General features: G+C 29.1%; 1 protein-coding gene and 1 long non-coding RNA gene across 2 annotated transcripts in view; both read left to right on the forward strand.

The window, feature by feature from the left end:
* The first annotated feature begins 20470 nt into the window (after nucleotides 1-20470).
* LOC129958913 (peroxiredoxin 1-like) lies at nucleotides 20471-37077 on the forward strand. Its single transcript, XM_056071650.1, has 6 exons — nucleotides 20471-20624; nucleotides 27485-27625; nucleotides 31206-31322; nucleotides 31415-31537; nucleotides 32305-32435; nucleotides 36904-37077. Exons 2-6 carry the CDS (start codon nucleotides 27495-27497, stop codon nucleotides 36984-36986), a joined length of 585 nt encoding a protein of 194 aa, XP_055927625.1. The 5' UTR covers nucleotides 20471-20624; nucleotides 27485-27494; the 3' UTR covers nucleotides 36987-37077.
* An 18478-nt stretch (nucleotides 37078-55555) lies between these two features.
* LOC129959463 (uncharacterized) overlaps nucleotides 55556-72089 on the forward strand; it is a 20985-nt gene continuing 4451 nt past the window's right edge. Inside the window, exons 1-3 of the long non-coding RNA XR_008783436.1 lie at nucleotides 55556-55621; nucleotides 58622-58840; nucleotides 66846-66905. This is a non-coding gene — a long non-coding RNA (uncharacterized LOC129959463). The remainder of the gene's footprint in view (nucleotides 55622-58621; nucleotides 58841-66845; nucleotides 66906-72089) is intronic.

Genomic DNA, 72089 nt, shown 5'->3' on the forward strand with positions numbered 1-72089 from the left:
AGAAAGTAAACACGTGTACTGAATTTAATAGTTGCTCTTCATTTATTGATAACAAAGGCTTAAAAGAAATAATGGATTCACTTAGATTACATGAACATTCTTTTAATAGTTTCAATAAAATCATTTATCAATTAATTTTTATTTTCCGTAATAAGCATTTTAGTCAGTTAACTGAACGAGAATTTTAAATCAACTAGTTTCTAAGTTTGAAATATCTCCTAAAAAGAGCAAAAAATATTACGTACGATTCAAGGACTTGTGTATAAATAAATCTTCACTGAAGTGGAAGATCAACCGTAAAATTCCTTAGCAAAGTAAATCTGAATTATTTAACTTCAAATATAATTCTTACATTGTGAAGAAGAGAATCGAGAAAATAAAGAAATATTTTTAATTAGTTTATATTTTCAGCAGAAAAATTAAACCAGAGAAGAAATAAATTGATTTAAACTAAGTCTCTATGCTTAAGTAAATAATATAGAAAGGAAATATCCTATAGCCAAGGTGTTGCTGGTTGAAATGGCCACAATTCCACTGTCGATTAAAATATTCTTTCGTCATATTTCATTCAAATATTTGAAAAAGAAAGTGGCTTGTTTTCATTTGGGTCGTTGATAAGTTCAAAATAACATGGAGTGGTAGGAGCAGAAACAAATTTCGAATTTTTGTTTAAGATTACTCCGATATTTCTTATAAGTAAGTAGTTCATATAATTAAAAAAGTTCTTAAAAATGTTCTCTGAAAAAATTCTTATTCATCCACTAAATCTTTTGAAGTCGCTTTCCGTTTTGTGTCTAATTTTTTAACCGTATATAATTTCGTTATTTTTTTAATCTATTACTATTCTCTAGATTTTTTGTCTCCAGATTCCTCGAAGATATATGTCTCCAAATTCTTCTTAAGTTTTTGTCAAAATTCTACAATAGCAAGCAAGCGTTACGAACTGAATTTCGAATACTTAGTTCACTTTAATAGAACGGTGCGAAACTATTTTTCCTCTGTGAACTTGCATTAGTCTTCTTATTGTTGAGTCCTCGTTTATTCAATATCTTTCGATTTAATAATGAAAAATTTTGCATGAAATAGTACTTTAATTTTTATTTAAAAACGTGTTTCATTTTATAATTCATACACAATCTTAATTAAAATCGTAATCCATTATGAATATGAAAAATAGGACACACAGTATATTTTAATAAAAGATTTTCTTTTCTTCCGTATTACCAATTTCTGTTCTTTCACAATAGCTCCAACATCTTGAATTTCAAATTTTGCACTACCCTTTACTCATGTAGTGCTTCTTCTCAATACGTTTTGCCTTACATTTTATGTTTACAAAATTCAAACTGTAAACAACAAGTGGTAGTGATCTATCATATTTACACAAGTAATAAAAGGAGATAAAATATTGCCAGATTTGTAGTATCAATTTGAAACAAAATTAATTATTATCACATTCAACATCAATCGCATGGCGATTGTAACTTGTCATTGCATTAAAATATTATATGAAAAACCTGACAAGTTAGTCTCACCATTTTACCTCTAAAGTTTGATTTAATGACATCTGTAGTATTCTTTTTATTTATTCTAATTTTTATAGTAATGTTCCCAAACAAATGAAAACAATGGTGAAATTTAGCTATTATTTATCGTTATAACTAAGTATTCCGGTGGGAAACAATTTCAATGCAATTTTCCATGGAACGGATTTTTATAAAATTAGATTCTTGCAATCAAGTTTTATAAAAAAAAATCAGTCGAAAGTTCAATCAATCTTTTTCTTTCAGATACAGATGGATAACATTTCGGTTTTTTGAAAAATAATTCGCTGTATGGATTAAAATCCACTTATCTGCATCAATACGTTTCAGAAAATACTATCTTAATGACAATCTTGGTTTTTTCAAATGTATTATTTCATACTTTATTTGACGCTTTCAACTTTTTCTCAGAAAAAAAACTAAAATATAGCAAAAACTTTTATACCAGTCTTTTTTTATGTATACAAGATTCCCAAAAATTGTTTCTCGATCATAGATTCGATTTTGTCAATCACCTCAATGATGGTAATGAAACTGTTCTGTAAACAAAGTTAAATTTATTTATTTCTAAAATAATATCAAGCAAATTGCAGCAACCATTCTCGTTCATTAAATTAGGAGCTCATATGAAATGAGTTGTCGTCTAAAAGACTTTTATTTCATATCTCAGCTCAACTCATTTTGAGAAAACATTCCCTGCAGATACTCACCTTGCTACTTTATGAAAAAGCAATGTAAATGTCCTCACTCTAGGATTTGATGTTTGTAGCTTTTAGAGCTAGTCTTAATGAAATTCCTTAATCAAAAGAGCAAATTGACTGATCTCTTTTTTCAATATAGATATTTGCCGGCTAAACTTTGTTTGCGAATTTCATAATGTATCTAAACTACATCAGAAGCGATTACTGAATACATAAACCTCTACCATCCAAGAACTTGGGGCAGTGAATTTCTTTTTCATAAAAACAGACATTTGAAAGGCATTAAATAGGACTTCTGCAATATATATTTAGCAAAAGGGTAACCTAGAAAAAGATTTTCTTCAGGTTGTTATTATTCAAATATTTTGCAATTATAGGTGTAACTGAGAGATTGGAAATATCGGTGGTTTCATCCGGATATATTGGCAAAAAGGTATCTTTTCTTTATTCTTACAGTTACTGCAGATTCGACGGCACCAGGCGTATGCCTGATTCTCTGATAAACTGCATTAATTAACAAGCGTATTTTTAAAAATTTTTGGACATTGAAATGACCGAATATGTATTGAAAAGCATTCTTGATACAAAGAAATAAAAATTAAATTAACAAATAGCCTGTCGTTAAAGTGTTTCCTAAATACCCGGGTGTATAACTGTCTTTTTTTTTTAATTTCAAAAACGTAACCAATCAAAAAGCGTGAATAAGATTTTTTAATTTTGAGTATGATGCATAAATATATTATTCAAAAAAATAAAATAAAAACATGAAAACATTTTTGAAAGTATATTAATTTATAAAATTCAGAAAACAATATATTGATATGTTGAGAAATTCGTTTTCAAGTGAAAGGAAAAATCATTTTAGTCTTTCATCTAGGACTTTGAAGTTGCGGCTACAGAAAATTGTACAGCTCCTTCCTATTTCAAATTTCTCAGCATTTGAAATCAAAAATATGAAAGAAAATCATAATGTAAATCATGTCTCTAAATTAACTATATAATAATTCTAAATTTATTTTTGGTTATTTCATTTGAACCTCAGTTAACCGAGCTTCTATCTACTAAGGTCGTTATCCGAACTTTGTTTCATTCTTTTAATAAAATCAATTATTATTTTTTTTAGAAAAGAGTGTCAAACTTGAAGCAGATTTTGAGGCTCTAAAATTTCGACATCAAGAGGTGATCTATTAGAAGTTCCGTTCTTCGGCGTTTCTTTAGAGATGTGAGTAAATTCTATTTATTTTCACGATAAATTGGTAGTGTAAAAGTGTCAGAAAGTGTCGCGCTCTTGACCTAGAAAAATTATTTTTTGAGAACAATCACTGGGAAGATGCAAAGTAAACAAAGAAACTTAGTAACATTTTTTTTATTATTTTCTTATCAAAGATTAATTTTTAATGACCTTTCTAAGATACTATGCATATTTTTTTTCCTTGAAAATCTAAGAAAAAATTGTCCGGATAATAAGTGTCAAATTTGAGATAGCACCTTCAGACTTAGCCTTTATTATTCATGTTATCGAATATCCGAAATGATTCCAGCTCCGACCATCTCAGATAATCGAGGTTGTATTTTCAATTATAATGTTATTTTATATTCATTTCGCGATTTCAAGGAGACAAAAAAAAATTCTTTAGAAAATGGAGTTGTATTTTTTTAAATAAAGGTAGCGGTTGAAAACTTTTAAGAAGACCTGAGCTATATTATTCTTTTAAAAGTTTCAAACAATCAGGATGAAGCATAAAGTTAATTACAGAATAAAGCAAAATATTGAAAATAATACTCTACGATTTTTTTCAACAAACTTTTATGAACATCGAATATTTTAAAGTATGAAGTATATTCGTAGTTTATCATCATGTAATTTAAGATATGAAAGATTAAATCTACTTTCATACGCATACTTTTATGTTTTTATATTTCTTTATACAGCAGTGAACTTTTAATTTCAGCTTTATGCTTTAACTTTAGAAAAGGCACACTCAACTCATAATTCAGCAACAAGGCTTTATGCAAATTCCAAATTTATAGAAATTAAAAAAAATACAAAAAAATCTACATAATATCTAAAAAAGAAAAAAAAATGTCGTTTAATTGAGGAAATAAATTGAATTGTTCAATTTCAAGGCAGCACATGATCATGCGTCTGAAACGTAACTGTTGCAAGATATTTATTTTGTAGAATATCAGTAAATGCACACGCCTAATTTCATTAAAATCTATACAGTATTTGCGGAGACAATTTACCAAAAACTAAGAATAATATTAATTTTGAACACCAATGTAAAGTGATTATAACATCTCTGTAATATTTCATTTTTAGTAGGGGCGCTGTGACCTGCTGCTCAGAGTGAGACTCCAGAAAGTCGTAGATTCAATCAATCTATTGCGAATATAAAATTTGCGCTGATTAAATCCGTCAGAGTCAAACATCCGCCCTACGATGAGATATTTGGAAAAAAGAGAATCTGCTCACATTTTCTTATCTGATCAGTGGTATAGTAGTAACTTAACAATGCCCGAATGCTCTGGTCTATCTGATATTGTTGAGAGAAGGGGGTCATACGTAATAGACTGTGTAACATTGAGAGTAAACTGAGGATCGCTTCACGATAAAATGTATTATTTATTGCATTGTCTAATATTGAAATAGTAAAATAATACAATCTCAGCGATGAAGCAATGTTTATTTACAGTCTCATTTTATCTGAGCAAAGATTAACATAATGCGTGCGTAAAATAATATGAATAAATGTAAGTGAATTGATAAGTTGGCAGCTGATCATCTATCATAGAGAGACGAATGTATTTGCTAAGAGTGATAAAAGTATGAAACGTAGAACATATCAGGGAAAAATCGTAGGTTGTTATAATCATGCGCGCAGGGTTTTTCCCAATTTTCTATAGAGTTTTGCTGGCTAATTTCGTGTCATGAATGAGTGAAACTCACTGAAATCTGGCAATTTGATTCAAGTACATCTCCTAACATATCAAAATAGACTTATCGGTTTTGAGACAATGCTTTTGCTATAAGGCCTAGTTATATTAAGCCACCATTAATCAAAAGCAAGCTTTAATATAGAAAAAAATATCATGGGTTTTCTGAATCAAAACATAAAGTACATTTAAATGTTTGCAATTTTAATTTTTTAATTCGTTCCTGCCACCGCTTCAGTGGCTTTTTACTTATATTAATTTGAAATACCATTAATGTTTTTGAGGGTAAAGATAAGATAAAAGCCACATTATTTTAAGGAATCTATCTATCTTACAATTTTATTCATTTCTTTATTTCTAGAAAAAGCAAAATAAGCAATGTTGGAGCCGCGTTCAGACTCCACGACACCCCTCCACGATTCAAATTTATGAAATTTTTTCCTATTGTGGCTTTAAATAAAAGATAAAATTGATAATATGAATTATTAATCCTTAATATTAAATAATTGATTATCTGTCATTGATCAAAATAATACGAAGGTTTTGTATCAATTCTTTTCCTTTATATATACTTTTGCAATTTGTTAAATTTTAATTTTAGAAAGCATTTTTTTTTTCTTCGAGGACATTTATTAAATTTTCTAAATTCCAATGAAGCGATAATAGCTTTCTTCCCTGTTAAGATTCTTAATATCAAATTGATATTTCAGCGAATCAATATTACAAATTCTGAGAAATAATTTTTCATAAAGAAAATTGACTTGCTTTAAAAACGTCAGCTTGCATTCATTAACGTATTTGCTGTCAGAGATATTAAAAATATCTTGCCCTGGTTTCAAATAATTTATTTTAAAGAAAATAACAAGGCCTCATAGAATTTTACCAATCAATTAAAGGTTATGAAGTCAAGGATTGAAAATGAAAGTATAGTCTTTGAAAGTGTTGAAAATAATCAAAAAAAGAAAAAATTACAAACGCTCATGTAGATGGCACCACTGCATAAAATTCGAAAACTGGGTGTTGAGGATAAGAGATACTTTGCAATATTCATAAAATGAAGCCTTCAAAGCACATTGTTATATTTATCAACTTTCGTACAACAACCAATCTGATAATACATTTCTCCTATAAACAACGGCGGATTTCCGACTAAACAGACGAGGCAGTTGAGACTGCTGGGCTAAGAGGGTCGCAGGTAATTCGATCAAAAAGATGTTATAAGCCTATTTTCCAAATAAATAAATTCGTAAAAATTACAAATTAATGAATTTTAAAATATTAAGATTGCGCAACATTTTGTCAAATATAATTTGTCAGGTTTCATTCTATTTAATTAGTTCACTTAGTAACCACACTATCTAAATGAATCAATGAAACATATTTCCTCTACTTAGTTAATATTGTATAGAAACGTGGATGTTACGCAGTCATAAGTCATAATCAACAAAAAAATATGAATTTTCGTAAAACTACAAAAATAAAGAATAAACCATTAACATATATCTAAGTTTAAAATGTGAAACTATATTGATTAGTTTATAAAAAGAGAAACTTCATTATGTGCATGGCAAATGCCTAAATCTTCACTATCTAGCATGAAGCATCTCTCCTCCCATGCGTTTTCACACCAAGTCTCTGATATATTCCTCATGTTGTACGAATAAAAAATAAAAATTTACAAATTTCATTTCTCATATTTTCACGTATTTACCGTATTATAGGACTGCTCGATGTATTTTGATTATATCTGATTCTACAATGATCGCCATCAAACAAATTTGGCTACAGTCAATGATACAGAAGTGTAGCAATATTTAAAAGAATAATAAAAAAAAAACTTTTATTAGTGTACTGAAAATTGGGAAATAGTTTTTACCCTCAAAAATAGGGAAGTCGAAAAATGGGAGCTGATAGAAATAGCGAATTAGAAATTTTATTAATTTTGTAGCATATTTTAATTAAGAAGGAATATTTAGAAGTTTTATTACTTTTCATCACCATTGTGATTTGATTTCTTTTTAGTAGTGTTCTCAGTGCCTTACAATTTTGCTTTGACTTCAAAATTTTAAAATATATCTGGATTTAATTTCAGTGACATTCAATATGAAATAGACCAATTTTCTGTTATCTTCTTAATAGCACTCAATGAAAAACAACGCACAGATTAACAATTAAAGAAAAAAGATTAACTGTAAGTATGGGTATGAATTTTAGAAATAATAACGCACATCAATATTTACTGAAGTCTTGCCGAGGAAAAAAAGAAGGAATATTTAGTATGATATGAACTGTTGGGAGTGCATATTCGCCAACAGAATTAAACGTTTTCTACTTATTAATAAACAAATAAAAAAAAATTATATCTTTACTATTTTTTAAATTTTAGATTTAGTATTTTCATAATTCATCACCGTAAATGCTAAGGAATCTTAAAATCACTTTTTTTGGCGGTGGCATTATATAAAAACAAAATTTAATTAATAAATAAACATATAATTAATTTCCAAAAATTTTTTAAATAATATATTGTTATCGGGAACACTAAACTAAACAAAAGCTTGGAACACCAGCACGTCAATAAGTGAGGGAACAGTAGATTGCAAATTCTATCTTTACAAACATGAAATAAATTAAACAACGCAAAAGTTAGTAACAAAAAAAATAAATCTGTCAGTTACAAAATTATAAGGTTAGCTATTATAAAAAAACACTATGACATTTGCTGCTTTTTAAAAGAAATTTTACTATTATAATCACTTACTTCTTAAAATTATTATTGTTTATAATGGTTGTACCCTTATTTCTTGGAATACTGTATCATTAATATACACTTACAACGCAGTATATATAACTGGTAGTTGATGATGAATGAGTAAAAATAATATTATACATTTATTGACACTTGAGAGTATCTTAAATTTCTATATCGCACCGATCATCAAAACAGAATTATTTGCATTAAAAAAATGACGAATAAAAAATCATGGCGATTTGATATTTTTAAATAATTTATTTCTACATCGAAATTTATTTCTAAGTCATTAAATTTTGATACAAAGTATGTCATAACTATGTATCTCGTGATAAATGACTATAGTAAAAATTATTTTTAAATGGCTTGTCGTTAAAAGGATTTATAAAGATGACTAGTAAATATATATATTCAGTATTTTGCACTCATGAGCCTTTAAATATATGACATTTCACTTTGAAATAAAATCATTCCCATTGAATGCAGTTGATCGCACAACTGATTACGTTGCCTTTTACTTTTGGAAAACCAAAAATGAATCGAATTTTATTTTATTCAGTAAATACTCGAATAACGAGATTCTTACATGTACAGAAAAAAAAAACTTAAGTCGATTTAAAAATCCTAACAGGAAGTAGTACTCATCGAAATAAGAATCTTATAATAATTCTTACATAATTTGTAAGATCAGAAATGAAAGGTTAAGATATTTGAGGAAATTTAATGGCAAAATCAGTAAAGAGTGATGAAAGCAGAAAAAGTATAGTTTACAACATCAAATTTAATTAAAAATATTTTCAAAAATTTCTCAAAAGTACGACCACCAACCGCAGTACGCTTCTCACTATGAAATCGGAGATAGCTGCCGAATTTTCTCAAGCACATGCATTTATGCAGCAACAACTGAAATTCATTTTCAAATTCAAGGGGAGTCTCACAGATGAAGCTCTTGAATTCAATTTAATTAGGTTAACGTCCCGTGTTGAATATACTCAAGGTGATATTTCGAGATGTATAATCAGCTGTAATGCATATCGAAATAAAAGGGTTTCCTTAAAGTCTGCAGGATTTAAAATGGAAAATGAATATATTTGAGGAAATTTGATGGCGAAATCAATGAAATGCGATGAAAAAGAGATAGGATTTACAAACTTAGCGTTAATTTAAAAAATAATCATAAAAATTGCTGAAAAAATGATCGTCTACCGTAATGCACTTCTAATAGCGGCATGGGAGATCAATGGCGAATTTTATTAAACACAAGTATTAATTCAGCAGGTGTTGAAATTATGAAATCAAGCTCCTTTTCTGATTCGAGAAATATTTCACACATGCGTATACTTGAATTAAATTAAAATCGTTTTTTAAATCTATGTAAGGACTATTTTGGGACGAACTATCATTTTCATAAATGTATAAAAAAATGGATCATTTTTACTGTCGACTTAAAATAATACAATAATGAAAAAGTTAAATTTCATTATCTTATTCCTTTTTAATTTCTTATATACAAGGTAAGCAAAGAAAATGTATCGTACTCATCAAAAAAAATTCGACCTCGAGATTTAGACGAATCCCCACATTTCGGACATCCTTGAACTAAAAAAAAAAGTCAAAACGTTTCTCAGCAAACAGATAACAAATTTCTGGAGTTGTGTCTTTAAAATGCTTTGAACTAAACGGATAAAATTTCATACGTAGACTAGTGGTGAACACGGGTGCACACCAAATATGTAGATGCCTATAGATTTTTATGTTCCTATTCCAACGAAAATCATTTTCAAGAAGTTCATATCTGTCTGAAAGCAATTGAACATAATAACTATAAAACGTAAAGACTTAGATGAGTAAAAGTGGTACTCAGTTTTAGCATCTAAAACTTTAAACCCGCAACAAATTTGGAATGATATCTGACAGTATTGACCGTTTGTCGCTCTTTAACTCGCGTTCATGTAAACACGATAGTTAAAAAATACTATAACTTAGATGAAATTTGATATGTGATCTTTTTTATATACTGTAGCTTTGAGTCAAATTTTAGTTTCAATAGATCGAAAAAAATACTTCCAAACTGCTAGCTCAGTTTTCTTTGCTATATTAAGAAACACAAAGCTTTCCTATGCGGAATGAAATATCCAAGCATTCGTAGTGTTCACTGCTTTACAAAAAGTCAACAATTTTTATGCGGGAAAAGGGGAGATAGCATCTTTGTTAAAGAGTATGAAAGATAAATTCAGGGGAATCATTCCCCCTTGTTTCATTTACCTTGATAAGAATGTGAAGGATTTGCCAGAAGCCACAACTATATGTAACATTTTTTAATTTAATAATACTCTGCTGCACAAAATGAATGAATCTTTGAAAAATTCAAGGGATGCAAAAAAGAACCAAAGGAATATAAAATACCCAGATGTTACCAAAATTACAGAGACGGATTTTAGAAACAGAGGCAAACAGTATGTTTAAATTTCTAAGCTATAAAATGTAATTAATGGCTCTTAGAACAGCGTGGATAAGTCACCATAATCAGAGCAGAGACACAGATATACCTATTTTAATTGCTCTCGACTTTTTAAACTGATATGCACTAACACCCAGTTTAATGCACCTAAAATTAATCAAACATTTAAAGAATAAATTCTTCAGTCAAGTAAACAATGGTAATAAGCTAATCTATCTATATATATATATATATATATATATATATATATATATATATATATATATATATATATATATATATATATATATATATATATATATATATATATATATATATATATATATATATATATATATATATATATATATATATATATATATATATATATTGAATTTTTTATAATGCAATATTTATTATTTCTTTGTTACATTAATAACAATCATTTTAATAACTAATATTGGTTTATGTACATTAATTATATAAATATTCAAATAAATAATTTTTTATTTATGACAATAAGAAATCTTTTTTATTTAATACTTTTTTTGATTATCTGCAACAAACTCTTCTAATGTCATTTGTATTTTACTCTTCCTTTCAACAAGTAGTAATTGATAACAATGCTATGCATCAGTAAAACATTTTTCTTCTCAACAATCATCCGTTTTGCTCTTAAAATCGGAATATTGTAATATTTATTGCAATAAAAACAAGTAAATATTAACGCAATAATATTAACAACTAACATAATTAAACGCCATCCGAAATGACATGGAAGTATAAAAAAATTCGTCAGATTTCAAAGTAAATGATAATTTTACTGAGTATCAATAAGCGTATAAAAACTGAAGAATAATTAAAAATCTTCCATAAATATTGATTTTTCAAATCCGCTTTATAATGTAAACTCATTAAATTAAGTAGTTTTATACAGGGTCTTAACATATTTAGAGACAATATGATTAAAATGTTTGATTAAATTTCTTCATTATTAATAGTGCTTTGTTCGTTTAAGGACTGTTTTTCATCAAATGTACTTCCTTAAAAATATTAACAGACATTATCACCATGCTTTTGTAACATAAACTCTACTGCGGAAGACCTACTAAGCTTTATGGTTGCAAAAAGCTTAGTAGTTCTTCCGTTCTACCTTGAAAATCCTTCTTTCTTCTTGGAACAGAAATCGTTTTTCGGATGTAGAAACTTCATGAATAAGGAAGGAAATATAACAAGTTCAATAATGATGCAGACGTATTGATAGGATATTATTCATCTTCTTTGTGAATCCTATGTGCTTAAAAATCAATGAATTAAATTATGACGTGTTTCATCCGTGTTCACTTTGTCTGAGACAAACAGGAAGAACCGTCACAAATTCCGTCCGATCCTATTTTCAAACGATGATCAAATATGAACACTTTGACAATAGATTTTTTAGAATAAAATTTTTCAGTCCATTTCTATGGTAAAACGAAATACCTTTCAAACAATAAAATCTATTCAATGTAATTAGGGATTGCAATACCGGTATACCGGGATTCCGAATACCGGTATTTTGAAACATTTTACAATTTCGTAATACCGGTATTCACAAGTTTAAATACCGGTTTTTCGATATTTACTAGAAATTTTTTAAATTCTCTCCACTATATGTTCAGGGATCGCCAACATGGCAAAATATTATACGTTTTTGTTTTTATGTCTCCCTAACGGGCGAAATTAATTAGCTAATTAATGGCTTAATTGCTTAAATCTAAATTAGCGAAACATGGATTATCCCTGAAAGAAGATATTGTATCCATAACGACTAATGGATTAACAGTTATGAAAAAAGTTGGAAAATTTATTGGTGCAAATCAGCAAAGGTGCTATGCTCATGGAATTCAATAAGGAGTAATAGATGTATTATACCAAAAAAATAAAGAACAGGCGAATCCAATTATTGTGGATATAGAAACTTCGGATTCCGACATTGAAGAGAGTAAGAGTGAGAGTGATATTGACAATGAAGATAATGACAATGTAATTGTGGAAGTTGATATTGCTAATGAGGATGAAATATTAACCCATCAAGAATTGCTTCCTATAATTTATAAAGTTCGGAAAATTGTTAAAATATTTAAACTTTCCCTCACAAAAAATGCCGTATTACAAAAATATATACTAACTGAAAATAAAACAGAATATATGTTAATAATATATTCTAAGACACGTTGGAACAGTTTACTCCTAATGATGGAACGGTTTTTGAAATTTAGAAATCCAATCCAAAAAGCACTAATCGACTTAAACCTGCAAATTAATTTTTCAGAGAGTGAATTCGACTTAATATCCAGAATTATATCAGCTCTTCTTCCAATAAAACTGACTATAGAGGTATTATGTCTGTCGGAGAGATTTTAATTTATTAACAGCTAATGCAACAATAAATTTCATGTCGCAATCATGAAAGAACAGCACACATCACTATCTGAAGAATTATATATTACATTGAAAAATCGCACAGAAGAAAGGCATACCGAAATAGAAAATGTCTTATGGTATTTACATAATTATAATGATTTTAAAAATGAAAATGAAAAAGAAGAACAGAAAATAATCAATTCAAATCTGATTAAATTTATAGTAAATTTTCTTACAATTTTTTTACCCACAAACCTATCCATATTCAGAAGAATTCGGTTCAGTTATCGAAGATTATGATGTCACTGCTGTCGATAGTGATAAGGAATTGTCTCTTGAACAAAAATTAGAATTAGCGATAAATAAAAAAAATTCAACGAACCAAAATACAATACAGAAATCAGCTATATCCAAAACCATCCGACGAGAAATCGATTTGTTTGAAGATGAGGGATTTAGAGGTAAATATTTGGAAAAAGTATATCGCGCATTGCTAACAGTATCACCAACTAGCCTATATGCCGAAAGAGCGCTTTCGACAGCTGGTAATTTTTACACAAAATTACTTTTCAGCTTTAATGACAGTACAATTGATGCATCATGTTTTTTAAGATCACATTTCAAAAATTTGTAATAGTACCACAGACTGAATAGTGATATTTACACTTTTTTTGTGATTTAAATAAATAAGTTGTTCCTTTACTTTTTTGTGATTCTTTATATACTGTTATAATTTATAAGTTCCATATTATTTTTTGTGATATTTACACTCTCTTATAAAACTGGCAAATAAAACAAAGAAACACCTTGTTTTCTTTCTTTTTCTAAAATTTCTAATACCGGTATTAAAACCGGTATCCCGGTATTAAGATCTAAAAAATACCGAATACCGGTATTGAAATTTTGATCCGGTATTGCAATCCCTAAATGTAATCAATAATGTTCTAAATAAGGTAAATTTATTGGGATTTTTTTTTTCTTTCGGAAATTTGTAAATCAGAAGCTGGGGCCCATAAACAAAACAAAATTTTCGTCAGGACCTATTTTTTTTTTTTTTAATGTTTGAAACTTGATCATCTTTGATTTACTATGAATGCTCATGCATATATTATCTAATTGATATTTTTAACAAAAAAACATGTTATGTTTGCCAAACTATAGATCAAAACTAGCATACAGAACCAGCATCTCCAGTGACCAACGACTTTGATTGGAAAACAATCAGCAATTTCGAAGTGACTAATTATGAAATGTACTACAACTGGGCCTTTTTACAATAAATTTCATGTCCTATTAGTAGCCAAAGGATTAGTACCAGGTGCAAAGTACCAAATGCAAGTAACAATAAAGAACTAAGTGGGAAACAAATTTTTTAATTCAAATTAGTCTATCAGTATACAGATTTTTAAATAAAAGGATAGACAAGATGTGAACAGAATTGTATCAGGTTCATTGGCTGCATCATATTTACAAAACATTAAAAAAGCTTCCTGCTATGATATGAACTTATTGCTTATCTCAATTCTCGAACCAAACAATAGCACTCGGGTCAAAAATGTAGAAATGATTTAAATGAAGATAACAAAGAATTGAATACGATTTATAATTATAGGTTTCTCTTCAAAAATATTATAAAAAATTTAATTCATTGTTTGAAAAAAATTATTAATAAGTTATCTTACATATGCATATTATACAAGCACTAAAAGATATCAGAGTGATAGAAGCTCATTTTTTCCCATTAGAAATGATAAACAATTTTACCACAAACTCAGTTTCAAATTTTTAATTGACTGCAAGATTTCTATCAAGTATAATTTTAGGAAGTGATAAAAATGATGCTATATGATAATTTTCTTTGGCATAAAGAAGCTTTATGGTTTCTTTACGACAGAAAATGCTTCACTGATGCCATTCTGATAATTTTGTAAATAGATGAGTCACTTACAGTGCCTTAAATATTTGTTTCTAAATAATTTCACTTACAGTGAAATGCTAAACTTTGCAACTTCTTTTACTTCACATATTATCCCAGTATTAATAATTATCCAATACTTTCATTCTTAATTTTGTCTCTCGTTAATTGCTATAAATAAGTGGTGTGTCCTCCTAAGCTAAATTTCATAATTCAATTTTCTCCTGTACACTTTTACTCGCGGACTTCCTTTAAAAAATTAAAATAACGGAAAATTCAGATGGAATAAAAAGTACATAAATCAGAAGAAATTTATGAATAAGGTTTTATTGTTTTAATCACCTCGGTTAATTTTCCTACGTTTTTCCCTCTCTGTGGTGGTGAGTTTTACTACTAAATGGGAAAAAAAGGGAAATAAAGTATTTTCTCAGCTTTCTCTTTATATTCAATACTAAATATGGCTATCATAAAAGTTTTCGAGCATAAATTTTTTCGTAAAATGAATTTCAGCATTGCATATTTTGTTAAAGAAGGGCGAGTGCAAACTTTTATAAAAGTTGTGATGATTTCCGAATTTCCAAAAAAATTCTTTATTTTTCCAATAGAAAATTCATTCAGACGTGGAAATTAAATATATAATCATATAATTAGTTTCCTTATATTTGTGAGTGTGTGTGTGTGTGTGATTGAAGCTAATCTGTTGCTAAATTGCCTGTGAAAACCAACTTTAAATTTGCTTTGTTATCTCCATGCTGAAATTTATCACCAGCATTGATTAAGAACATACCTGCAAATGTTATTAAGTCAAGTGATGAAACCACTGAATTGGTATTGATAAACTACCAAACATGGCCTCTCTCCAGTTGCTTCACAATCATTTGAAGACAATAAACAGAAAATGCGTCGCTGTAGATTGTAGATGTAATCACAAAAACCGAGATTCAAAGGCTCAATTATTTGTGCGGATTTCAAAGGGCATTCATGCACTACCGTTTCTCCCCAAACTGATGCAGACTGTACAAGAGACGACGATCATATCAACGAATAAATGCTTCGGATGAGTGAGATAGCCTTAAGATCTAGATGACACTGAAGGAAAGGGGAATTAGCCGACATTACCACTAACCGGTGGATGATTACATTGATCATTACAAACATTTGTTTCCTCTGTTCTTATGTAATATTGTTATAGTTCTCTTACATACATTGGCTTGTGTTGCACATGTTTTAAATACAATTGTGGTGCCTAATGATTGCAAAATTTCATATGCCATGGCTTCATAGTTTCATCTTTTAATTTATTTATTTTTTATTTAAGCTTAAAAATAGCAACAAATTTGGTAAATTTGTCTGCTGTTGGCTTAGAATAGTTAGATCAGACCTATTTAAAAGCTATTTTGGTGTATATCTCAATTTTTAACCGTGATCAATTAAATAGAACTCTACCTAAGCTGGCATTCCTTCCCCAAACATCTACGCTAACATTCTGACACTGGTGCGCTAACATATAGAAAGTGTCTCAAGGAAATGGGACAGTCGTTTATTTCTTTAAATATTGTATCTAGGCACGCTTTCAATTACAAAGTTTCATTTAATATGTCGCACAATTTTATGAATACACTTTGACGTCTGTGGAGGTCGATTATAAAATACTAAAAAATTGAATTTTAAATACAGTCCCCATAGTTTAAAAGTAACAATAATAAAAAGTTTCTCTTACATTCATTTATGCAAACACAGTTTCACCCTTCTGCAGAGATTTTACAAGACAAATCTATAGACTTAGATGACATTTTAGTACTTAAGAAAGACATTTGAACAATTATTTCGTGTCACATTGCAAGAATAATATACATATCACAATAGCTTATTAAAAGGACGGGATCAGAAAATAACAACGCTTTTATCAAATCTTAAATTTTCAATGAACATTTTCCACACCTATATAAAGGTGAATTCGTCTAACAATATTTGGATACAACGCACAGCTGGATTATGATTACATACTGAATAAATCATAGGCCTTTCATAAAATTCTTTGTTACTGAAATATGTGCTTTTATTAGGAAAGCTTAATATCACGCACACATCTGCGGGCAAAGAATTTCATTATCTTTGAAATTGCACTATTTCTCTCAGATACCTTAAACGCTAAATTTCTTTTCTTGTATTTTCTTTATTATCAAGTTGCGACTGTCAACCAACTTAAATAACAATATGAGTGATTGAAAAATTTACCTCAAGGCGTAACGATTACCTGGTATATTAATAGACAAATATTTGCATGCAACATTTTTTCTATAATAAATAATTTTACGTTTCTAAATAAATGTTTCCAATTGAAATTCGTCCCCTAAATTTAAAAATGAAAATATCTCTTAAAAATTTTGTTGAAAGAAGTTGGAAACTTTGAATGTGCATAAATGAATGTTAGAGAAGCATTTTACTGTTTGACACTTTTGCGCCATAGAAGCCATACAAATATTTAATTTTTTAAAATCTTTTATTATAGACCTCCACAAAAACCAAAGTTATTTATAAAATCTTTTTAATGAGACTTTATAATTGGAAGTATGTCGTTATTCAATATTTAAGAAAATAAACGTTTACTCCACTTTTGAAGGACACCGTTTGTTTCATTTTTTTAATTTATTTTATATGTACTTATTAAAATAAACATCGTTTGCGCAAAATTTTCCTTTAGATAATTTCCATCTCTGTTTACGTGGTATTTTGAAAGAATGACTGGTTTTTCTTTTAATTTTTATTTGTGTTTTATTTATTTATTTATTTGAAAATTGTAAAAATTGTGTCTCAATTTTTGTAAAGAAAATTGTAAAAATTGTTATAATATTCATGCTTCTGCAACAAAATATACGGTGTTGAAACACACCGTATATTTTGAAAGAATTTACAAAGAAATTTATACTCTAAAACATTTTATGGCCACCATTTTTAAGATCAAATACTTCGTTTTCAAGTAATGTAGGAAAAACTGGAAAAAAAACTAATTGCAAATTACTTTTTCCATCTAGTAGCCGAAGTTCACCTAGCAGGAGGAAGAAAATATGGGATAATACACTGAATCCTAATTAAAGTGATTAAAGTAGTAAAATATTAGCCATACGTTTTTAATTAAAATTCTCCGGTCACTGTATTAACAAACATCGTTCAAAGCATAAAACTTCATTTTAAATTCATTTCTTTCGCTGGTTATTTACCGTCCTAAGTAATAATAAATGCCACTCATTCAAAATCCCCCTTTCCTCTTACTCAGCATATTTATTGCGATGATCAGCAATATTTTATGGCACTTCTTTGGACATCTTTCACTTACTCATCATTCGTTGCCTTTTTTCATTTGTTTGAAATACTTTAATACCTCATTAAACGGTAACTAAATTGGTAATTTTTTTTTGCGAATTTTAACGGAGCAAGTATCATTTTTTGGCTAAATTACGCCATACATATAACCAAAATAGCTAGCTATTTGAGAAAGACCTTGATTTTTCATAAGATATTTCACAATTTAAAGAGATAAGCTTCTTAGAAAAATATTTTGGATTCAAAAGGAAAAAATAAACAGCCAGTAATCCTTATAGACTCGAAATTCCTTCGATGGTTTGGAATGAAGGCTTTTTTTTCTCTCAAACTAAAAATCCATCCAAGAATAAAATGAATTTTTATAAAGACATACACATTCTCAAAAGCTTTTAGAAATATTTTATGTCAAAATAAATAAAACATTTTAAATATAAACAGTTAGCAAATAACGATCGCATCAGCCTCATGGTACAATAAGCAGAAGTTTATGCGTCCTCGCCTCAAAATCTTTAAAAAAAGGCATAAAACTAAAATTCAGCAGTTACTCCGAATTCCCAAATAAAACGCATAAGATTTTGAAGTGATGTGAAAAGCAAATTCCGCAAAATATTTCATCCGAAAAAAAAATGTTACATGAATTTTTACTTAAATATTTATACTTACTTATTTTTACTTAAACTATTTCTATTTTTAAAAAAATTCAGCTTTTCCTTTCTTAAGCTAACAGATTTCCCATGTCCTGCTTTCATTGCAATTTTAGAACAAAATATTTTTCCAGAATCGTGCAACAAATTGGTTGAGAAAAAAAATACGATGGTCTATGAGACAGTATTTTAGACAATAACAATTAATTTAACACATTATTTCAGATGGTTAGGTAGGACTTCAAAAAGATATGAAAACAATTTTTAAAGGAAAATCCCTTTAAAAATATATTTTCATGATATGGTAAGTTTATAAAGACGTTTGACAATAAACTCAACACATGCTTATTAAAATTTTATGCGTGTTTACGAGGTTTTTCTTTAAATAACGTAAACTTTAAAAAAGTATCATAGAACTTGAAAAAATAGGATGTGAAAACTTGAAAACTGAATTAAAAGTTTCATATATATTAAATATACTTTAATAGTAACATTATAAATCCGATTTTTCCGATGCAGAAAAGAGGTAAAATTCTATATTTATTTTTCATAAATGGCAATACACATATGGATTATTAGAGACCTTAATAATAGATGACTAAAGCAGAAAACAAAGTAAATATGAAAAAAAAGTTTTAAAAAATCATATGAAAATGTTTTAGAGTTCATTTTACAAAATGATAAACATGCGATAAGGCATAAAAAAATTTTAATAATTAAAATCGATAGAAAAGTTATATAAAATAAAAGAAATATAAATAAAGTCCTAAAATGTAAAATATTAAATTGTAAAAAATGGTATGAAATTTATTGAACAGGGCAGTTTTTAAAGCAAGATAGTTTATTAAACAAGCTCAAACCTGCTCAAGAAAACTGGCACATATATACACTTTTAGATTTCTTTCTTTATTTAAAATTATTCTGAATAAAAAATATAAAAATTTATAGGATAACTCTACTATAGAATCTTCAGCAATAAGAAAAACTATCAAAATGGCAGCATTGACAAAATTTTATCATGATTGATAAACATGTCTTTGTAAACATTGTAAAATTACTTTTGATGTGTTACATTTAACTGAATGTCGTTAATTCTTTTAAATAAATATTTTTAAAATGGAACTTAGAATTCCTTCTTGATATCATAGCAAAACTGTGTAAGCTGATCTATTTACGGGAGCGAAAAACATCAAAACTTATATACCCTGTATAGATGAAATCTTTTCATTCATAATTTATCATTAATGCTTAACAATCGCGAATCTGGATATTATTTTCTTTTACATATTCACAGATTTGTCCTGCATTTTCTGGCGTACTGAATTGATGTTACTATAAAATAAATAAAACCAAACAAAAAAAAGTTTAAACATTTTTTTTAGAGTCTATGAAATTTGATGTTCAACTAATACTGTCCTTCTGTTAAGCGTCAAAAAAAAAAAAAAAAAAAAAAAAAAAACTTCACCACCACCTACTTTTCAAAATAAATGAGAAAAGAAACAGTGATCTTAGATTCATTCATAGCTTGAAACCAGTCGCAACCAAAGATTTTCGTGATAATTCATCAGATGCGTGGTAAAATTATGAATGATAATTTTATACCAAAAGCAAAAAATAATTCAAGGCAATCAAAAACTTAAAGAAAATAACTATCATTTATTATTCGTAAATGGACATAGCGTTTTGAACATTAATGATCTCAATCGGAATAACCCACAAATTTCTTTTAAAGTAGAAATCCGTGATTTCTTTTTTGATTAATAAAGACAACATATCCCATTCCGCCGGCATAAATCGACTATTCTTTGCTTTCACCTTAGAATGATTGCATTGGTTTAAACGCGCCTTGCGCAATATTTTGACATCCGGTTTTCTTCCGAGAAAAACAGCGAATGATTACGAAGCGTTATTAATTCCTTCTCTGCTTCGCAACTGAACAGCAGCAACAGAAAAGAAGTCCCGTAAGTACCTTTCCTTTCAGATCTATTAAGTGGAATTTTATTTCTTTAGATTCGAAAATAACGTATTTTGTTAAATTTCTTATTCGAAAAAGGGAGGGAATTTGCTTCATTTTTTGCCGGTTTTCACCATTTATATTCTTAGATTTTATTTGGTGAAGTATCAAATACTTTGACTGTGAGAATTTTAATGTAAGTGATATTATTTAAATTTGTGCAATAAATTATTTATTTTAACTAAGAATATAGTAAAAAAATAATCGAGTGGTCAGTTCGTTAGTTTAATTTTATTCTTCGCAGTGCTGCATATTTGTACTGTTACATTTTTGTTTGTATTGAATTTGAATTGCTTGCTGGTTAATAAATAAAACAAACAGATATTACAATCATAAATTTATATAGGAGGTTTCAATGAAACTTCAAATTAGCAATTAAAGTTTTTGAATATTAATTTTATTTACCAACTATTCAAAATTATTCTTTGTTTTATTCCTTATTTCTTACACAACTTCTGTAGAAAAATAAAGAAAATTTTTCACTGCATTATTAATCTAGATTTTCCATTATTTTTCTAGCAAAACTTATTTGTGTTCCAGTATTTTTCTGTACGTATTTTCGACTGAATTTCTGAAACACAATAATTTTTAGTATTTAATAGTGAGACTGAAAAGTATTAACAATTATTTGTAATATAAGATAAAATACATTTAATTTTAAATAAATACGGAACATTTCAAATGATCGAGGTTGCTTTGATTGTTAAGAAAGACATTCGATGTGATTTCTTCAATTATTTTTTCTAATTATTCTTTTAATGATGATTCTCTGTTCTGTGATTAATACTGTAAAATACCTGCAGATGTTAAATAATTGCTTTATAAGATGTCAATGCCATCAATATTTATAATTTTTATGTCATAAATACAACTGTTAATGAAAGACTAATTTTGTCTATTTATATAAACAGAGAGAGATTATCTTTTAAAAATGAGTTATTAAATCCTTCGTTCTCCTATAAAATTACAGTACCCTAAAATTCTCACTATATAGTTCCAAAAATACAGGCTCAAGCTTCACAAATATTTAAGAATTCATTTTAAAAGATTCCTCTCATTATTATTCTATTCTATTCATTATCCATAAGATTAAGATTCCGTTCATTATCTTTTTTTGAATGATAACTGCATAGTGAAGGTTTATAGATCATTGTTTCTTTTAAAATATAATGTAGTAGTTATTAAAACTGAATAGCACATTATTAAAACTTAATATTCTTTTTATTTTGCTTAGTTAAAAGACTGAAAAGAAATTTAAAGATGGGATCAGAAAATTACCTTTTTACGTAATCAGAAGGAAAAAGTACAGTTGTTTGGTTGATTGTCTGTCCAATTGTTAATAAGGCGCACGAGCTAGTGTGTGCGTGTATGTAGGTACGTGTGCTCGTGCGTGTGTGTGCGCTTGTAAAAAATATAATAAACAGCAAAAACATTATCGTTTCCTTTAAGTTTAACAAAAAATTCCGGTTTACGTATGAAAAAACATTATAATTGTAGGAAGAGGTATTTTAAGGTATCTATTAGAAAACACTGAAACTACAAGATAAGGATCTGCGTGATTTAGGCTTTCTTCAATTCTGAATCCATTTTTTTAAATGTTCTTTTTCCTGTACTCCAAAGCTTCCTTTGTTACTGAATCAATTACTTACCGTAGTCTGAACAATTGATGACATGACCTAATTTTTTTCTCATTAGTCTAGAATCATTCATTCGACTATCGTTAGTTTTTTTTAGACATTTTACTTAAGTAAACTCACACCACACCCAAAATATAATTAGTAGCATGCAAAAAAAAAAAAAAAAAAAAAAAAAAACTTTCAAAAAGCTCCTCCATATGATACATTCATTAAAATGTTTAACGAAATAATTATGGCTTATTATTATGTAATTTCTTCTCGCAGCGTTAAAATTTACAGATCTAACGTCTCCAGGAAAAATTTTAAAAAATATGACTGTTTGTTATAATAGAATTATAACATAAGCTTTTTGAAAAGATGTGATTCTAATACTTCTAAAACAATATTTCAAAGTTTTAAATAGTTATGAAAATATTGATCTTAAATAGAGTCAGTTCTTCTTTTAACGTTCAGATTATGAATTCGATAATGCTTGTGAAATTCAGAGTCGCAAATAAAAAAACATCATAAAATAAATATTTTAGTAGCAAATAGTTCATAATATTCCATGTAATTTGCTAGAAGGATGAAAGATAAATAAGACTATAAGTTAACAACAATATTCAGATCAATGAAATATTTCATAATGAAAAATCCTACCCATCACTTCTATCTTCTTTCTGAAAAAATTGTAATGAAAAGTCGTATATTCAAGGGTGAATTTTCCCCAAAGCATGCAAATTAAGCATGTAAAAACTAAGCATAATATATTCAAAACTCTTGTCTGAAGTTATATGAAAGAAAAATTATTTAATGAGTTTAGAAGAAGGAAATATTTAATTGATAAACTGTTAATTTATGTTCGTTTTGAAGAAATACTAGGGTTTTTTTGGGATGAAGTAATTTTGAACCGCGGCTAGATGGTGAGGACGATACCTGAGTTGGCACTCCTACTTCTTTCCAAAATTCCGCACTATACCAGAGGGTAGTGTACTACTATAAATGACCAGATTAGCTATTGAAAATGGCATATTTGTAACAGAAAACATAACGACATCTATGCTGCAATAATACTACCAGTAATAACACCGAGTCATATAGATTGCAATGATTAGATGGATTTGCTCATCTTCATTATATTCTAGGAAGCTAATGACTTTTATATATAAATACGATTAACTAGATTTATTTACTTTTACTGGTCAATAGTCAGTCATATAATATTGACTAAGTAGAATCAGCCATTTTTAATTAATTGTTGGCTATTATGAAAAAATAACAAAGAAAGCTGAAAAATAAAAATAATTCATTTTCTTTTCTTTTCTTTTTTTGTAAAATATTATTTATTTAATATGCTAAATAACATTTATAACATAAACTATTCATCATTCCTGGCAGTTAAATTACACTCTTTACTAGAAACCAAGCTTTACACATTGATACTATTGCCGGCAGTAATATAAAAGTAACTTAATCACTTTATGTTCATAGCATATTATTGAACATGCCAAAACCTTTCCCTTTTATGAAATTCTACTAGCACACAAAAAAAAATGTTATTAAATATCAAAAAGAAAAATTACCAGAAGGAATAATATAATATGAAGGAAATAATAAAATTCTAATCATTTTTTTAATCATCAGAAACTTTCTATTAAATTTTCGAATAAATTCGTTTTTGGTTTGGACACTTTTGGCTGTATACCGAAGACATAAATTTATTAGAAGTCTTAACTTTTTCCCTCTTTACGACGGAAAACTAAAGCCATCTTACATCTACTATAAGGATTAACAACACATTCAACACGTGTCATGAAAATCAAAGGATCTGAACTTGTTTTATTACTGTGAGATTTCACTATCGTTAAATCCTTTTGACAACACAATTTTTTACTCGTTCAGATGTGAGCCATATAATTTTCCATTTTTTATTTTTTTATCCGCTAAATATCACAAATGCCCTAAAGATAAGGTAGCGAAAGCTAAAGAATGATGCGTTCCATGTTTCAAAGAAATTGATGTTTTACACGGATTTTCGAATAAGATATTTTTTACGGAAGAGATTTAACAAATTCTAAAAATTTATCTTGCTCTTTTTTTTCTTGTATGAAAAAAAATCAAACTCTGTTGTGTTGTTTTGAAGAAGAAATATCTTCACTAAAAAGCAGACTCGTCATTCACATTTTTATATATTAATTAAAAATTCCAGACATCCGGGATTTACATGGATAGTTCTGAATTTTGATTATTTTTCCAGGATTAAACAGGCTTACCGGATTTTGATTATCGGCAATATTCTTTATAAGCAAATAATTCCTGTTAAAAAGGTTAAGTAAATATAATATTTTATGAAATTGGATAAAAAGTTAATTTTTAATAAGAAGCAACGAAGCACCATCCTCTGTAATCTCTGCTATACATATAAAGTAAATAGATAGGTGAAATCTCATCTTCAATTCTTTGTCGCAAATTCAAAAAATGTTCCAATTTTGAATTAAATATCCCGTTAGCTTATAATTAATTCCACTTTTTGTTAATTCGTAATAAATCGTTGTATTAAAAAAGGAATTAAACTCTATTTAAACTTTAAAAAGTTAAATCCTGAAAATTCTGTATTGCAGTCTAATGTACATAAATTATTATCCCTTAATATATCCTGTGTGGATGAATCAGTAAGAATGAAAAATACTGAATAACATATTGTTTTATTTTTCCTTTTGGTCTTTTCATGCTTTTACCTGATTTTTTTAATAATTAAGTATATTTTTAAATGATTTATTTCAATATTTTTTATCATCCCCTTTCCCTAGTCGAAAAGTTCAAAAATCTGTTCACTTAACAATTACTCAAAATTTACATTTTTCTAAGAAAAATATCAAGTTTTGGTTCAAAACACAAATTGTTTTTCCTTTTAACTGTGTTCAGAAAAATGGTGTGTAATATCAATGATTTTTTATTGTAGATGGTTACGTGTTTCATGATGTGTATCGAATGGAATTGAATTGTGATTTTGTTTTTGAACTATTTATATGATATAAATAAAAAAAAACTTTTAAAATTATTTTTCAATTTATAAACTTTTTTGCCTTCTTAGAACTGTATGACTATTTATGAAATTTCGATATTTATGTAATTTATCTAATTTTGATCAGCAGCAGCAGCATAAATGAATAATGCATTGTTTTTCAAACAAATTGTACCACGTAATAAAACAGCGCTGTTTCAAACTGAATAAAACCCCAAAATAATTCACGCAAAAACAATATAAAACATTTTTACTTCAATTTAACTATTTACCGAGTAGAAAACACAATTCAAATATTTTATGCGATGCGAATAATAACCGCTGTTAAAACCAAGTCAGGACCTATTGCATACAATAACATTAGAAGTCGTATTCAAGTGATTGCATATACATGATGCAAATATACACACATATTAAAATTATTTTTTCTTTATTCCTTACAATAATTTATGTACAGATAGATGATATTTTAATATTTTTTTTTAAAAATCATATTGTTCAAAGTTATATTTCCTTATTAATAAGATAATAAGATGAAATTTTACTGATTTTAAATTATATTATCGTCACATATATGTAAAAAAAACAGAGTTTAAACACTGCACATTTATGTTGCAAATAAAATGATTAAATTTAAAATTTTTCATTTATGATATAGAAATGCATAAAATAACATATTGGCTTGCTTTATTATTCGTAGCAAATGCAAAGCAACGTTTCTGATAAGTTTAAATATTTTATTAAAGCCACAAAGTAAATTGCATAAAATGAATTATTAATTAAAGAAAAACACTGCTAAAAACGCTAATAAATTCTGCCAAGAATGTTTTAAAAGGCTATTCTCTTTCTTGTCACTCCGGGGGGGAGGCACCTCAGATATCAGAATGAGAGGTTTTCGATTAATTAAACAGGTTCTTGCGTCTTTGAAAGTTATAGAAGTAGTGGTATAAGTTATCACCATTTACGGAATGTACCTCATAGGAGAAATCTGATACATGAGCCAGTGACGTTATTTTGTAATTGATCATAGAACCGTGTTACTTAGTATGTGTGATGGTTTAATAATTCAGAGACACAGGATGTAAATCCCAGCTGGCCGTTATGCATGCTATTCTACTAAAGCTATTCATTTTTTTTTTCTTGAATATTATTAATTGTAACAAATAAAAGAAAGAAGAAAAAAGTAAATTATCCATATTTTGCATCTTTACATGTAGGTCGATTTTATTAAGAGATCTTCGTTTGAATCATTCTATATGCGAATTTTACTAATCTTAAGATGAAAAATAGATGTAAAAATTTTAAATGCATATTGAAATAAAAGGAATCTTAACTTTGGCTAATTGTAAAAGAAATTTGTTAGCCCAATAAAGGGGGGGGGGGATTTCTCTAAAAGTCTAATACCAGAGAATGTTTCCATTTCATCTAAAATAATTTGAACTATTTACTCTTTTTTGAAAAAAGGTTAGATTTAATTATATTAGCATCCTATTTGATAGAAACTCGAGGGTTATTTTGCGGTTTCGAAATTTTGAATCATCATCAAATAAACTTATGAGTTGGTATCTCCCTCTGCGAATTTCCGGAAAGCTCCAAAGGGAAAATTTTTTACTCGTGACGTAGAATTTCAGGCGCACAATCTCATGCATAGTAAGTTTTAGGGTAATCAAGTTTCGAGTCTGCCGCCGTTCGGCCTTGAAACCGGTGCTTTAACACCAAATCACCACGTTTTTTGAAGATTGGAGAAGCTAGTAAGGTAATTGGTAAATAGCGTGAGCTCAAAATTTTTTTCAGATCTTTCATCTTCAATTATACCGGAAAGAAAATTTATTTAATGATCATAACATTTCTGTTTTTCAGACTTGTGATGACAGGTTTAATTATTATTATTATTATTATTATTATTTTTACAAATGCCTTGTTCGTTGTTTTTAATTTATTTCTTACGTAATTAAATATACTTCAAACAATATAATACGAAACATCCTCATATTGATGATGAAATAAATCAGAATATATTTTTCGATTATTATTATATAATCTTTATTATAATGATAAAGATGACGAAAAATTGCAACTATAATAATGCATAAATTATTTAAGTAATAATCAAGTAATATTCGGTATTGTCTTGTTTTTCAATAATTTTTATGCATATATTGACAGATAAAAAAAAATGGCTCCTGAATTAACAAAGCCAGCTCCATATTTTGAAGGCACAGCTGTTGTTAACGGTGCCTTCAAAACCATCAAACTGACTGATTATGCAGGGAAATATGTTGTGCTTTTTTTTTATCCATTAGACTTGTAAGTATATTTCATTTTCTTATGCCTGAATGAATTAAAACATTTACTGAAATGTTTTAAATTAGTATGTATGCTGTATAGATCTCTTGATATGATTAAACATTTTGTAAAGAAGACTCTAAATAGAACTATAGTACAGAAAAAAGTATGTTCGCACTTTTCATTATTCAAAATCCGTGATTCTCAAATATTAATAACGATAAAATAACTAATTATCAAACTAACTTATTATCAATAAAATTCTGATACAACGAAAATTCCTCTATAACTAGTTGTTTCCAACCAGCTGTTAAAGAATATATTTAAAGCAAATAAAACATAAATTTCTTTGTAACGTTAGCTTTAAAACTGAGAAAACAAAATATTGAATGTTTTGAATTTTTTTTTTTTTTAATTGCATGAAATGCATTTCCTGGTTCAGGCCTCCAGGATTTTCAAAAAGAATCAGTTTGGCGATTTTCTCACACTAGAAGAAGATCCTGATTGCTATCAAAATATAATAAAGAAATTTAGATTTAAATTTCGCCTTCTAGAATATATGAAAGATTATAAAAGATACGAATATTAAAATACGTATAATACTGTAAAGTGAAGAGAAAGATCAGGACACTACTGAATCTGACAAAAGGATTTAACCAAATGACTTTAGTTTAGTTGTATTAATGTCTTACTTTGAAATTACGGAATAAGATGGATTCAATATTATAGGATGGACTTTGTCATTAAAAACCATGGTTAAATGATGAGCTATGACGCTAGCATCCCCTCTCCAAACTTTGAGACCAAGCCAGTCAGAAGAGATTTACCGAACCCCCCCCCCCCTCCCTCAGTCACAAAACCAAAACTTTAAGTTAAATTTTGGTTTTGTAACTGAGAGGGAAGGGTCGTCGGGTCTACTGAACGTTAATAATTGATTCTAAAATTTGTCTTATTTCCTGATCCAAAACCTCTTTTTTTTATTTAATTATTTCTAACAAGCGCTCTAAAAAATTATCGATTTTGGCTTCCTTTACTCCGACGAAGGGATAAGAATATATAACACCTGCGAATTCCTTTCAAAGATGCCTTAGATACCCTTTCCTGAATGGACGCGTGTCAAAAAAAATCCCTATCAGATTATCTCAGTAAAATCACCCAGGGAAAAACTTCTCACTTTGCTCTTGTGTCGCGAAGTAAGCAGACACATATCATTGCTTCTCTACTTCTCTCCGTACGGGAGAAGCAAGCCATTCCTTCACGGGGTACAAATTATGCCCTCCCGTGGAAAAATAAATTGAAGTTTATTCCAAACGTGTCATTATACATATATACAGGGTGTCTCAAAAAACCTTGGCCGCAGCTTTTATTCCTTAAATATTGATCATAGACATATACTGTAAATTACAAAGCTGCATAAGAAAAGGTGTAAAATGTTATGAAATCGATAAAAATTTTCAGGGGTATAAACTTCAAAAAATACAAAATTTAAATTTTCATACGGACCCCGTACACAAAAAATCCCCAATGAGTTAAATATGCCCCATCCATAATAAGGTCATGTACAAAATTTCAGCAATTTATCTAAAAAAGTCTCAAATATATGAAACTACATAAATACTGTCTTAAACCACTTTCGAAGTTCGCAAAGAGGAAAAATCATGTCAGGTGTTCATGTTTTAAAGGTCGTACACAAATTAACAAAGAAAGTAATGATTGAATAAATAAATAATAATTTTGCTATTTATTGGTTCAAAAGTATTAAAATTTTGTAGAAATAATAACTTAACTCTTTAAAGGGCCATTTTTTTTCTAGTCATATTATGTTAAAATATTTTTAGGCTTGAAATTAGAATAATAAAAGGGATTCATTTAGCTTATTAGATAAATTTAATTTGATTAATTAATTAATTTGGTTAATTAATAATTAAGTGACAAACCAAGACACGTCATTTTGTGTGAGATAAAGAACTGAAGCATCTAAGTCTCTGTCTTTCTAAAAAAGTGTGTCAGAACTTATGCCAACCTACATAATTTCATACAAAGATTGATAAATTTGGTGGGAAGCATACTTCCCACGGCCTTAGAAAGGGTTAAAGGAAAGATTACTTAAAAGAAAGATTACATAAGTTTTTTTACAAGTTCATTGACTGTGCCATTTTTAAGTTATATTCTGTAATTCATGATATAAAATTTTAAAGTATTTTTCAGGAAGCATAGATTTTAAAATTTGTATTTAAAACTAAAAATATAAAGTATATTTTATTTCCTTATGATGCATTCCTGCGTCGCGTCATCTGCACTGTAGCTGTAAACATTTGCATTTTAATTTGTGATTGACCCTTCACCAACTTTGTTTTAACATATCTTTGAGAATTTTCATGATAAAATTCTGAAATTTTGTACAAGACCTTATTAGAGGACGGGGCACATTTTACTCACTGGGAATTTTTTTTGTACGGGGTCCATATAAAAATTTAAATTTTGCATTTTTTTAAAGTTTAATCCCTTGAAAATTATAATCGATTTCATAACATTTTGCACCTTTTTGACGTAACTTTGTAATTTACAGTATATATCTGTGATCAATATTTATGGAATAAAAGCCGTGGTGAAGGTTTTTGATATACCCTGTATATTCTCGTTACAAAGGTGTTTTACAATAAATCAATTGTTTAAATCAATCGTTTTCAAACAGTATTTATATCATGGAAAATTCTATTCAGAACATAACTTATGCTCCCGCTTCTTTTAAAGGATATAGTTTATAGAGTTCAAAATTATTTTTTCCTGCTTTCATAAATACGAATCAAACAGATATAAATATATAGCAGACTCGACTAATTTTATCATACTCGACTAAATTCCAATCGAGAGCAGAACCTTTTTTTTTTTTTTTTTTTTTTTTTTTGTACATTTTGTTTTTTGGAAACTTATTATTGGGTATTTTATTATTTTGTCTTGTACTTGTCTAACATTTGCCAAAGTATGATTAAAATAGTCAAATGATTAAATATGATTAATAAACATAATTTCATATTAAATTATTTTTATGAAACCATTGATTTTGCTATGAAAAGTATATTGAATAAAAAAAATTTTTAAGTGATTTTAAAGAGTTCTTCAGAATCTTTTTTTTATTCTTGCTATTTAAAGTGATGAAATAAAAATTTTATTAAGTTATTTCTGGATGAATTTTTAGATTTTTTCAATGAAGCTGTTTTGATACATAGATTGAACTGGATTTTTTAATGAATTTATTTAGGGCCATTTTCTGTTCATCATCATAAAATTTTACTTTTTTCTAGAAAGCTAAAAAGGCAGTAATAAAAATTTGGAAAACAGTTGTTCTTGAGAATAAAAAGAAATTCTTTAAATAGTTCAACTAAAGTATAACATGCGTAAAACCCTAGGATATATATCTATCTGATTTGTCTGATCTGAAGCGGTTAAGAACCTAAAACATCTTTAAAAAATTATTAATCAATTTAGAAATTAACATTCTTTTATTTATTATTAATGAATTATATTCATAAATTATAGCCAGAAAAAGAGCAAAAAAAACTTGTAATATACGAATAATTTTTTTTTTCCTCTCATTCAGTACTTTTGTATGCCCAACGGAAATAATCGCATTCAGTGACAGAGTCGAAGAATTCAAGAGGATAAATTGTGAAGTCATTGCCTGTTCAACTGACAGTCATTTCAGTCATTTAGCATGGTAAGAATAATGTATTGATGCAAAGATCATTCATATTTCCTAAAAAGAGGGATTTCAAGTAATTAACATTGAAAAATAAATGAATTTTCCAGGATCAATACTTCAAGAAAAGACGGTGGCATTGGTAAAATGAATATACCAGTACTGGCAGATAAAAGTGGAAAAATCTCTAGAGACTACGGAGTTTATGAGGAAAAACAAGGAATTGCTTTCAGGTTAGTTCAAGGTTTTGAACTGAGTGAAAAGAGAAGAAATACCTGCTTGATTCAATTGCTCGTTTTTCTTTAAAGGGAATAATTCTTTAAAATTCCAGCACTGATTTCTAAGAGCATTTCCATTATTATGATGTAAGGAAATTCATAAAATCTATTTAAATTGCTGATAATGACGACACTTTTAAGAGAAATTCGCCATTTCCGTAAGAAATTTAATTTTCAAACACTAAATAAACATACTAAACGAAGGAATTATTTTTTATTATTACTTTTTACCTTTTAAACTTTACCTATTATCGACAATCAAATTTCAGTGATTTCAAAAACAAAGTAAATAATAAATTAATTCTGGTTTTCATTTAGAAAGTGTCATATAAAAAAATCATTTTATAAAACAGTTTCCTTTTAGATTATTTAAATTTCTCCATAGACTTTAAGTAGGATTCTTAAAATAAATGAACAGATTTCAATATGATGCTAAAGTATATGAGAAACGGCGCAAGGAGATTAATTTCATGGAGATTTTAAAAATATTTCTTTTTATTTTAAATTTTAAAAAATGGGCTTGAAAAAAATACTTTGTTCCGGCATAATATATCCTTGCTGTGACACTGGCTACATTTTATGACAAATCAAACTACAAAAATTCTTACCTATTTGTCGTAATCTTGCAGTAATTATTAGATATGTAAGCATTTTTAGAATCTTATTTCTCATTAAAATATGGGTTAAGCATTTCTTTTTCCAATGTTGGATATTTGTTTCAGAGGTCTTTTTATAATTGATGAGAAAGGTCGACTGAGACAAATAACAATCAATGACTTGCCTGTTGGACGTTCTGTTGATGAAACTTTGCGTCTTGTTCAAGCTCTACAATTTACAGATAAAAATGGGGAAGGTAAGTTAAAATCTTTAAAACTTTTATCAACAAATTTAAATTATTTTCTTAAAAGAGTTGTAACATTCTTTATATGTACAAAAGTATTTTATTCCTTGTACCATAATAATACTAGCTTAAAAATTGTATATATTACGTAGTTGACGTTTTTGTCGTTTAGTTATCTTTATTTATCTTTAAAAGGGTGAAACAAGCATAAAAATGTCTTTCTCAGTTTCTGAAGAAATTTTACTAATATAGTATCGCTATGAAAAATGAAAGAAACAACTTCGAAACTTAAAATAGCGAATTAAACTTCTTTATCGCATAAATTTCAAAACTTTAATACTTGCCAATTTTCTGGTAATATTTATTAATTTCTCTGGCTTTCACATAATATTAAAAAAAAATATTATTTTTTTCTAAACTGAACTAATATCAGCTCATTTTGTAAATTCAATTGTTAATAATTGCACTTTTCAATAACTCCGATGTACATGCAATGTACATGTACTCCAATGTAATTTGATTTTACCATTTCTATCCTGAATTTTTAACATAGAAATAATCTGAAACTTTCTAAGTAAAGAAATAAATAAATGGAATTAGAAGGTTGACTTAAGGCTGAAATTTTATTCAACGAAATTCGTTTAAAAAAAAAATAAAACTCACTAAATTAAAAGCAGTAAGTCTTATGAATTATGATTCTCAATTTTTTATATATCGACAAACCTTATTCTTTATATTACTTGGAATTTCCTGCAACCATAAGAAGCTTGAATTCGTGAGTTGGAAATTATAGAAATTTCTGTGCTGTGATACGACTACAAGCAATATAGTTCGCTTTTTTTTTCCCTTACAAATTATATGTTGTAGGAAAAAACTAAATCTATTAAGTTTTGCTATATTTTTTAGTCAATCTGGGAGCTTCATACTTTCACATTAATAAGTTGGCCTTAGTTTTTCCGCCCAGAAAATGCCAACGCAAAATTTAAAGCAGCTTTGCAATAAAAACGGAAACTCTCCATTTACATGGGATAAATTTTACGGTTATAAGAGTTTTAAAAAAAATCCTCAAGTAACAAGAATAGGCTATTTTAGACAATTTGCGATAAATAATGAGCTCTTTAAATAGTCAAAATAGGAACAGCTTTTGGAAAATACCGTTCCCAGGTAAACACAAATTAAACTTTTCTAAAGTCATAGATAGTATACTTATCACAATTTTCAGAAATTTTTAAAAGCTCTGACAAGAGATGATATCTCTTATCAATTTCATAAATCACAAATAATGTTAATAAACAGTTTGCCTGACATAATGATATAACAATCAATTTAATCAGTGAATAAATTAATTATTAGGTTTCGATAGTGACTAACACCTTACGCTGAAAACAAAGATGGCGAAAATTCTCTTTAATTTTTTGACGAAACAAAAACCTAGACCTTTCAATTTCTTTTCTGAAACTATGACGAAGTATTTTAATTTGTTAATCATTTTTAATTAATAATATTAATTGACAAATCGGATTAATTCTATCTAGTGACATAATACATTTCTTTTATAATATGAATTTCAATCCTAAAAAATATATCAATATACACTTACTAGCAGAAAAAATAATGGTTCTTTAAATGGTTAAATAAGCAATGAACTTTCAAATTGAGGCGGGATACAAGAATACACCTGAGTTTTGTTTATAAAAATGTTTTTAATTTAAATCCCGCTCTCGAAATCCAACGACAGTAACGATAATGAATAACGAAATTAAAGACTCTTAAAACATTCAGAATGTTTGGTTAGGTATGCTTGAGAATAGTGTTCTAACTTGAATTTAATATAATCTCATTCTTAAATTGTTTTACATCAAATACACTGTTTTCTATGTTCTCTCTCGCCGTTCTGAACTTCAAGCTCATTTATATAAAAATATTTACTTATCTAATAATTGATAATTTTAGATAATTTATTTTCTAAAAATTTATATTTATCTAATAATTGTTTAGATCGAGACAACTCATCTTGCTTATGAAGTCAAAATCACTAATCTAAACTTCTGTTTTAATATAGAATTTTCTTATATTGTATAAATACAGAGGCTATTCCATATATTCTTGAGTTTAAATGATATATTTCTCTTGTCGTTATCATTTTACATTTTACTCCACAGCTTTTAATACCCCATTAATAGTTTTAGGTCTACAATTGTTCATTTCTCTTTTGTTGATCAATTGTTCATTGCTCTACAATTGTTCATTGCAATATTCCAATGTGCAAAAATATATGACGACTGAACGGGCTAAGAACCTCCTGTGCAAAAATTACAAGTTGGATCACCACAAAGATATTGTACCCATACTCTTCTGGATATAGATTTCAAAAGAAACAAAATAACGCATATTTCGAACAATAGGAGGAAATGACACTGCAGTGCTAGTGATTTACATAAAATTGCATGCAGTGGAAATTCTTCTACGTACATAATTATGCATCAAGCAAATTTTAATCAAACTATGACTTTAATGACTAGGACATTAATTTTACTAGGCTAAACTTCACTCGTCAAACTCTTTTAAATGAGAAATTATAATATTTCTACCACGCTAAAATCATTTCGACAGGTTGCACCCGAGTTCTATTCACTTTTACAAACCTTCGGCAAATGATTTGGCATTTTGAAGAAACTGGAACTTTTGCAATGTCACCTAGATGAGGCGAATACCAGATGACATGCAAAGAGTTGAAAGAATGGAAACTGCAACTGTTAAGCAAGCGGGGAAAAAAAAAAAAAACATTTACATGACAACTGATTTAATAGCTTCTTATTTTCTCTTAAAAGGAAAGTTGTTGGTGGTGCCTTTTAAAAGATAAACAACTTATTTCCACATTAAGGAATTTTCTCCTATCAATCAAAAAATATACTACTTTTGTATCATCTGTAATTAAAGCCGCATACTCATGTGAGTATGTATACAAAATTTAGTTGTGGCCCAGCATACAGATTTTGCACTGGAGTAATCGAAACGCCCCCTGTTTAATTTGAATCGCAATGTACAGGAATTATTATTCAAGTGATTTAGCAGGAATGTGAAATAAAAGTATTGAATTGAAACAAGTTGCATATTTGATTTTTTCCAAGAATTAAATTTTACAATTATGTAAATGATTACTTACTTTTCATTGATGAAGTCTAATGTTTCATGGGTAGAGATATGGAATTTTTTACTTAAATATTGACAGTAAAATATTATTTTAATAATATAAAGAATTGTCTTTTATGACATTTTCTCCATTATCTTTGTATTTTTAATATTCTTTACTGCGCAATACTGGCAATAACCTTGCATTCCTTAGCATTATGCCGTCCGCAAATCTGATCGAATTCTTTTGTTTGGCGCCGATAGGACCTCTGTCGTTGGCATTTTTCCGAGGTTTTCGGGAAATCATAATTTTTATTTTCATAAAATAAATAAATAATTAAAATAATAATAATTTTCATAATTATAATAATATTTAATTGTTAACAAATAAAATAAGTAATTCATAAAATAAATAAAAATTCGCATGACACCAACGTGGTGTCAACGGACGGCATATGTTAGCAAATAATCCTTAGATTTTTTTAATCAAGTTTTCCGATTCTCTCTTCCTTTATAAAAGTTAATAATTTTTTTTACCTTAATTGTTTACATAGATTTAAGGTTTCATCGAATGTCGAAAAATGTCAAATTGAGCTCTACATTGGTCCATATGGCTAAGAGAAAGAAATGGAGATTGTAATTTTTTAAATTTAAATCGCTGTTTTTTTTTTTTTTTTTTTTTTGTTTTTTTTTTCACTGTTAAACTTCTTCACAGTTGGCAGATTTTATTTTTAAATGAAATATCTTATCTTAGAAATATGCGTAGTTTGATTTTTTTAGATACATTTTAAAAATTATTTTTCTCAATCGATGATAAATTTTTTCACTAGTGTTATTTAAAATTATACTTATTCTACATTTAGATTACTGATTCTATAGATTTTATTATGTTCTTAAATGGCAGAATATAAATATTTCTTTTGAAAGAGCGAGAAAATGGCCTTGTAACTTTTAAATATGGTTTCGAAATTAAAGAAATCTTCATAATATTAGATTATAATTTAAAGCCAGAGCAAATGAATTGAAAAGATAAAACCGTTTAAAAGCAAGCATTTATTTATACATTCTGTTACAAGCGTTAAAGTAAGTGCCAAAAACACTTCGTACTTCTTAGTTTTGAATAATGCTCTATTACATGTATTCGTGAAATGCCTCAGTAATCAATGAAGTTTTCTTTAAAATGCGACATTTTCTTAAGACGTGGCATATTTGATTTGGCAAATTATATATATAAGAGAGAGAAAGAAAAGAGAAAAAATTATTTGCTTAGAAGTCCATTGTATTAATTCATTATTTGTTTGTTTGCTTGTGATTTACTTTTCAAAATTACTTTTTGAATTTTTTTCAGTTTGCCCCGCTGGTTGGAAGCCTGGTGACAAAACAATGAAACCTGATGTACAAGGCAGCAAAGAATATTTTAAAAATACTTAATACTTTTTCTGAATCGCAAATTAAATGTATTTTCTGATACATTAGAAAGAATATACCTTTTATTCCTGAATAAATTTATAATTACATCTGAGATATCAGTCTGATAAATGCATATAATCGTCAGAAAAGAAACACAGAGTAAAGAACTTATTAATTAATGTATTGAATAATCATCTTTCGTGGATGAATGTCCATGAAGGATTCAAAAATAACTTCACACAAGATTCTAAAATAGGCAATAGATATTAAAAATATGGTAGTCTTAGAAATTTCTACTAAGAGAATAAATCGGTTATTTTATAATATAAAATAATAATGCTAAAACTGAATGATGTAATGTGCGATTATATTACTTTAACACCCGCCATTATCACAGGTCAAAATATAAATTTTGAAGTTCAAATTTTGAGATTACGTAATTAAAGTTTACAGAATTTCGCTTTAGTTAGAACATTTGTTAAGATGTCGTCAATTTAATCTTTATTTACAATGTATTCTATTTTATATATTTTTCTGTTAACATCGTTAGTAAAATTCAGTCTAATATCAATATGCTTCATTCTTTCAAAATTATTTTCATTGGAAACATGACTGGTTATCTTCATACATTAACTTTTAATACTTATAGTTTCATTAGCTATACACTTTAATCCAACAAAATATCTTATGTGCCTTTTCTCAAGACAATTATCTTTGCATCTGTAGCTCGTAATGCAATACGCTTTTGTTTATTAACGGACCATAAAATAGGACTGTTAGAAAATATTATTATCGAACCAGACCCATATTTTCTATCATTTGAGTTTGAACCTTAGACAGATATAAATAGATCTGAATCGTACAAATTATACTTTTTATTGCTCATTTTCATTTTAAAGATATTTTATAAATATCTAAATATTTTGTTGTACACAAAGCAGCATCAGTAAAGTGTTCCCGAAATTAACGTAAGTACTTACCAGCAAATGAAATAACAGGTCTAGAAACATATGCTAAATAGAGTTGGGAACCAATTAATTCTCGATATGATCCATTAAAGTAAATACTTTTTTTCAAAAATATCAGCAGATGCTTTAATCTCAATAGAAATAGATTACGAAAAAGTATAAGATTACAAAAACTGTTTCAGAGACATCTAAACATTCAAGATCCAAAATCTAAAAGAGGATAGTGAGATAAAGAAAGAGATGATAAATTTGAACCCCGCATGAAAACAGAAGATATTACCGAACATTCTTGCTGTTGGAAAGATCTCGTTGAAATTCGAAAGTGACATGCTGGAAGTCAAATGAAGAAGCATGTACAGAGAGAGTGTCAAGTGATTACATGAAAATTAACTTACGGTCACATTGTATTACCTAAGGGTACTTTTTCTAAAGCACTTAAGAAAGGATTGAAAATTTTTGCATTTAGCGGGGAAAAAATTAATTCTTAATAGAAAAATAAAATACTTACAAGGATCTGTTTGCGATATCCGTGTTTGAATTTGGTATACACAAGTGTAAACGTATCTTTAAGAACATAGTCCACTAATCAGAGAAAGAACTTATTTACATGGTTCATCACATAATTTTGATAACTGCTACTGATGAAAAAACAATGATTCAGGAGAAATAGTTGCATCAATCGAATGCTGATCCAGAAAATTCCAATACAGAATCTATATGGCTGATATTACCGATCAATGTATACTCATTCTGGATTTTCTTCGAGAATTTAACTTTATTGCACACCTGAAGAACGAGAATTTGTTTGTTTGTTTGTTTGTTTTGGCCAGTGTACAACATTGCAAAGGAAACTGCCAAGAAAATGCAGATACCCTCCCTGATACATAGTTGCTAAATAAAAATGGAGTTCTTGAATTAAAGCAACAAAATTTTTATTTTCGGTTTCGCTGTTTAAAAGAGCCTGTGATCATGGAAGTTAGTAATGCTAGTATACGAGAATTTCATTTCTCCCTTAATATGTGAGGATATGATAGCAAGATTAATATTTATTTGATGAATTTCGGCTTGAAACCGGTCATTTGTTAATGTTCGATTACTTCAGGACGCTAAAATAGAGGTTACTTGATGACGTAACAATATTCCATCTGGAAAAATAATCAGAATGTTGTAAAGAATTATAATTTGCTCAGTTAATAAATATATTGATAAAAAAATTACGAAATTTAAATTTTTAAACAATGCCTTGGTTTTAATTATATTTAGTATTTTATTTAGAAAAACATACATGGAATACTAACATTTTAAGCAATAAAAATTTCAGTTTCGAACTTTTCGAGAGCAGGCAATAAAAGTCTCGAGGAAGCGCTGCCTGTTACAACAGTAACCTACAGGTTCTGCAATGCCCGGTTATAGGAATTAGATATGCTAATTTCTTACAAATTAAAATAATTTTATTAACACAAAGCACAGAGACAAACACCAACGAAAGCAACGCCATACAAAACAGAACTACGCAGAAGCGTCTTTTACATCAGATATTATACAATGACGTAATGACAGACCAATCAGATCGCCTCATCACATCCCTTACGTCGTAAGGGCTATGATGTCATAGTTGCGATCATAGAGAAATAATGCAATGTCGCTCCAACACAGATATTAATTCGCGGAGACCGTTGAAAAGGTCTAACATCTGCAAGAGCGATATTTTTGTTTTGGAACATGACAAGAGGAATCCTTAAACTTTAAGCTCAATCTTTTAAGTTAGATATAGTTTGAGGATTTGACGCTTATCCATCAATACCACCTTCATTCATAATTACTACTTATTGGAACTGAATCTATGTAGCACTTACCTCAATTATTTTAATACCTCCCCCCCCCCTTTACACCAAAACATCATTAAAAAGACAACTTAAAAATGGCGTTGTTTAGTCTATAAAAATTGCATTTAAAACCTTGAGTATTATTTCGCTGATTGTGCACAACTACACGAAACATAAAAATATGCTTTATTCATCTTCACTGTACAGCAGAAAACGGAAACTAAGATTAGAAATTAGATACCAAAAATAATTGCCTTTTCTCGTTATCCCTATTTTTCCCCCTTTATAATAATATATTGCTTTTTTTTTTAATTTGTTAAACCATTTAGATATAATATTCACAATAAATAATTGGAGATTCAAAAATTTCATCATTCCAAGATTAATGAGTACCAAATATTTCCATTTGATTCACCTATAATGCTGAAAAATCAATATTGGTAATAAATTTAAAAACTTCAGACTACTTAAATAGTTTGGTGTGCTATTTACATATAACAATATTTTTTATGCATGCAATTTATGTCTGGAAAAATAATTTATGCAAATACACATATTTTCACTTGAAAGGTGACCACTGTTTATATTTGCATACTAAAAGAAATATTAAAGATATAAAGGAGACATTTATGATGCTAAAAAATACATAAGAACAAAAAATTTAAAAAATTGCATACCAGAAGTTCAAGGAAAATCATTCAAATTTTTCTATATATATCAGTTTTATTTGCAATTGTTTGTGGAAAATTACAGAAATGTTATTTTCCACTAGTAAATAATAGTTAAAAATGTGTATATTTATATTTATATATATATACTACACAGGATATCAAGTAATTTTTAGTATTATTTTTTCCTTCAATTTTGTTGGCAATATTTCCGAAAAAATCTAAACACTTTTTTCATATGTCAGGATGAAAACTTATAAAAGAATCTTTTCATTAACTACTTTCTCACAATGAACAGAAATCTTATACAATGGCTCTTAGTTGAAACTCCCCACTTCACAATGCTGAAATTAATTCTTAAAAAATGTTACAAGAGACTGTATATTTCTAATGCAATAACTATAAGGAATAATAAAATCAAATTTTAGTTAAAATTAAGGCCAATCCTTATTATTGCTGGAGATACTTTTGTTAAAGGCCACAAAATAAAAACTGAATGGGCATAAAAACAATGCAAACATGTTTAATAAATTCCAGATAAGTTTTGATTTAAAAGGCTGAGGTTTTAAACTTTTACAAAATATTTTTTTCAAAAAACAATATTTATTTACAAGAGAGAACTGCCTTTGATGAATGTGTTTAAGACAATTTATTTAACTAAAATTATATTTTTATAATTGATAACAGTAAATTTTAAGATAGGAATCATGTACTTCTGGATCACAAATAATAAAATAATTTTAATAATTGAATACAATGTATCAGCTTAGATAGGAGCTCCAAGTAATCACTGTTTCATTGTGGCCAACACAAAAGTTATGAAGAAGCAAATCAAGCATGCAATGCAAGTCTCTTCTCCAATTCTGCTAGCAAACACATGAATTGAACTGGAATATTATTTTGATGAAATCCAAGGTACGAAATGTGCTGACATTGGATTACATAAAATAAATATTCCATAATTGCTTATGATGAAATAATGCTCTGTAATATTCATGCAGTGTTTAAGGCACAAATTTATCAATAGAAAAAAAATTAGAATTCTTTTTATTGACAATTTTTCTTTTATCCTGGAGAGAATTTCAGTATAAACCACATACTCTCATTTTGAGTAAATGAATTTAGATATTTTAAAATACATCAAGTACTTTTGGATTACCATGTTATTTAATTCACTGTAACAAAAGAAAGAAATTCACATTTTTACAATATACAATTAATCAGAAATAAAAAAATACATGTTCATTCAATGGCACACAAATAATAATAAAAATACATACTGATTTTTTTCAGTTAATTTAATAATGTACAATTTAAATTATCTTTTCAGTTACAATTTTTATATTCTTAAAATAAAAAAAAGCATTCATTCAAATACAAATATTTAATCATATTAATATCACAGATAATATACAAATGAAAATTCATATCACAAATATATATAATTTAAAAATATCATCAATTCAAATTATTCACATCTACAAAATACAAAATAAATTAAATATACAAACGTTTCTAAATCGCAAAGTGGTACTGTTTTATAACAAATAAATTTTCAAATCACACCTATACTAAATATATAAATAATTAACCTATATTTAAAAACAAATGAGGTACCTATAAAATGGAATTTTCATCAAAATATGGCTACTTACTCTTAAAAAAACAATACAACTGCAAAACATAGAATATTATCTTAATAGAATAAAACACTATTTATACATTTTCATCAATTCTTTGTTATTTTAAAAATTGACTTTGTTGTTTATAAATACTGAAATAATTAAATTATCTTGATTTCCATTCAAAATAAAATACAAGAATATTTTGTATAAGCAAGATATTTACCAAAAGCATTTCTTTTGAGTAACTATAAGAAATGAAATCTGAAGTGCAGTTTTTCTCATTAAAAGTTTACTATTTCTTTAATTTCAGAAATATTACCTTAATTTAAGAGTTTTACTTTATCATGTAATATCACATTATGATCAAACAAGAATTTCACAATGCAAGGAGGAATAAGTTTCTGCTTTGCAATTTTGTGAATTCATTGAAGATAATTTCTTTTAAACCTTCAGAAAACGACTGAGGAGATAAAAACACAATTTCTTTGATTTATTATTAATTGTGATTCTTAAAGAATCAAATGTTCAAAAGAATAAACAGCATCTTTAATTATCATGGCAAAAAAAATTGAGTGCAATTATTTTTAATTAAAATTATTCAGACAGTTTACAATAATCAAAACTTTTGAATCCCAGGTACTGAAGCAATAATAAATGCAAACGTTTTTATGATGAAGATACCAATTTCCAAGATGTTTATTAAGAAATCTCAACCACTTGAAATTTCAGCCAGTGGCCTCCATAAAATTAGATAAAACAAATTTTCAGAAGGAATACTGTAGACATTTTAGTATATTTACACTTTAAGAGGAACTTAAAACTTTCCTTTTAGAACAATTGGAGAAAATTTTGTCCGACATTTTTGCCCTTACCACAAGGACAGTCAACAGACATTACTAATCAGAGTACAAAGAATATTTTACAGCAATACATGTTTTTTAAGAAATTCTGAAGAGGTATAAAAGTAACATAAGAATAAATATAATACCTCATAAGAACATCCATATGAAAAATAGAGTAATACCTGAAAATTTGGAATATATAAACAATATAAGCTCCAAATGTCATACTGCATGCACCTTTAGCCATCACTTATACACTAAGCAGCAGTCATTGTCTGTATAAATACAAGAGAATCTTACAAGAAAATAATACACAAATCATTGAGGACTTTCATTTTTAACAAAAAGAAAACAGCACCAATTAATTAGTTTCTACACTATTATTAAAATGGTGCTTCTCAAATTTTAAGCCCATGATATCAAAATTTTCTCAGTCTATTCACAAACATGCATTTTACAGTGCAAATATACATTACAATATCGAAATGTGCATATCCAAAACAATTATATCACAAGTGCACTAATAAAGCTGGTAGTTAAGCAATATATTTTCCAAACATGAAAAATCAAACTAGTGAAAACTATTAGACAGAAAAATTATATTGCTAATTTATTAAAAACACACAAACTACTGCTGCATAACTGTTTAAAACAGAGAGCTTTAACAAAGAAATTTTGACTCTTCTTTAACTAGATAGTGCTGAAGACTATTTCAAAAACTGCTGCCATGAGCAAAAGCATACTTTCATTAGGGATTACACCGGATTATTTACCGAATTTTTTCAACCAAATGAAAAGTTATTAAAGAATATGAAGCCTGAAACATCTCATGGGTGAAGTATCAAGAATCAACTTCAGGAAGATAGAAAATCCCTGCTTTAAAATAAATTATCTCAATACAACTTCGATACACTAGCGTTTCCTTATATAAGCTACTACAAATTTGTTATATATATATATATATATATATATATATATATACAGTTGTTACAGCTTTACGCCGATTGATGGCGTATCTGTCGAGTAAGAAGCTTTTGTTAATTCCTTTTTGTATCTTAACGTCGAGTGCGTAAGAACGATTCTGTGACCTAGACGTGGCATCCAATTGTGAGAGGTGTCCTAATCTGTAACAGTCTATCTGAAGAGGCACAAAAATGTGTCCGAAAATAAAATGGTGTTCAACAAACAGAAATGAGTTTTATTTGAAGAGAATTACAACAGTCATATTTTATATCAAAAGAATTGGAGGTAGTATATAGGGGGAAAAAAAGACAATGAAAAACAGTGAAATTGGTATTTTAAACAGCATGACCAAATTTTAACCACAATATTATAGGAATTCTTCAACATCATAAAAAGTGTTTTATATTATAAGGTAAAAATAACAGCCAAGAAATATTCACCCAAATTTACTTCAGCATACAATAGGCTTAGTCATTGTAATACATTTTTTTGTAACCAAACTATGCATAATAAATAAATCAGAAAATAAAAAAAAAATCTTTACTACTTTGTGCAATAACTAATTTTTTCATCAAACGACACTTTTTAATCACACTTTAGTGTAAAAATTGTCAGGACATTTAAATCCACATTAATATAATCACATTCCCCCAATATAGAGTGAAACAGTAGAGAACTTCCTGCACATGCGATGAAGGCATTTACACGAAAATATCAATATATAGATTCTTAAAGTCTGTTTTTATAAAACACAGCAAAAGTTACACAGAAATTCATCAAATATCTTTGAGCAAACTATGGTGCCTTATATATAATTATATAGTAATTACAATTATTAAGATAACACACAAATTTAAAGTACAACCATACATGGAATTGTAGTTTTAATCCCCATTTTGTATAAAACTTTGAAAATAAAAATAGTACATAGTAAATATTAAAGACATGATTAAACAGAAAAAAAAATGTAAATAGATAATTTTCTATTTATGTCTGGAATAAAAACTTCATTTATCCAAGTACAGTGATTTCACTGAGGATAATAATTATACAATTTAAATAATCTACTCCTTTTGATCCAATTTCTTAAAATTATGACAATATTTTAAGCAGAGAAGTCTTAATTTACATACTTCTGAAAATATTAATTTCACATGAAAATAGTTGGCAAATAATATAACAGAAAAAAAAATGTAATTTGCTTTTAAAGTAACATTATATAAGCAGAAGGTAATGTAAAATTAGTATTATACAAACTACAAGACAAACTGTACAGAACGGTGTACAAACTGTACTGAATAGGGTACAGAAGGGAAGACAAACTGTATTGAATACTGCACAGAAGAGAAATTGCATCCTTTCTATGAAAATCTACAAATACTGCCATTGTAAAATGCTTTTATCATTTTAAAAAGCAATAGAAAACAGAACAGATCTATATTTTAGCTACCAAAATACAATTTGATTAATTAGATTTTTTTTAAATCCTTCAATCACTTTCTAAGAAAACTGACAGGAGATAAAAATTGTTTCTGAATGGTAAGCTATTGAATGAAAATTAAAATCAAATACTAGATTGATTTAAACAGGCTTTCCTAAATAATTAGTTCATTGTAGGAAGATTCAAATATGAAAGAGGGCAGTACAAGTAAACATACATATGACAGAAAAGACAGCTACCACGAATATGAAAAAAATGTATTGTAAATATGCAAAAGAGCTTTCCATATAAATCAACATCATTTACATACAAAAAGGAATCCATGCAGCTTTTACTGTGTAGATGAAAGCATTTCAAAATATATGTTCCTTTTTTATCCAACATCCTGTCATAACTCAAAGTTCACATGAATACAGAAATTACAAAACCATGTTTATTTCACTTTTCCACTCAACTTCTTATTGTATACTACATAAAATGTCAAAGATATGCCAAACAGAATAAATCCATATTAATTTTTCCTTTAACTTATTCTTATGCAACAATGCAAGTTATTCTTCAATGAATTAGAAAACATTACATAATGATATTTTTATATATATGAAAAATAAATTTATATGATAAACTTCAAACATAAGATATTGCACGAAAATATTAAGAGAATGAAGGTCAATATCTCAGAGTAAGGACAAATGAATACAGTCATGGAATTAGGAACTACGAGTTTAAAAGTGTTTATGATTCATCATCAGAAACTACCAAGTGCATAAAATTTATCAATGTAATACAAACTATCTGCAATTCTTTATGTAAGAAACTACTTACAATGAAATAAATCGTTTCAGAGAAATGCAACATTAGAATTTTTGTCCATATTCTATAGCAAAAACATGAAATTTCAAATAATGTTTGCGTAGTCTGATGTTTTTGAATTGGTTCCCAACAGCATAACAATATCCAATCATAGTCCTTTCATTTTCTATAATAAAAAAAGTTTATGCAAGAAATTCCATTCTTACAAAATGATTTGAAATCACAATTGCAATAAACTCAAAAATATTTTAAGTAAAAAGATTCAAAATCTGAATTCTATAAAGTTTAAAAATCTGCATTAATTATCTAAGATTCTAATGAATTTTTTTCCTTTGAAGGGGGGGGGGAATGATTTTCAGACATCCTTTGAGTTTTTTTTATTAAACTATGAAATGGAACTTCATCCGATGCTCGAAGTATTTTATATTTCATTTTAGAGCAGAATAGTTCAATTCTTGAATTGTATTAAAAAACTTAATACAATTTAAAAATAAACTGCAAGATAAGAAGAGAAAAATTAAACAGTATAAAATATTAATGCTCAAATAAACTCTGCAAATAATATTTTGTCCTAAATGTTAAAGTCATACAGAATAATGTCCTAATCAATACATATAGTAAAAACAGTATTCACACACATTTTAATTTCAATAATGCATATATTTTAAGAATAGCTTAACCTGACATCATATGCCAAAAACTAATTTAATATCTATATTTCCTGTTATAAGTGTTTGTATAGCTGAGCTCATAGTTATAGCAGGACATGTAGAAATTACATATATATATAATTCCTTTTAAGGTAATTGATAGAAATTTAAGGGTGGAAAGCAACAGTAAATACAGCTTTAAATAAGTATTGAAATGTGACCTGACTAGTGAATGGCGATAATCAATAAAACCATAAATATTACAAAATCATATTCAAACAGTTACAAAAATTGTAATAATTGTTAATATACTTGATTATAAAAATTCAAAAAATTGTTGATTTGGTATCATAGAATAGCTCATAAATTCTTAATTGTTATTTGAAACACAGAATACACCATTCAGAATATTTTAATTGGTTCTTCTCAGTATCCTCAAAATTAATTAACAAGAAATAAATTTCGATCACAAAATAGTGCAGGAACTCTTTTCACGGAAAGGATTAGCCTTTTGAGAATGGAATCCAATCAGGATATAATCTTCATTTTTATGCTCCTCAATGTATTTCTACAAAACAAATATCAAAGTTTAAATAAATAATATAACATAAAAATGCAATTAAGCAAAAGAATGATTGAAAATCAAAAACACTTTAAATACTTGGCACATTAAAAATTTAAATTTAAATTGCAATCAGAAAAGAATATTGTATCTGATGCATGCTTGGCTTTAAAAAAAAAAGAAAGAAAAAATTAACTAGGTAATTCATAAGTGACTTCATACAGCACTTTAAAGTACTATCTTCCGTGAAATTCTATTATACAATTAATGCTTTCAAAATTATTTTACAATAATTCTTTAATTTAAAGAATTACAAAAATCATTTACAAATTTAAATATTTCAAAAGAATTTTACAACATGATTAATAAATTTTCAATTGAAAAAAATTCAATGATTTTTTTTTTAATTTGGTAAATAATAAATCTTGTGACATTAAAAAATTTAAAAAATATAAATTCAACAGTCATTTCCTGTTTATAACAATTTAACTGTAAAAAAGTTGTGCTGATCAATGCATGCAGTTTTGACTAAATGCACAATATGATAGCCAGGATTAACAGAACAACAGTTCTAAAGAAGAACTATTAAAATTGCGAAAAACAAATCACCATACCAAATTTTAAAAAATAAAATCCAAAAATTTCATATTAATCCCTAGTTGCACAGCCAATTAATGGTAAATTAGTAAAATGTAAAATGAATGAAAATATTGAAGAAGAAATGCTTAAGTAACAAATAAAATGATATAAATTCACACAAAAAAAATATAAGGGTAATTAAACATAATAAAATTTACTAACATAAAATATTTCAATATTGTTTGAGATAAATAAAATTTTTATTAAGACTATTTATTATGAGCAAGACTACATAATGTAGTAAGTTTTGAACTCAACCCATTTAAATGGGCTAGTTTTGAGTTCTTTTATTGTTGCTTTTATTTCAAAAGAACGGTCACGATAGGTAGGAAACAAACGATACAAGAAATAACACTTTTAACATACAAAAGAACATAAAAGCTATATTTTTATCATCCATTAGCTAAAGATACCTTTAAATCTTCTACTGCTGTAGAAACATTAATGCGTCGGACAGCTGCTTCTCTTCGTAATTGTTCAACAACTTTTCTTCTATGCTGTATGCTAGACATCCTTAAAAGAGATAACCATTAAAATTTATTTCACAAATTCATAAGAAAAAAATAAATAGGCAGATGAATTTAACAATATTTGATTTCCCTGACACATTTAATCAGAATATATTTATTCAAGTAATTACTCAAAGAATACAACATTGTGTATATATTGTTCATAAACTCCTTAATTTATCAAAATGATATAAAAGAGCTTTCATAAAAAAAAAATTCATAGATATTGAAAAAACAAGAGACAAAAAATCATCAAATATAAAGCAAAAAATTCCAATATGATTAAGATAAGGTATGGCAATATTTAAAATTTCTTATCTATATGAAAAAGTAAGCAAGTACAAGAACTATATGGTTCTCCTACAATTTCATATCAGCCATAATCAGAAAACCTTCCATTATATGAAAAACAAGAATAATTTTAGGATTACCTGCATGATAAAAACTCAAACCCAATATAATATGTGACTGCTTCCTTCTAGGCATCATATCAATATTTTAACATAATTCACATTCTCTTTAAGAAATTCTACAAATAAGATTGTAGAATAAGTTAGATTTGAGTTTGAAGGTATTGATTAAGATTGAAGGCATTAACTATTTGAAAGTATTAAATTTCAATTTTTCTGGACCAAACTTTCAAAAAAATTCATTTCTCAAATGGTTAGCACTGTTATTTTCTACATGCTTTCTCTTAAAACTGCTTTTTTATATTCTATAAAAGTTTCAACTTGAAAGGAGTAATTTTACTTTAATTTTAAACTACTTTATTTTAAAAAAAATACTTTACTTACATTTACTCCAATTTTTAAAAAATAATTAAGATCATTTTTCTTTAGATGGTTAAGATCCTTAATAACAAATATTACACACAGTGTAACAATTTAGATTTTAAAAAAATTGGATCATTTTTCTTTAGATGGTTCAGATCCTTAATAACAAATATTACACACATTGTAACAAATTACATTAATTGTAACAAATTTTACACACATTTACAAAAATAGAATTATGCTCACACTTATTTTGATTCTACACAACTCTAAAAAAAAGGATTCAAAATATTTCAAAGTTCTTAGTAAATATTTATTACAAGAGAAGATTTTTAAAAAAAACATATACATTGATTAAGAGTAGACTGAACAATTAAGAATATTTGAATATTTTTCAGATAAGTATAAAAAGCATCAAAAAGCAGTTGCAGAAAAGCCAATCACAACTGATATTTAAAAAGGGGGGGGGTTAAAATTCTAAATATGAATTCAAATTCATTATTCAAAGCACTTTTTTAATACATAAGAAATAGTAATAATTAAATACATCTATTTAAATTGATCAATTAATAAAATCAATAACATCATGCTTTTATGTTTCATACTGGAAGCTGAATAACTTTAATATTATGTATTTATATAAAACACTAAGTAATTCTATGTCACGAATTAAAATAACAGTGCAATGACAACTTTTAAATAATATAAGGGTAAAGAATAGTATAAAATATTAATTAAGCCTTCAAATAAAAGGAAACTTCCAGAAAAGTTTTTAAAAGAAAATGCAGTAGTACGAAATACACGGCATGTGACAAATTATGGAGAATGAACACATTCTATAGTTAATATTCAATCACTAAATTTATTTGCAAGAAATATTTTTTAAAAAAAAATCAACAGCAGCAAATTCTATATTAATAGCATTTTCATACTAGACAACAAAGAAAAGAAATTCTATATGCATTAAAATAAAATCCCAACTTGATTCACGATTATTATTATTATATATTATTAAAATAAAAAAAATAAAAAACAGAATAATTGTTCAAAGATGCTTGCATTATATACGATGAATTATTTCTTGTTTTAGAACATACATACCTGCTGAATAAGTGAAATTCAAGAAACGGCCAATAATACAACGTTCCTGGTACACTTCAAATGCAATATGCTGAAAAAATTGATTGATTGATTGAATTGAAATGCACAAGAATGATTATGATCCTTAGCCAATCAATAATTTAAGATGGCAAATAATGGAGAAGGAGTGAGTGAGAGTGCATGATATGAGATGTAGGTAAGATGAAGAGTACTCCACAGTGATGAATACTATTAATGAAGAGCTGCTATTCAATTACTGATGTGAACTTGACAGCTAATTTTTCGATTATTACATCTTTTCAATCATGATAGAAAGTAACTACCTATTTTATCAGTCCAATCTAGTTTATTCTAAAAAACAGAAATTCATTGATGATTAGGATAAACGGCCTTTCCAAAGCAGAGTTCTTATTAATTCATACTTCAGAAAAAGACTTCCCAAGTATTTTCTATGGCATCTGCCAAATCCATTGACCACAAGAAGAGTACCTCCCCAAAAGAGTGCAAGAGCTTTTCCAAGGCAGCCTTATCATAATCATAATGATCATCGTAAGAAACCAGTCTCACTTTATTGTTAAGCAGAAGAGTGTTGCTCTCATTTTTGTGTGAATACTGTCAAGATTTCTACAGCATACAAACTCACCTTGATCAAGTTTCCTTACAAAACGTTTGCATAGATTTTTCTCCGCAAAAAATTGAAATAGGTATACTTGTACCGCATTGTTATTCTGAAGAATGTACATTCTATTTTTCATTAAAATATTGACTTAAAATATTAATATTTAAAATATTAAAATATATTCAGTTTTTAACAACTTTACCGGATTATCAATTTGTTTTATGTATTTAAATGTAAGTATTCTTCAATCAATCAAGATAAATATTCTTTAACTAAAACAGTTTACTTTTTTCCAGTTTATATTTCATCGTTGCATGCTTTTAAATCTACCATAAATCCAAATTTGGAGGATATTTGATCATATACAATTTTCTGATAAAAATTGTATCTATAATCAGTGGATCTATATTAAATAGATTACTATTGATATTCCAAAATGAAATTGCTTTTTTTCTTCATTTTATTCTTCTTGTAATTTGATATCCCGAACATATACTTGCTATTTTACCTTTCTTAAGCCTCTGAAACTCTCCACTTTTTGAAATCCGGTTCTTTTAAACTCCAAAACATCCGAGGGTAAAGACGGAAGAAGGTAAATATTATCCTCTCCTATATGTTCCTAAGTGTTCATTTGAGTCTCAGAGGGCTCATGCATCGCCTTGCTTTTACAAGGCATAGAGAGGTCGTGTAAAAATTATAATAAGATTTTATAACTTCGTTAGCGGATTTTCCTGAAATTGCATTTTTTTAAACTTTGTATATGATTATAATTTGTTGTTTATCAAAAGACGAATCTGATGTCAGAAGCATAATTTCTCATTGTAAATATTTAACATATTATACTAATTTAAAAGTTTAAAAAAATTATTTAAACATAAATTTATTTCCTGAGCAAATGTTCCAGATGAATTTATTAGTATTGAAAAGAGAATAAAATTTGAGGATTAAAAACTTTTTTTAATTATATGTAGATGCATAAAATATAAAATTAGGTTCAGAGTAAATTGCTAAACTTTTCTAAAAATTTCTGAATTTAAAACGACAGAATAGTACAAGAGATATCATAGACAATTATCATTTATATGGCTAAGATATTTTCTTTCTAGCTGATATTTACTATTTACAAGTATTGTAGGTTTACTACTGAAAGTAACCAAATCAAAATCTCTCCTTTCCCTTTCGAATGTCTTTTGAAAGCCCACAATTGTTGTTAATCACAAAATTTCAATGCTACGAAGGAAAAAAAAAATGCCTTATTTTAATAAAAATAACAATTGAACCCCATATTCTCTAATTAACAAGAACTATGAATAGTATTTTAAGAAAAAATTACGTTCGCTAACTTAAGCGGCACATTGAAGATATAATATCTGTCAATTTTCAAATGATCTAAGAATTTTTTAAGTGCGAATATTTAATTATATTTTTAACTAAGAACTGCTTCAAAAACTGATAGGAAAAGCTAGCTGCTCAGAGGCGGCGTAAGTGATTGCCCCTACAGTAACCACTTACCCCCCCCCCCCCATCAGTGAGAAATGGAGAATTTCGTTGGCGAAAGTCTTCACCGGTTCGGAAAAGTTGCTGAGAGTCGGGTATTAACGAATATGATAATTTGAAAGGCGTCATAAATTTAATATATTGTAAACATTAGAAATATCAAGTAACTGTTCAAGTCAGCAGAATGACTACATCTGGCAAAATAGTCGACATGGTGACAAATCAATAAGATGTTGGGATTTCCCCGCAGTTTTTGAACAGTCGATTAAGAAATCAAAGCGATGGATGTCGACGACGTTAAATCGCAGAATTTCAGATATCTTATTCAAATGTCGTTTATTCAGCTTATAATTTGCATTTCTTTTGCAAATACATTTTATAACTGAATAACTGATAAGTTGGCGCAAGTGAATAAGATCGCATTTTTGATAATTGTTCTTTATCTTTCTTCTAAGATATCCTCATGATTTAAGAAAAATTAACTTTTTATTTTCATTCACCGTTTTGATCACCAGTCTTTGGAATTATTAGAAAAGTTGAAGCATTTGTACTATGCATAAATAAAGTGATAGAGTTGTTTTCTCGGATTCAGAGTTCAATTAACAGTTCGGGAAAGAATTTTCATTTTATTCATCTAATTGTTACTTCCACATCAATAAATTTGTAGGTTGTTCTAATCTATTATGTTTATTTCATTATGTTAATTCTCTGACTAAAATCTGATTAATAATTAAAGTAATTAAACATAGGCACTACTGTCAATATGCATACTAAGAAGAAATGCTTTGCCTTAGCCAAATTACTTAAATTCTAAAATTACCTCTGTATTAAAAATTAAAAGAACTTTTCCAAGTATTCACTAAACTTGTTAAATAAATTAGTACCTAGATTTTTCAAATTCAATCATCAGTATTATAATTTATGCAGTCGATGAGTGTAATTGTTTTTTCTCTTTCAATTTTTCATTTAATTACTTTTTACGACAAAAACGAAATGTTGCAAGGGCATCTAAATTCTGAATAGAATTTGAATAAATGTACCTTAATAAAACGACGATTAATTCCATGACTGTATTACCAGGCATCCATAAAAATAATTTAGGTGCCATAATGGCATAGTAGTGGGACAGGGGGTCTCGGTTTCCCAGCAGAAAAGTACGAGAGATGCAAAAGAATATTAGAGTTCAATCCTCCGTTAAGATACACTCTACCAATAAATAATTGGACACTTGTGATAAAAACATTTTATTCATATTCAATTGTTGGTATAGCCTCCACCTAAAGCAAGTATAGATCAACATTTTAGGGCATGCTTTCCGCAAATATTTGGATAGTAAGCAGGGTTATTTTCTTTCACTCGGATCGGAGGAGATATGCAAGCCCATTCACCGATTTTGGACGGCTTCTGCACTCCTTAATTCGGCGATCGAACTCTTCCGAGAGAATTTCTATAGGATTCAACTGATATGGCTAGTCCAATCGGTTCACCTCATTATCATACCAATCCATGGAGGACCCCTCAACATAATGCCGGCGTTCTAGCATAGAAGTAGCGTGTCTTTGGTGATCTGGAGGTCCCGGTTCGGGCATGGTTGTTGTGTTCTAGCGGCGATGTGTGTGAATGTGCCTCCTTGTAAGAAAGGGGTTGTGCAAGCGAATGTGACGAATGAAATAGCCAAGTCGTACTCTTGGCCTAGTTGGAACTACTGAAAAATAAGAGACGCTCACTCGGCTTAAATCGCTCAGATCTTGTGAAGTGCCATAAATCACAACAATATGACAAGCGACATTGTCATCCTAGAGAAAACAGTCGGCGCTGAGCTTACCATGAATCGGGATCAAGGGTTCTAGTCTATACCGCGAGAAATATCCCGAGATTATAATTCCTCCAAGATTTACTGTAAGCACAATATTTTCTGTCGAAAGCATTCTCCATACATATTACAAACCCATACTGTCATCCGACTGAACCTTCATCCGTCATTCCAGAGAACCCATTTCCACTAATCTAGGATACAACCAGAGCTGGTTGGATTTTGTATTCGAAAGCTTATGGTCGGCAACAGGCCATGGAAACCAAGCAAGTGGGCTTACTCGCTTTTGTTGTTTATTAAATAGTCGCAGATACTCATTGGAACTCCTCGAGTCTGTACGCCATCGGTTTGGTACAGTCTACCTCTTAGTTGCGTGGTTTGCTGCGTTGAAATGCATTCAGACAACCACCATACACCTTCCACTTCCTAACCACAAAAACTATTGACGATTTTGGAATGTTTAGCTCACTATATATGTATGTATATATATATATATATACATTTCAAGGATCGACTGTTTCAATGATATCCAACAATTGCCCCTTTCTCAAAGTCAGACAGAGCTGAATTTCATGGCTAATGCCATTGCTGGATCCTACACGATATTTAAGTACAGAAGATGTGACGTCGTCATGACCGTCATCCTCTCATTTACATGGGTGTCTAAATACTTTTTGGTAGATAGTGTATAATCTCAAGTTCTGTTGTTTAAAATTGCCTTCTGGATTGCGATATGTGTTATTATTTAGTATTTATTTATTATTACAATTTAGTATTTAACTCATCTTTTTTTTTGCTGTTGTTGTTGATTTCAAAATTATTTCTTAAATTCTAAAAAGTCATGAACATAATAATAGAAAATTATTCTATCCTGGAGTTCTTTACCAGGGCTTCAAATATTTTTTTCAAATGTAGCCTCATTTGAGCTTATATTATTGGCGTTCTCAAGTGTATTCATAATCAAAGAAATTGAAAACAAAAACAAATAACTGATCTGCAAGAAAATAATTTAAAAAGAAATATAGTTTATTTTGCTTATTCGTAAAACTGGAATGAAATTCTTAGAACTAAATAGAGTTATTTATCGTAACTTAATAAATAAAAAAAATCCATATTGCAAAGGCTGACGAAATTTTAATAGCATAAAAAGTTTTCAAACAATCATGATTAGAACCTGGACCCATAGCTTAAGGAGTTATGCTCTAGTCCATTGATTTGAAGTGAAGTAGATTATAATTTGCAAAGATTTTTGGTATAGTGATATCTCACTTCGTCTCTATTCTGTATCAGGAAAGGTAGTCCTGGACTGCCTTAGGATTGAGACAGACTCCTGTTAATCTGAATAAGGTAATTTTTCTCGTGCCTCTATCGGAAGTTGTTTATTATATTCGGTAAATAGTTAGTATATTGCAGATGTTTTCTGGTACTTTGCTTTAGGTTATAAACTGATAATTATAGAACATTTTTGAGAATTTTCCTGTTTTTGTAACCTAATTTTTCTGAGAAGTCAATTTTTTCATAACCCTGCAAGTATTTTGCTGCAAATGAAAGTGAATGTTTGACGCTAGTTTTTAATGTTTCTGTAGTTAGTTATCTATGGAATATTCATTCTCAGCCAGCGTATAATATGTATCCGTTTTGTTACGCAATTTTATTGAATGCCAAATTGGTAATTGTGAACCATTGTTCTGAAAATTAATTAATCACGTTTTCGACACTTTTTGAACGTCTTTTGAGCATTTACTTCTACTCTTTTTATTTAAGAGAAATATGTGGATTAAGCTCCAATTATTGGCTTATAACAATTGTTTTATTGTTGAAGAATTTTTAATTGAAGTTTGAATAAGAAATTTATCAATTAAAAGTTTCAACGGCATATCACGACAAACAATTTGCTTGTCCATTTGGGTCACAACCTTTAAGTTCAAAACCTTTATGACTAGATCAGTATGTGCAATATTTAGTTCGCAAATGCAAAACAGTAACTTTCTAACTGCATTTTATCCCTACACTATAAATTCTGAATCTATAGAATTATGAGAATTTGAAAAATGGAATTCAAACATATTCCGACCAATTTTTTAATAAAACTTCTAATCTCTCAAAGTATACTTCAATTCTAACTGTTTATTTGTTACTTTTTTTTTTATCTCGGCTGGTTTTCTCTTGAACTTTGAAATCTATACTTAAAAAGGAAGTATATATATTTGTGCTGGAAGTTTACAAGACAGCCATTAAAACTATCAAATTCGACACAGGTATACTTTATAAGATGAAAATGTTTATCTTTATGCGATTTTATGAAACCTTAATTGCATACTAAATGAAACTTGAATTTTCTTGGGTCATTATTTCCTGAAACATTGAAGTAAGAATTTAGTTTCTGCGTCTTCTTAAAATTTAAAAAATCGTCTAAGGAAATCTTATTGCCATACAATTTTTCTGAATTTTGACATTTTTTAAAATAACTATTAGTTTTTCTTGCATTACATTATTGTAATGATATTAAACCATTTGTATTGTTTCATCAAATAGCAATCGCATGGCTTCCTTCCATTTCTGAAAGCTTCAGGAAAAAACACTTCTGCTAATCCTGAAACAAACTGTAATTGCATTACCTCAAAAGATTACTCGAAATTTGAAATAGAATATTCGGAAACTTAATATTGAGAAACTTAATAAACCTTTAAACAATGTCATGGAATTATGCTTCATTAAGAACATGCTTCAGTTGAGGAGAGAATCATGAGCGTTAAGTTGTATTTATGAGTTAACATAAAACGAAAGCAATATTCCCAGCAAATCAATAAGTGGTTAGTCTGCAATACTCTCCAACCTGAAAGGGCCTGTATTTGTAATTGAGAATTGCATGTCGCGATCCTTTGGGCATCTGAAGCTGGAATGTTGTTTATACTTTGTTTTAACTTGTTTATGTTAATTGCTTAAGTGTGTTTTTGTTATGTTTATATTGTTTTAACTTTAAAAATTCGCCTAAAACTATAATGTGAGCTTAGTAGCTTCTCTAATGCGTTGAAAGCAAAGATTTTACATGCAAGTGTAGAGTTAATCTTTGAAGATAAACGGACCAAAACGAGCCACTCTGATGTCGAAAATGCAACGTATGGTTACAAGGGAAAAATACTGCTAACTTAGTTGATTGCTCAATTATTTATGTAGAAATTTTTTGTGGCGTTCACATTTCAAAATTATACACGTTGCAATTATCCATTGCGTTTTTTTCTGAAATTTCAATCTTAAATGAAATTTCATCTAGGGGAGTGGAATGATTGGATTATGTGGCATCTAATTAGTTATGCTTTGCGTTTTGATGGGTTTTAATTTATCATGCCATTTCTCATAGCTTATTATAATCACTGAAATTCGAACTCGAGTTGTTGAATTGTCATGTTTCAGTCCTCCACGAGCTCGGAAACTGTCTTCAGAGATGTCTGTATATGGCCATAATCGAAACTCATTGAGCTACAACAATAAAACGTAGCTCAAAATTTTAAGATCTCGATTCAATTTTGGACCAAAACCATTCACAGAACATCTGTCCGAGTGCAACACAACAGCTATGAAGCATAAAAAGGTAGACGCTTGATATTTGGTACAATTTTTACATCTAAATTATCTGTACCAAATCTTGAAATTAATCAATGAGTTGACTGTCAGTAAGAATATCTGTCTCTATGCATGTGATAAAAACTCAACATTTTAGTAAGATGAAATCTGCCATGTGATTTTCGTACAAAAATTTAATTTCTAACAATTTTAATTTCAATCGACAAAAAATCCTTACATTCTCAGTTCACTATAATATTGAAGTACAAAACGGTCATATGCGGACTTAATAAAAATTCGTGGTGGTCATGGCCTTAACAATGGTTATCCTCCTGCCCTAGCATTAAAATTGTGAACATCTGTATTGGGGAATTTCTTGAAGACGCTTCGGTATATTTTGTCAAGTATTTGTTCCACATAAAAAAAAATTCAAACTGATTATCTAGCATCAGCTCAAAACCAGTATGATGTATTTTAATTCTTTATTAAAAGTTTCGCAAACGATGAGTAACTCGTGCATCGGATTACTGAATTTTTAATTTTTAATCTGCAGTTAAGTAAAAATATAAATTTAAAAGGCAAATCACTAAAACGCTTCACTACCCAATGCCCTTTTCATAGAAATTAAAATAATGCCCCAAATAAGTTGCATCATCTGATTAGCAAAATAAATCACTCTCAATGTTTTATAAACTGAGATCACTAAGGATCATGTAATTTTCTATATCTTTAAATTGTGAACAGTTTAAACACGTTTCACTGATGTATTTCCGCTCTTTTCAGCTATTTTAACCTGTCATCTCATCTGCTATTGCCTGGATACTTGGTTATTCGAGAAAATTCTAAAAAATGGCGGGATTTTAGAAGACTTGCTATGCAAGAATCGAATGTGAAAACGAAATGGAGGCTGACTTCCGTAATTATCTGCTGGAGCTATTCCAAGTTCAACAAGGATAATGCTGGATCCGAGATGCGTTACGCCTGTAAGGGACTTTTACAAATGTAAGTAAACTGAAATATCAATTTTCTGAATTTGCAATTTATACCTCATCTCAACTTTTAAGCCTAAATGCTAAATGTTATATTTTAAGTAGCTTACTTAAAATTGTCTCCTAAAATTACAATATTCAATTGCTAATGCTATTTATTGACAATAAAATCCTACTAAGTATATTACTAAATGAGTCTGCTGCATGTGCTTGGTAGAAGTGTTGATTTTTTTTTAATTGCGACTCTATGTTCATTCCTACTTTCTAACATATGAAGTACTGTAATCGTCGAAAAATTCAAATTCGAGATTTTGACCATCGCGATTATGAATAACACTAAGTTTGTTCGTCCGTGATAGACAATTCAAAAATACTTTGAGACAGACGGGTGAATTTGGACTACGGTTTTTACATACGATTTCTAAATTTTTGCCAAATTATAAGCAAAATCCGTCCTAAAGAAATCTGCCCTGCTGTTGAAATACAAATTAGCACTAACTTCGAAAGTTCAGATGAAGCTTGGTACATATTTCAATAGACTAGTTTTGCTTTAAAACGGGACATTAATATAGCTAAACTAAACTTGGTACAGGCTTAATATCTATAGTATAGATGACCATTAAATTTTGAATCAAATCTATCAAGGGGTTCACGTCGGTCGGTCGGTCAGTCTAATTTCAAAAGCATGTAAACATGTTTATATAATATAAAAATGTGGCTTTGGGTCAAACCGATTTCAATCGGTTGGGATAAACGCGTTTAAAACAGTTTTTCGGGTACTATTAACCGCATGCTAGGTATTAATGGAGACTCCGTAACATTCTTATGAATTTAGGATTACACGATAAATTCTTTATTGAAATTTCATAATTGTACACCAATGCCATGAAACATGTTCTCTGGAATAACACCTTTTTAGAGTATGAGTTTTGGTGACCACTTCAACTGGTTATTTGTACATTTAAGAATATATTTTATTCTTCAGTGTTGAAATAAGTTATAAATTGTAAAGTAAGATACTTAAATTTACCGCTATTCCCAATAATTTTACTCAACTAAAGCAGTCTAGCCAATTAGCAACAGGCTGTTTCAGTCATAAACTCTACTTAAAATCGTCCTTTCAGCATTTTTCAATTTGTTCATAAAATTAAAGTGAAATGTTTCAAAACTGTTAATTAAAATCCGAAATGTGCTCAAAAGGGTTAATGGATCTGTTGCCATCTAGAATCTTTTTAGCCTATTGAATTCAGGAGTAAATTTACGCCATCTTAGTCAAATGCCGATGAAACTGCTCATGCACTCCACTACTTCAATTGCACGCAGTGATGTGCTCTTTCATGCATAAATTGAGTTTTAAAATGAATGCGGCTTATTTAATATTAGCCGCCTTTGTTGACCAGCTGGGTCACCAAGTGTAAAACTCCCAAAATTCAATTATTTATGTGCCTTGCTCTCTTTATAGTTTAATCAAAATATTAAGCTTCAAATTTACAGTTCCATAGCTCACATTACAGAAGCCTTACGACATTTTGTTCATATCTAATTTTCTGTCGTCTTCAATTTGCCGTACGATTTGAATTTGAAATGAAAGAAAACTTCAATAAATGCGAATTTTTTTTACTGAAACCAGTCATTTTTAATTACAGAAAATCGAATCTTTCAGTATTGTAAGCTTACATGCATCGCAAAATATTTTATAATTCAGTATGTGAAAGAATTCAGAGAACTTCCGATTCGTCAAATTTAGTTGTCTTCAAAAAGATTTGAATGCGGCAAGTGTTATTTCAATCAATAAATGTATAACGCAGAATTCATAATTTTCTGAAGTACAATTCTTCGATCCTGTAAATCATGGTCAGTAGAATTATCTTGCGTCTAACGGTTGTCTTCCGAGATCAAGCCTGATCTAGTTATAATGCTTTGAATATCATTTAAGATTATCAACAATTGCATTATTTTAGACAATCGGCCTTAGAAACTCCGTGCCCTGAGTAGCACATTTTCATCAAGACGATGCTTTTTTACAGAATAGGCATTCAAATTTTCATAACTTAATACATTTTAATTGCGAAAGAGTGGAACTTTTAATAAAATAGGCTTGAGACATTAATATTTAATGGCTTATAGAATATAGGATTAGTATAAAAAAAATTCTTAATGTATAAAAAATCTGTAAGCGTAATTTATAGGAATATTTGATTCAAACTATATAAAATATCTCACTTAAATTCGCGCATGTATCTAAAAAAGTTGTAGAAATCAGCTGTTTGTCCCTGATTAATGTGGATATCCTATGTATTAAGCTATATATGCCTTAAATAAGATTGAATTACTGAACTGATAACCATTTTAAAATATCGTAGAACTTTTTTCGTATTGCGTTTTTAGAAAATATCGCATTTCATAGTCTATTTCATACACAATAATACCTAAAAATGCTAAAAATCGCATTTTTAGGTTAAAATTTCAGAGTTAACTCATTCTTTTAACTGGGGATTTTGCCAGCGTAATTGCAACATGGTAATTAGAACTACTTTTTTCTACGCTCTTCATTTCTTTGTGAAATAAATTGTTTGAAAACAGTTAAAATATTTTCTTAAAATTCATTAAAAATAGGAACTTATAAATTAAGTTAACATTGGTATAATTTAATATTTTTTGAATAAAATGATGCAAAAACCATTTGTGCTATATTTTCGGAAGTCATAGAGGAAAGATGCCGATATATCGCTTCATTTTCAGTTAATGAAAATTCTGATTGAAATTTGCACCTTTTCCCGAAGTGAAATTCCCACCCTCTAAAATACGTTTCTGACAAGTTTACTAGTCCTAGGTCAAACGGTTTTGTATATAGAGCGCAGATATATTAAATTAGCAGGAATAGAATATAAAATAGGGCGAGAAAAATCTCGCGCTATTTCATTTTCTGACGAAAGCCTTGATAATCTTCAAGCCACAACCATTACGCCGATTTCATCAAACTTTACTTTCTCATACAAAGTATTGCAATTTGCAAAAAAACTCAATTAGGGGTTTTTCACGAGTCTTTTCTGATATCTTTAAATCCAAATCGCATTTTTGGCATTTATTTCCGTTTTTCAGTGAAAATAAATTGAAACGCTTTGAGCTAAACAGATGAATTTGGTGTGGGACTTAATATCAAATTAATAGTTCTGTCAAATTTTGAAAGAAAAAAAATCTAATCGGAGAAAGTTAGTCGAAGCTATCCGAGTAAAACGAACGCAGTAAATACAAAACTTGCAGAACCAACGCATAGTTAAGTGCAGCCAACGTATAGTTTGATACACAAGTTTAGCATCTAAAATGTGGATGCGGGTTAAATTTGGAATCAAATTCGTCTCCAAATTTGGCTTTTATCGATCTGTACTTTTACATGCATATAAACGCAATTTATAATCATACAAAATTCTATTAATTTCAGATTACATTTATATCTGACAAGTTTTTGTTTTAATCAGTTAGCAACCAGTGAGTGGTTTCACGAAGTTTTCTCGCATGTTCTCCAATAAATTATTCCAGAGAACGTCAAATGTGACATGTGTAATTGTATTTTAAGCATTAAGCATGTTTTATGTATATGCAAAAACTTTACTTAGACAAGCCACTTTGAAGCACATATCGTTATGTCAATTGACACCCTTGGGGCCCGAAATGCTTTACTTGGTGATATTCGAATTAAAATGACTTGCTTTTAACAATGTTTATCAAACATAACCTGAAAAATAACGTACGACAAATTGGTCTTTGTACCACTGAACCAAACTAATCTTAGTCAAGCTCAGAGAACGCCTTGCATGGCATTAGTATACTATAGATAAGAAATACTAACTTGACATCAGTTTGCCATTTTTATTGAATCTGTCTTTTGTTTGGCGAGTTTTTTCCCGATTAATCCTTGGCTTAAGGCAAAGAGTATTTGAAAATCGAATTTGTTTATGCAATTTTTTCTACCGTTTGAAAGAAAGTCTACACTTGTAGTCGCAATCACATGCCAAATTTGTAACACTTAAGTCAAGTTAACACGTTTCTGAAAGTATAAATCGACCAACTGTCAACCAAATTGGATTTGGCTCAAAATTTCATAGATGTTAAATCTGTGTACCGAAGTTAATCCATTTAGATCCCTTCTCTTTGTAATTGCTGCGTTAACTGAAGTTCGAACAGATATCCACTGAACGGATTTTGTTCAAAATTTGACTGAAATCTACAAATCTTGAGTGAAAACAGTTTGTTGGACATTTGGAAAAGATCCATACAAAATTTATTTCGGATCCGAATTTTGATGGTGTCTTTGTTTTTCCAATTCCGCGCCATAGTCTCAAGTAAACTAAACGATTCGAACCCGACCTTTTTGCAAGTTTCGTGATTTGTGGTTGGCAGCAACTGCAATGCAAATTTGGCTGTTTACTCGCCTCATGCAAGTACTTTAGACCAGCGTTTCTCAACCTTTCAGTATTCGTGGCCCAGTTTTCAATCATAATTTTCATCGCGTCCCCCGCTTACAATAAAGTGTATACAACAATAATGTAAGTTGAGTATTTTGGATTCTGTTTTTAAATTATTTTTAACTAATTGCCAAAACAAAAACGAACTGCCAAAGAGTAAAAGTGAGCCACCAACGTTGGCGAGAAACCACATCTTGCAATTGGGACAAGCGGGCGGTTAACAGATAAAGCGAATGAAAGCGGAGAAAATTTAAACATTATAAATATTTTTAAAATGTACGCCAAACAGGGAGATAACGTTAAAAAAATATGAAAGTAGAAAAATTCGTTTTTGAAAGTTAACCTAGACGGGGTGAGCTAGGAATACATTTTTTCGAATAAAGAAATAAAATTTACTAAATGACTAAACTAAAGAGAAAAAAAAGTAATGTTTGTGGAAGGGAATCCACACGACCGATGCCGTCTCGAGCATGCGTGGAGCAAATGCTTTCTCACAGGAAGAAGGAAAATGTTCGATAATGCAAGTTTCAATTCCAGCCAGTCTCATTCGAGTCGATCCTTCTATCACTATCGAATCTATCGTGAATGTATGTTATATATGGTTTCGTGTTAATTGTAATTCACCATATTAAATATTCACAGCAGCAGATTTATGCAGACTCATGAATACATTTTTAAGCGGAAGTAAGCAAGCATTAGACGATAGTCAAGCATCAACAAGTCCGCAGACGAGCGTGATTCCGAAAATAAAATCAAGGAAATATTCTCAAGAATACTTAAATTTTGGGTTTACCAGTACTGAAGTAAATGAAGAAAGGCTCCTGAGTATCATTTGCTTAAAAATGTTGGCCTAAGACCTAATAAACTTAAACGCTTCATAGTGAGTACGTCAACAAACCCAGAGAATTCTTTGAATTAAAATTAAAATCATATAGAAAGCAAAAATCATTTTTTAAAGAAACTTTGTCTGTGAATAAAAAAGCTTTAATTGCATCTTACAAAATTCATATAAAATAGCCAGATGTAAAAAGCCTCACACCATTGGTGTAGAGCTTATTTTGTCAGCAGCAATTGAGATTGTAGACACTATGTTTGGAGATAATTTTTCAAAATAATTGTGGTCCATACCTCTTTCAAATAATACTGTTGCTTGTCGAATTGGCGATATAGCTGAAGATGTACAGTGTCAGCTTTTCCCGAAGTAGCGTGACAAATTGTTTTCCATACAGCTTGACGAAGCAACAGATAGTAATAAAGATGCTCATTTAATTGCCTATGTTCGAATTTGTGATATGTCAGTAGTAGAACTACTTTTCTGCAAGCCAATAGAACTCAAAACATCCGAGCTCGCATTATTTGCTATTTTAATTGATTTTATGAACGAGGCAAACATAAAAGGGAAAAATTGCGTCGGAATATGCACCGATGGTACTCGTTCAATGTCCGGAAGATTCCAAGGTATACAAGCACTTGTAAAACAAAAATTGCCTCAGTGAACATTTTTTGCGATGGTTTATTTCTGATGAAATTGAGGTACTTGGTCGACATATTCGAGAAATTAAATAACATGAATCTTCAACTCCAAGAAGCAAATACACATATGTTGGATACGAGTTATAAAGTTAATGCTTTTTGTAGAAAATTGGAATTGTGGAACAGAAATTTAAAGCAAAAAACCTAATGTTTGCAAATGTGAATGATTGTACTAAAACTTATAAGGCTGAAGAAGAACATGTAAAAGTTGTTTTTGTACCCATTGAAAATCATTTAGCCATGCTGGCAAAGAATTTTAAAGTATTTTCATGCTGACGACAAACTGATAGCAAGTTACGAGTGGATTAAGGATCCATTTCATAAGACCCGAAGGATTTCAGTTTGTTTAAATGTTAGACAGAAAGGATGAATGGTTCGAATCTGTTGACCAAGATCTGGTAATGTTCATTTGAACTTTGATTTTAACATTTATCGTATTATTTTGATTGCACCAGTAATGAACACATTGACTTTATACTTTACAATCAGTTACTTTAAGGAAATTGCTTTCAACTTTATGCCTCCTCGACATAAGATTTCACTGTCAACTTTGCTACAATTTCGGATAGTTTACTCAGAGGAATAAGTTTTCATACGTCTAGGTTAAAGCTTTTTCAGTTCTGCCATATAGATTTAAGGCTGGAAGAACACGGACGGACTGATATAATTGCAAAAATGTTTATCTAATTCGACTTCTAAAATGTGGAGACTCGTCAATATCGAGTTTGAATTTTTTGACGATTACAATACTTTATCTATACATCGTATACGAGAAAATGCCAGTTACGCCAAAGATTAATATTCAGTAACTATTAATCACCAATGCCATGCAAAATATTGGCATATTTTGCCCAAGGTTCAGTTTTATGCGAAAGTATAACGTTTATTAAATGAGTTTGGAGAAAGCCATTCCAATTTTTGTTGGATGGAAAAAAAACTGGTGGTCTTTATATAGTCCGTGTCACCTGCTCCATGCCGCGCTTCAATTTTTAGAGCTCTCAAAATATGAAATTTCGATATAGCCCCAGAATCACACTCTGGAGTCATTTCGTCGTGTTTATCCAATTTACGTACATATCTAACCAATAAAAATGTTGACGGCTTAATGTTAAATGGAATTTTCATTTAGTATGATAAAATTTATTTTATCGAGTTCGAAGAACTGGTCAGCCTACTGACATTTGCAATTCGAAATAACCGTTTGGTATCTAACTCTGTATACTGTGTACAGATAAGAATCAACTGGATGGAGTCTTGCAGAAATTTTTTCGATACTTTCTACTTAATTGTCATACTTCCTTCACATATACTTGTTGAACTTGGACGAGATTGAACTCCACGGGTGCTCAACTTTATTTTCAACCCCTGTATGCGTCTTGCTCTTGAAGTGGAGAATTTTTTCGATGAACCATATATTCAGAAATGTAGAATCTTTGTTCGAGTGAGGCCACAATTTATCAAAACTTCAATTTAGTAAAATTACATAGACAAATAACATTTGTTATAAATGCGACGTTTATGGCGCTGCGTTTTTGAGTTACCACTTTTATATCCATAGGAAAGTACAGAACTGATAAAATCTCAATAGATTTATTTCGAAATTTTCCTTTTGTATTCTACACCTTAAATGCTAATTCTATATACCAAATTTTATCTATATAGCCCTTTAAGTTTTGTAGTTATCGTATTCATTCGTTTTCGTATCAAATTTTCTAGAAATCTAGCGATATTTACAAGATGCGTAAAGACCACATACCAAATTTCATCCACCGAATTTGGTTTGCAAGTGTTCAAGTAAGATAAAATTCCGAAAATGTTTTTCAGATGCGGAATGGCTTAAAGCGTAGATTCGTTAAAATCCCTAGTTCGAATTTTTTGACGTTCACAATATTTTCTTATAGTTCAGACATGATTAAGTAATATTTGGTAGATTAAATTTAATCTTATTAAAATTTATAATACTTTAATTTTTCTCAATCTTGCATATATAAAGGTTTAAATAAAGCTATTTCTTTTTAGGATTGTTGGTTCTTCAGAAAATCCAGTCCGGGATGATCCCAAGTAATCGAATTTAACATGGTAATATTTTTTGACTTCAAATATATTTTTAATTATAATTTAAGATTTTCTGGATTATTTAAGAAATCTTTATAGTATGTTATCCAAAATAGGATGTTTCTAAAGATATTAAATGAGCATGTGCAATGAATACTTGAAGAGCTTGACAGACTCTAAATCCCATTTGTAGACTGTTTTAGCAAGTGCTCTTTAATATTTGATCAGACTTCTGTGGCAGATTTTTCCTAGTCTCAACGAAATTTCAAAAATCTGGTCTTGTTAGCAGAAAAAATTGCAATTTTCTTTCGCAATTGCATCCGAAAGATCTTGATACAGAAGTTGAAATGACTGATTCTCTTTTGTCCATTAGATGTCTAATTTTAAGTATGTTAATCGTTTTAAATGTTATGGATAGTTCATTGCGAAGTAGTGTAGAAATCCTTTTCCAGTTCTGAAAGCCCGGAATACTTCAATGAAAGTACGGCAGTTCAGTCTCTTGTCAAGCGGCTCTTCTTTAGAGTAAGTCGCTGGGAAGGCTTTTGTGCAAAGAGACATATTTTGGAAATCTTAAAGGAAGTCGGAGCATTACTTTTGTGCATCAGTTCCTGAAAAAATGAGCTATCATAGGCAATTTTGAGGGTATTTAGTGAATTTCTGTCAAATGAACTTGGGTGTGTTTCAGTATTCAACTTCAGAATTCTTAAGATTGTAGAAATTGATTATTCAATAGTGTTTCTATAATAAGTTGTTCCGAAAATCCTCAATTACAATAAGAACAGTAGTAAATAGTTTTTGAGCATGAATTTCTAAAATAAGGTTATAGTTAAAATATAAACCATTTGATGCTTTGACATTGAGGACTTGTATTGTAACAATCCTGATGAGGTTTTTCTCTGCCAATTTCTTATCGAAGCAATACTTGCAGTGTATTTGAAAGAAATATAAAAAAAATTACGATTATGGGTACAAAATCGAACTCTGATCAATTTTCTAATTGGTGGAACATACTTCAATGAGGCATTTGGCCTTTATGTTGGAGAAATCTGTGTACATAATATAGATTCAATTATAGAAATTAAGTCTTCAGGCCTTCGCAGTCGGATGGCTATTCAGATTCCAATCATTTGAAGCGAGAAACATTGGGAAAGTTGGATGTGATGTCTCACTTCATAGCATTCGCTTAAAAGGAACTCTTTATACTAATCAATATAAAAAAAATCTTTAGAAGTAATACTCTCAATGGATTTCTCCATTTTCTATCTGGAATTCAGACATATTTAAATATTCTAGGAAACAAATTCACATTCGTCTCCCCCCCCCCCAAAAAAAAAATCTTCATTCTATTAAGGTTAGAATTCGAAACTAATCCTTCTATAAGTGGCTGCACCGAATAATAGTATAGAAACCTCGACGCATCAATAAAACTATTGTCTGTGAAGAATACGATATCTTGTCTTGTGGTTTTGATAGACCATGTAAATATAAAAACGTAAATTTGAAACCGTTTTAAATTATAGTTAAGTACCCATAACATACCGTTGAACAAAAGAAATTTAATCCAATAAACTCAATACTTTGAGCACCGAACAGTATTCAATATTTAATTCGTCTGATTGAAAAAATTCATTTCAATACTTATGAAACTGAGAATAAAATTGACTTCATCAAGTCATCTGACTTTTTACCTTTAAAGACTTAAGTCGTGACTCTTCAAGCAATTTTTAATTTCAGAGCCGAGAATGTAAATGATGCATGTTAAGTGTATGCGAGTTTACACACGGTTAAACTAAATAAATGGCGACATTAATTTTGTAATTAAATACTCTGAAATTTATTAACTTAAAAGCGAATATTAATGAGTATTAGTAAATTCGTAAATTGTGTAATTTTTCCCTCGGTTTCATTTTTCTCCTAGGAAAATATTGCATCAGAATAGGAAATGCTATGCGTTTATTAATTTTCAATTGTGAGAAAGTGTCCTGAATTACGATTCTGAAATTGGAGTTCAAAAATTAATATGGTGTCTACCACAATAATACAGAAGTAAAGACATGGAATTAAGATGGAAATATAAATTTTTCGACCATTTAACTATGTGCCTAATGCTCATCTTTCTTAATATCGAATTCTTTGAAAGTTCAAATAACCAGTAGCAATGCGTTTAGAGAACTGAATGTAAAATGGCAGGAACACAATTCTCAATCCACTGTTGCAAAATCCTTCATCACTAACATTAGCTGTGGGAACAATGTTTCATTTGCATTAAAGTGAAAATACTTCAATGAAGGAATTTTTTCGCCATTATATTTAATTCACGACCAGAATCTATAAATCTCTAATAAATTGCACTTCATTCTATCAATGTTGCCTACTTTCTGGATTTAGCTTCCTGTACCAGAGCTTGAAGTGAAAATGAATCGATTTTGTATTAACCAAACCCGTTTCACTAACTTTTTATTAATCGGTATCCATCAACCGACGTCGATTCACTTAATTTTTATCAGAAGGTCTCGATTTTAATCGTCAATCATTTTTACGCTCTCGCATATGTAGTATAAAGTATAGCAATCGCTAAAAATTCGAACTCGAGATTGACTCCCCCCCCATTTCAAATTTACATAAATTCGAAAAACCTTTTTGGGAAACTTCCATCCGTCTGTGACAAAACTCAAAACGTCTTTGAGCTAGGCGGTTGAAATTTGGTATGTCTTTATACGGGATATAGATTTCTATCAGTTTGAGGGAAATACATTTAAAGGAAGTCTGCTCGAGCATTTTAAAACGAAAACTATAAAAATGAAGAGAACTAGATGGGTAAAATTCGGTACAGATTTAACCTCTATGTAGCAGAAACCTTCCAAATTTAACAATGACCTGACCGTCTATCTGTACTTGTGCGTTAACTCAAACGCGGCGATTTAAATATATCATTTCGTTGATTTTGAGACTATAAGTGATTGTGTCAAATTTTCTTTTCAATTGGCTGGAAAAATGCGTCTAAAACAAATTACTTTCGAATACCATTAATCCTCAGACCAGGAATTAATGGACAAATCACTCACCAAGGATGAGACGATAAATTCAGTAAATGCTAAATTCACGCCAAAGTTAATATTTCGTATGTATTGTACGCCAATGTCATACAAGGCCTTCTCTGGGATATCCCTTTTGAGTATGAGAATGTTTTGAGGAGGCCACTTCCACTGGTTTCTTAAGCGTACTAAATTCGTATCGATTTGGCGAAGGTAATGTCCCCATTCGAAAAACTTTTTAAACACTATCGATCTTAACAGTTCAAGTATAGCGAATTTCATATTCATTTCAATTTGTTGAATACAAAAATTAATACTACATTGATCTTTCATTAATATTACATTTACAGCTCCAAACCATGATTGGCACAGTTTGGCCCTATTTGGCTCTTTAACTCTTATCGTGGCAAGATTGCTTTTTTGAGCAAAAACAAAACAAAAAAAAAATGTATGTAGGTAGCTATACATTTAGTATAGCATCTCATTTTGTATAGTATACCATACATACGATTTTATAAAAATATACTACCACTATAAAATTTTTATAAAGTTGTATGTATGGTATACTATACAAAATGAACATAATGGTTAATGAAACCACAACTTGTCAGCATACATTTGCAGTGGTGCATCTTGGCCCTGATCTGAGCCTTGCGTCATGAAATCGAAACTCGATAACTTCTCAGCAGGTACTTGGACACCATTTCAGTTGCAGAAAGTTAAGGAGAAATTTCATTTCTTTCCCTCGTTCCAATTCTGAAGTATAAAGATGGGCTTCTTATTTTAGAAAGATTCAGATAAAAATAAAGGGAAAGTACGCGCGAACTATTAGGGTTAGGTATTTAATAGAAAAGCTTAATGTATTTAACATTAAATTGGGGATAAAAGGTTTAGGATAGCACCCTTCCCTCCCCCTTTTACTTAAAAAAAAATAGGACGAGCTAGCTACCAGCCGGCTGGTGAGAGGGTGGGAAAATATTCATAACTATAAATTCAATTTCCCCCTTTACCACCAAAAGAAGCTTAATTTATACTTTCAGTTTTGGTAGTGTGCTGGAAAAAATTGAAATTTCTCATAAAGATACCGAAAGATGTCAATCTTTCTGATGCTTAGCTATAAAAGCAAGCCAGAAGTATGACAATGCTCGTTATTTTTCATGTAGTAATCATAGGCTTTCAATAGTAATTTTCACGAGTTGTTATGATGAGGCTCATTGAGTTAGGATGAGGCTCATTGAGTTAGGATGAGGCTCATTGAGTTAGGATGAGGCTCATTGAGTTAGGATGAGGCTCATTGAGTTAGGATGAGGCTCATTGAGTTAGGATGAGGCTCATTGAGTTAGGATGAGGCTCATTGAGTTAGGATGAGGCTCATTGAGTTAGGATGAGGCTCATTGAGTTAGGATGAGGCTCATTGAGTTAGGATGAGGCTCATTGAGTTAGGATGAGGCTCATTGAGTTAGGATGAGGCTCATTGAGTTAGGATGAGGCTCATTGAGTTAGGATGAGGCTCATTGAGTTAGGATGAGGCTCATTGAGTTAGGATGAGGCTCATTGAGTTAGGATGAGGCTCATTGAGTTAGGATGAGGCTCATTGAGTTAGGATGAGGCTCATTGAGTTAGGATGAGGCTCATTGAGTTAGGATGAGGCTCATTGAGTTAGGATGAGGCTCATTGAGTTAGGATGAGGCTCATTGAGTTAGGATGAGGCTCATTGAGTTAGGATGAGGCTCATTGAGTTAGGATGAGGCTCATTGAGTTAGGATGAGGCTCATTGAGTTAGGATGAGGCTCATTGAGTTAGGATGAGGCTCATTGAGTTAGGATGAGGCTCATTGAGTTAGGATGAGGCTCATTGAGTTAGGATGAGGCTCATTGAGTTAGGATGAGGCTCATTGAGTTAGGATGAGGCTCATTGAGTTAGGATGAGGCTCATTGAGTTAGGATGAGGCTCATTGAGTTAGGATGAGGCTCATTGAGTTAGGATGAGGCTCATTGAGTTAGGATGAGGCTCATTGAGTTAGGATGAGGCTCATTGAGTTAGGATGAGGCTCATTGAGTTAGGATGAGGCTCATTGAGTTAGGATGAGGCTCATTGAGTTAGGATGAGGCTCATTGAGTTAGGATGAGGCTCATTGAGTTAGGATGAGGCTCATTGAGTTAGGATGAGGCTC

Source organism: Argiope bruennichi, chromosome X1 (assembly GCF_947563725.1).
Source record: "Argiope bruennichi chromosome X1, qqArgBrue1.1, whole genome shotgun sequence".
In the NCBI taxonomy this organism is placed as follows: domain Eukaryota; kingdom Metazoa; phylum Arthropoda; class Arachnida; order Araneae; family Araneidae; genus Argiope; species Argiope bruennichi.

What these genes read in the sequence shown, in the direction of transcription:
- LOC129958913 (XM_056071650.1), top strand. Translation starts at nt 27,495, where the DNA reads ATGGCTCCTGAATTAACAAAGCCAGCTCCATATTTTGAAGGCACAGCT. An exon ending in CATTTCAGTCATTTAGCATG is followed by an intron (nt 31,323 to 31,414) that starts GTAAGAATAATG and finishes TGAATTTTCCAG; the next exon opens with GATCAATACTTCAAGAAAAG. An exon ending in AAACAAGGAATTGCTTTCAG is followed by an intron (nt 31,538 to 32,304) that starts GTTAGTTCAAGG and finishes TATTTGTTTCAG; the next exon opens with AGGTCTTTTTATAATTGATG.